At 43.2% G+C, this 72089-nt stretch overlaps 1 protein-coding gene across 2 annotated transcripts; it reads left to right on the top strand.

Annotated features, from left to right (window-relative positions):
- Nucleotides 1-28634: 28634 nt before the first annotated feature.
- LOC106591737 (transient receptor potential cation channel subfamily M member 1-like) lies at nucleotides 28635-53745 on the top strand. 2 transcript variants are annotated; one of them, XM_045689745.1, is made up of 8 exons: nucleotides 28635-28907; nucleotides 44891-44967; nucleotides 46472-46673; nucleotides 48047-48260; nucleotides 48717-48841; nucleotides 49051-49222; nucleotides 51267-51441; nucleotides 53289-53745. In XM_045689745.1, the coding sequence occupies exons 1-8, from the start codon at nucleotides 28833-28835 to the stop codon at nucleotides 53452-53454; spliced, it is 1206 nt and encodes a 401-aa protein (XP_045545701.1). In that variant the 5' UTR covers nucleotides 28635-28832; the 3' UTR covers nucleotides 53455-53745. The 2 variants fall into 2 exon arrangements, with proteins under 2 accessions (XP_045545701.1, XP_045545702.1); XM_045689746.1 differs by lacking the exon at nucleotides 28635-28907 and adding an exon at nucleotides 41073-41483.
- Nucleotides 53746-72089: the final 18344 nt, after the last annotated feature.

Genomic DNA, 72089 nt, shown 5'->3' with positions numbered 1-72089 from the left:
GTAGGGATGACCAGGGATGTTCTCTGTTTAGTGAGTCCTCCAGATCAGAGGTAGTAGGGATGACCAGGGATGTTCTCTTGATAATTGCGTGAATTGGACCATTTTCCTGTCCTGTTAAACATTCTTTTGGGTGTCAGGGAACATGTATGAAGTAAAAAAGTACTGTTTTTTTCTTTAGGAATGTAATGAAGTAAAAGTAGTCAAAAATATAAATAGTAAAGTACAGATACCTAAAAAAAAAACTACTTTAGTAGTACTTTAAATATTTTTTACTTAAGTATTTTACACCACTGCTCATATTGACCCAGTTCCCTCTCCCTGCATGGGGCTCACTTACTGTAGGTCCCACGTAGCCGCTGAGCGGATAAGGGCAGGGTGTATGGTGGATATAGGGCTGGGGTTGCAGGATAGGGGGGTGGGTATGCATGGTACAGGGTCGGGTCTGGGTTCACTGTGCAGTGAGCGTTTGGCTTAGCTCCAGGGGAATTGAGTCTATCTGGGATTGGTTGTATCCCCACTGCAGTGATGTGTGGTCGGGGTTGCGTGAGGGGAGGCAGGGGGATGGGTTGTCCCTCATAAAGGAGTGGCTGCATGTTTCCAGGAATATGATGAAACAGGATAGCAGGGCTGGGTGACATGTCTCTCTCCAAAGTTGCCCTGACCTCGTTTGTTTTGTTGTTTTGTACATTACATGGTGTCCTCTAGAAGAATTACAACCAAAACAAAGAACACAACTTCTCCATAATGTAGTTTAGCCTATAGTCTCACCGGTCTGGTGAGAACCACACCATGCACACCACAACATTGGAATATGAAATGTTTTAACACATTTAAATGGTAAATACTTTTTTATCGATGTACCTGTTGACTCCATTTAGTAACCGTGGAACACTTCTATACTAAACACTATATGCACTGTGGATCCCTATACACCCTACTGTACTCTATACCCCCTATACCCTACTGTACTCTATACCCCCTATACCCTACTGTACTCTATACCCCCTATACCCTACTGTACTCTATACCCCCTATACCCTAATGTACTCTATACCCCCTATACCCTACTGTACTCTATACCCCCTATACCCTACTGTACTCTATACCACCTATACCCTAATGTACTCTATACCCCCTATACCCTACTGTACTCTATACCCCCTATACCCTACTGTACTCTATACCCCGATACCCTACTGTACTCTATACCCCCTATACCCTACTGTACTCTATACCCCCTATACCCTACTGTACTCTATACCCCCTATACCCTACTGTACTCTATACCCTCTATACCCTACTGTACTCTATACCCCCTATACCCTACTGTACTCTATGAACCCCTATACCCTACTGTACTCTATACCCTCTGTACCCTACTGTACTCTATACCCCCTATACCCTACTGTACTCTATACCCCCTATACCCTACTGTACTCTATACCCTCTGTACCCTACTGTAGTCTATACCCCCTATACCCTACTGTACTCTATACCCCCTATACCCTACTGTACTTTATACCCTCTATACCCTACTGTACTCTATGAACCTCTATACCCGACTGTACTCTATGAACCTCTATACCCTACTGTACTCTATGAACCTCTATACCCTACTGTACTCTATGAACCTCTATACCCTACTGTACTCTATACCCTACTGTGCTCTATGATCTCTCTAGCTCTAGTGTGACATACAATAGATTACATCAGTATCCTTCCATGGAGTATCAACCCTTCAATCATCAGCCTCATGTAAACGACTTTCGCTGGTTCAGTCGGTCTATTCAAGCCAAGCCAGGCACAGTCTCTCTCACACATCAGCTCCAGACAGCAGGCACCATGCAAATTACAGGATAGGGCTTAGGGAGTAGCTAGAGGCTAGGGGACCAGGGGTTAGGGAGTAGCTAGAGGCTAAGGGCCTAGGGGGCAGCTAGAGGTTAGAGGCTAGGGGGTAGGGAGCAGCTAGAGGCTAGGGGTTAGGGAGTAGCTAGAGGCTAGGGGTTAGGGGTTAGGGAGTAGCTAGAGGCTAGGGGGTTAGGGAGCAGCTAGAGGCTAGGAGGCTAGGGGTTAGGGAGTAGCTAGAGGCTAGGGGGTTAGGGAGCAGCTAGAGGCTAGGGGCTAGGGGTTAGGGAGTAGCTAGAGGCTAGGGGGTTAGGGAGTAGCTAGAGGTTAGAGGCTAGGGGTTAGGGAGCAGCTAGAGGCTAGGGGGTTAGGGAGTAGCTAGAGGCTAGGGGTTATGGAGCAGCTAGGGTCTAGGGGTTAGGGAGTAGCTAGAGGCAAGGGAGCTAGGTGTTAGGGAGTAGCTAGAGGCTAAGGGCCTAGGGGGCAGCTAGAGGTTATAGGCTAGGGGTTAGGGAGCTAGGGGTTAGGGAGTAGCTAGAGGCTAAGGGCCTAGGGGGCAGCTAGAGGTTAGAGGCTAGGGATTAGGGAACAGCTAGGGGTTAGGGGTTAGGGAGTAGCTATAGGCTAGATGGCTAGGGAGTAGCTAGAGGCTAGGGGGTTAGGGGTTAGGGAGTAGCTAGAGGCTGAGGGGGCTAGGGGTTAGGGAGTAGCTAGAGGCTAGGGGGCTAGGGGTTAGGGAGTAGCTAGAGGCCCGAGGGCCTAGGGGGCAGCTAGAGGTTTGAGATTAGGGAGTAGCTAGAGGCTAGGGGTTAGGGAGTAGCTAGAGGCTGAGGGGCTAAGGGTTAGGGAGTAGCTAGAGGCCAGAGGGCCTAGGGGGAAGCTAGAGGTTAGAGGCCAGGGGTTAGGGAGTAGCTAGAGGCTAGGGGTTAGGGAGTAGCTAGAGACTAGAGGCTAGGGGGATAGGGGTTAGGGAGTAGCTAGAGGCTAGAGGTTAGGGGTTAGGGAGTAGCTAGAGGCTAGGGGACTAGGCTTACAGGAGAGGCTAGGGGTCTAGGGATTAGGGAGTAGCTAGAGGCTAGGAGTTAGGGAGTATCTAGAGACTAGGGGGTTAGGAGTTGAGGAGTAGCTAGAGGCTAGGGGGTTAGGGAATAGCTAGGGGCTAGGGGGTTAGGGGTTAGGGAGTAGCTAGGGGGTTAGGAGTTAGAGAGTAGCTAGAGGCTAGGGGGCTAGGGGTTAGGGAGTAGCTAGAGGCAAGAGGGCTTAGGGTTAGGGAGTAGCTAGAGGTTAGGTGGTTAGGGGTTAGGGAGTAGCTAGGGGCTAGGAGGTTAAGAGTTAGGGAGTAGCTAGAGGCTAGGGGGCTAGGGGTTAGGGAGTAGCTAGAGGCTAGGAGGTTAAGAGTTAGGGAGTAGCTAGAGGCTAGGGGGTTAGGGGATTAGAGTGTAGCTAGAGGTTAGGGGTTAGGGAGTAGCTAGAGGCTAGGGGTTAGGGAGTAGCTAGAGGCTAGATGGCTAGGAGTTAGGGAGAGGGTAGAGGCTAGGGGTTAGGGAGAAGCTTGAGGCTAGGGGGTTAGTGTTTAGGGAGTAGCTAGGGGACTAGGTCTAAGGGAGAGGCTAAAGGCTAGGGGACTAGGAGTTAGGGGTTAAGGAGAGGCTAGAAGCGAGGGGACTAGGCCTAAGGAAGAGGCTAGAGTCTAGGGGGCTAGCGGTTAGGGAATAGCTAGAAGCTATGGGACTAGGCCTAAGGGTGTCACGGCTGTCGAAAGGATCAGACCAAAGTGCAGCGTGGTTGTAGTTCCACATTTGATTAAATCTGTGAAATTTTGCAAAACATAAATAACTGGATTTACAAAACCGTGACGTAGAGTGAAACAAACACTACTCAAAAGATAATCACCCACAAAACCCAGGAAGAAAAACCCCTAGTTAAATATGATCTCCAATCAGAGGTAACGAGGACCAGCTGCCTCCAATTGGAGATCAACCCAAAAAACAACAACATAGAAATAGAAAAACTAGAACTTAAACATAGAAATAGAAAACATAGAAAAACACAAAACACCCCCTGTCACACCCTGACCTACTCTACCATAGAAAATCACATACTGTCAGGACGTGACAGTACCCCCCCCCCCAAAGGTGCAGACTCCGAATGCACCTAAAACAAAAGAAACCACAAAACAAAGGGAGGGTAGGGAGGGTGACAATTGTTTATGGCGTCTCAAATGCAGTCCACATAACCTCCAGCAGCAGAGGCGGCTCGGGTTCGGGGCGTACTCCCCGCTCCACCCGCTGATCCTTCTGCTTTATTATCACGTGACCGTGGATCGTCGTCGAAAGAACCGGACTGTAGATCATTGCTGGAGGTTCTGGGCTGCAGGCCGCCACTGGAGGCTCCGGGCTGCAGGCCACCGCTGGAGACTCCGGGCTGCAGGCCGCCTCTGGAGACTCTGGGCTGCAGGCCGTCGCTGGAGACTCCGGGCTGGGGAGCGTCGCTGGAGGCTCCGGACTGGGGAGCGTCGCTGGAGGCTCCGGACTGTGGAGCGTCGCTGGAGGCTCCGGACTGATGAGCGTCTCAGGAGGTTCTGGACTGGGGACCGTCGCTTCAGGCTCCGTGCCATGGATCATCACTACAGGTTCCGCGCCATGGATCATCACTGGAGGCTTTGTGCAATGGATCATCACTGGAGGCTTTGGGCCATGGATTGTCACTGGAGGCTTCGTGCCATGGATCATCACTGGAGGCTTCTTTCGTGGAGCTGGAATAGGTCTCACCGGACTAGGGAACATCACTGGAGGCCGGGTGCGCGGAGCAGGCACAGGGTATACTGGGCCGTGGAGGCGCACTGGAGGTCTGGAGCTTATGGCTGGCACAACCCGTCCTGGCTGGATAACCTCCGTACCCCGACAAGCGTGAGGCGTTGTGACAGGTCGCACAGGTTTGTGTTGGCGGACTGGGGTTACCGTGCGTAGAGCTGGCGCAGGATAACCTGGACCGAGAAGACGCACCAGAGACCAGGAACGCTGAGCAGGCATACTCCTTCCTGGCTGAATGCCAACTCTAGCACGGCACCTGTGAGGAGCTTGCACCGAGCGCACCGGGCTGTAGCTGCGCACTGGCGACACAGTGCGTGTCTCAGCATAACATGGTGCTTAAACATAGAAATAGAAACACAAAACACGCCCTGACCTACTCTACCATAGAAAATCACATCTTACTATGGTCAGGACGTGACAAAGGGAGAGTCTAGAGGCTAGGGGACTAGGGATTAGGTGGAGGCTAGAAGCTAGGGGGCTAGGCCAAAGATGAGGCTAGAGGCTAGGGGACTAGGCCTAAGGGAGAGGCTAGAGGCTAGGGGACTAGAGGTTGCTTTGGGACTCAGGCTTTACAGTACACCAGATGGGTGAGGTCCAAGTCATGACCCCTCCATCCCTCTATCCCCAGGATTGGCTGACAGGCAGAGATGCTGAGGCAACACATCATCAGAAGCAGCAGCAGTTCATCTCCTGTTACTGTAATATCTAATACTGCTGATGCTCATCTCCTGTTACTGTAATATCTAATACTGCTGATGCTCATCTCCTGTTACTGTAATATCTAATACTGCTAATGCTCATCTCCTGTTACTGTAATAGCTAATACTGCTAACGCTCATCTCCTGTTACTGTAATATCTAATACTGCTGATGCTCATCTCCTGTTGCTGTAATATCTAATACTGCTGATGCTCATCTCCTGTTACTGTAATATCTAATACTGCTGATGCTCATCTCCTGTTACTGTAATATCTAATACTGCTGATGCTCATCTCCTGTTACTGTAATATCTAATACTGCTGATGCTCATCTCCTGTTACTGTAATATCTAATACTGCTAATGCTCATCTCCTGTTACTGTAATATCTAATACTGCTGATGCTCATCTCCTGTTACTGTAATATCTAATACTGCTGATGCTCATCTCCTGTTGCTGTAATATCTAATACTGCTAACGCTCATCTCCTGTTGCTGTAATATCTAATACTGCTAACGCTCATCTCCTGTTGCTGTACTATCTAATACTGCTAACGCTCATCTCCTGTTACTGTAATATCTAATACTGCTAATGCTCATCTCCTGTTACTGTAATATCTAATACTGCTAACGGTCATCTCCTCTTACTGTAATATCTAATGCTGCTGACGCTCATCTCCTGTTACTGTAATATCTAATACTGCTGATGCTCATCTCCTGTTACTGTAAAATCAAATACTGCTGATGCTCATCTCCTGTTACTGTAATATCTAATACTGCTGATGCTCATCTCCTGTTACTGTAATATCTAATACTGCTGATGCTCATCTCCTGTTACTGTAATATCTAATACTGCTGATGCTCATCTCCTGTTACTGTAATATCTAATACTGCTGATGCGCTACTCTGCACTGATCAGCTTTACCTCGGAGCAGTAGACTAATGAGCTAATCTGTGGGACAGTCTGTGTGTGTGTGTCTGGGGGACATATGGCAGATGCATGGTCTCTATCAGTGTCTCTATGCATTAGGGATTATAGCCAACTGGCTAACAGGCTAACTAGCTGACAGGCTAACAGCCTAACTGGCTGACAGTCTAATGGGCTAACAGGCCAACTGGTTAACAGGACAACTGGTTAACAGGCTGACAGGCTAACTGGTTAACAGTCTAATGGGCTAACAGGCCAACTGGCTAGCAGGCTAACTGGCTGACAGTTTAACTGGCTAACAGGCCTACTGGTTAACAGGCTGACAGGCAAATTGGTTAACAGGCTAACAGGCCAAATAGTTAACAGGCTGACAGTTTAACTGGCTAATAGGCCAACTGGTTAACAGGCTGACAGGCCAACTGGTTAACAGGCCAAATGGTTAACAGGCTAACTGGCTAACGGGCTTAGCTTCAGGCAATAACTTCCACATGGAAGACAAAATGTGATTGATAGGCAAATCCTTCACACATGTGGTTACTGGCTCATCTATGTACATTATACAGATACAGTTATAACATTGAAGCACATGAAAGTAGCCTCCAGTTGGTTGAAGTGCTGTTTCCCTTCACACCCCTGCCTGTCTGTCTGTCTGTCTGTCTGTACCCTGAGCTGAACCTTAGTCAGTGTCACTAGCTGGCCTCCACCCAATACCCTGTCCTGAACCTTAGTCAGTGTTACTAGCTGGCCTCCACCCAGTACCCTGTCCTGAACCTTAGTCAGTGTCACTAGCCTCCACCCAGTACCCTGTCCTGAACCTTAGTCAGTGTTACTAGCTGGCCTCCACCCAGTACCCTGTCCTGAACCTTAGTCAGTGTTACTAGCTGGCCTCCACCCAGTACCCTGTCCTGAACCTTAGTCAGTGTCACTAGCCTCCACCCAGTACCCTGTCCTGAACCTTAGTCAGAGTCACTAGCTGGCCTCCACCCAGTACCCTGCCCTGCTGCGCTATGTACATAGTCACTACACACTGGGCACTTTAATAATGTTTACATCAGTGGTGTAAAGTAGTTAAGTAAAAATACTTGAAAGTACTTCTTAAGTACTTTTTGGGGGTATTTGTACTTTAATATTTATATTTTTGACAACTTTTACTTTCACTTCACTACATTCCTAAAGAAAATGATGTACATTTTACTCCATACATTTTCCCTGACACCCAAAAGTACTTGTTATATTTTGAATGCTTAGCAGGACAGTAAAATGGTCGAATTCACACTCTTATCAAGAGAACATCCCTACTGCCTCTGATCTGGAAGATTCACTAAACACATGCTTCGTTTTTAGTGTTGGAGTGTGCCCCGGCTATCTGTAATTAAAGAACAAGAAAATTAGGCTGTCTGGTTTGCTTAATATGACACAATTTAAATTATTTGTACTTTTACTTTTACTTTTGAAATTGAAGTATAACTTAGCAATTACATTTACTTTTGATATTTAAGTATATTTAAAAGCAAATACTTTTAGACTTTTACTCAAATAATATTTTACTGGGTGACTTTCACTTTTTCTTGAGTCATTTTCTATTAAAGTATCTTTATTTTTACTCAAGTATGAAATCTTGTGCACGACCAATAACATGTTATAGAGCGTTCAATCAAACTGAATTCCATCTTACCAGATGGTAAAAAGATCATACACAGAAACATGTGATTGTGACGTATTATACACAGAAACATGTGGTTGTGACGTATTGTGCTAAATGGAATGTCAGTGAGAAAAACACTCACCCATACACAACTCACTCCCAGAGGAAACTTATGGTCTCAACTTTTAGGTTACGTCCAAATGGAACCCTATTTTCTACGTTGTGCACTACAGCCCTGGTCTAAAATAGTGCACTACTACATAGGGAATAGAGTCCCACTTGCGATGTAACCTTCTTCACACTGTAGCTACTCCAGGGCAACACATACTCCGTGTGGCTCAGTTGGTAGAGCATGGTGTTTGGAATGCCAGAGTTGTGGGTTCGATTCCCATGGGGGACCAGTACGAAAAACAAAAATAAATGTATGAAATGTATGCATTCACTACTGTAAGTCGCTCTGGATAAGAGTGGCTGCTAAATGACTAAAATGTAAACATACTCACTTTACTATACAGTCATTTAAATGTGTTCTGAACTGGAGTGATTTACAGTTGCTGCATAGTTCACTGACAGTTTAGAGGCCCACAACTCTACTCTCCAAAAAATTGTCTCCATGTCTTTTTGTTCACTGTGTCTATCTCTCTATCTGTGTATTCAGTGAACCTGAGGCCCTCAGTTAAGGGTTCCTGTCATCTCTGTCCTAGCCTCTCTCCAGGGTGTTGGAGTAGATCAGAGGAGGAAATTCCTTTCTCTCTCTCTCTTTCTCTCTCTCTCTCTCTCTCTTTCAATCACTTTCTCTCTCTCTTGCTCTCTCTCTCTTTCTCTCCATCTCTCTCTCTCCCTCTTTCAATCACTTTCTCTCTCTGTCTCTCTCTCCCTCTCTCTCTCTCTCTTTCAATTACTTTCTCTCTGTCTCGCTCTCTCTCTCTCTGTCTCCCTGTCTCTCTCAATTTCAATTTGCAATTTAAGGGCTTTATTAAAAAACCTCTCTCTCTCCCTTCCTTTCTCTCCTGGCATGGTGGGTAGCTAGATCAGAGCCTCCCTTCTCATCCATACATGCCCCAACATGTCCCCTAATCAGACAGACTGAGAGGAACTGGGAGCAGCCGGAACCGGCCCCTCCTTTATAGGTCTAGTGTTTGTCTCCTGTCTCCCTCCCTCACGCGCGCCCACACACACACACACACACACACACACACACACACACACACACACACACACACACACCCCTCTTTCTACTGTTTCCTCCCAAACAAAAATATGGGCACAATGCCAGATACCAATTGTGAAACGACTGCGGAGGAAAGAGCCCATGGCCACTACACAACACAACCACATATTAAACATCCTAATATCTGTTTTCCTACAGGTTAAAATCACACTAATGAATGTCAGAATGATTGATACTGTATGGTAATGTTCCCCCACTGTATTTGCAGATGCCAGCTGGAGTGAACACAACTTGAGACAACTAAATCCCATAGGTACATGTATCTCAGTGTGTAATGTGTTGCTTTCATTTGTAAAGCTAGTTAGCTTAGTCCCAGATCTCTTTGTGTTGTTTTACCATGTTCTACGTGACAACAACCATAGGAGTTGGCAAAACAGTACAAAGATATCTGGGACCAAGCTAGGAGCTGCATCTCAGTGTACAGGGTGTTGCTTCAATGTGTTTTCCACAACAGGTGAGGTAGCCATATTGTAAAGCTAGCAGCACCAGGTAAAGTAGCCATATTGTAAAGCTAGCAGCACCAGGTAAAGTAGCCACATTGTAAAGCTAGCAGCACCAGGTAAAGTAGCCATATTGTAAAGCTAGCAGCACCAGGTAAAGTAGCCACATTGTAAAGCTTGCAGCACCAGGTAAAGTAGCCACATTGTAAAGCTAGCAGCACCAGGTAAAGTAGCCACATTGTAAAGCTTACAGCACCAGGTAAAGTAGCCACATTGTAAAGCTTGCTGAAGCAAGCCGCTAAAAGGGGCTACAGTACATTATTTTGGGACTTCTTGACACAACTTTTAATTAAAACTTTTAATCAATTAAAAACACACCTACAGACATGCTTTATCAGGTTTAAGGTAAGACCCAGATGAAGACTTTGTTGAAGGAACAATGTTTATTACAACAACAGGGCCAAAGGTACAGGACGGCAGGCAGGCTCAGGGTCAGGCAGAGGTACAGGACGGCAGGCTCAGGCTCAGGTCAGGCAGAGGTACAGGACGGCAGGCTCAGGCTCAGGTCAGGTAGAGGTACAGGACGGCAGGCTCAGGCTCAGGCTCAGGTCAGGTAGAGGTACAGGACGGCAGGCTCAGGCTCAGGCTCAGGTCAGGTAGAGGTACAGGACGGCAGGCTCAGGCTCAGGTCAGGTAGAGGTACAGGACGGCAGGCTCAGGCTCAGGCTCAGGTCAGGTAGAGGTACAGGACGGCAGGCTCAGGCTCAGGCTCAGGTCAGGTAGAGGTACAGGACGGCAGGCTCAGGCTCAGGCTCAGGTCAGGTAGAGGTACAGGACGGCAGGCTCAGGCTCAGGCTCAGGTCAGGTAGAGGTACAGGACGGCAGGCTCAGGCTCAGGCTCAGGTCAGGTAGAGGTACAGGACGGCAGGCTCTGGCTCAGGTCAGGTAGAGGTACAGGACGGCAGGCTCAGGCTCAGGCTCAGGTCAGGTAGAGGTACAGGACGGCAGGCTCAGGCTCAAGCTCAGGTCAGGTAGAGGTACAGGACGGCAGGCTCAGGTCAGGTAGAGGTACAGGACGGCAGGCAGGCTCAGGGCAGGCAGAAAAGGTAAAAAAACAGGAAACCAGGAACAATAGCGAGACAGGAACGGAGGGGAAACCACTGGTAGGCTTGACGAAACAAAACGAACTGGCAACAGACAGACAGAGAATACAGGTATAAATACACAAGGGATAATGGAGAAGATGGGCGACACCTGGAGGGAGGTGGAGACAAGCACAAAGACAGGTGAAACAGATCAGGGTGTGACAGGCTTCCTGAATGTCATATCAACTAAAAACACACCTACAGATACAAAAAGTTGACTAATGGTTCTTCACCCCCAGAGTCTTGGAGATACAAGAGGCTGGCTAATGGTTCTTCACCCCCAGAGTCTTGGAGATACAAGAGGCTGACTAATGGTTCTTCACCCCCAGAGTCTTGGAGATACAAGAGGCTGACTAATGGTTTTTCACCCCCAGAGTCTTGGAGATACAAGAGGGTGACTAATGGTTCTTCACCCCCAGAGTCTTGGAAATACAAGAGGCTGACTAATGGTTCTTCACCCCCAGAGTCTTGGAGATACAAGAGGCTGACTAATGGTTCTTCACCCCCAGAGTCTTGGAGATACAAGAGACTGACTAATGGTTCTTCACCCCCAGAGTCTTGGAGATACAAGAGACTGACTAATGGTTCTTCACCCCCAGAGTCTTGGAGATACAAGAGACTGACTAATGGTTTTTCACCCCCAGAGTCTTGGAGATACAAGGAGAGGGACTACATTATGAGTATACAAAGTGTACGTTCCAAATGACACCCTATTCCCTATGTACACTCAACAGAAATATAAACACACAACATGTAAAGAGTTGGTCCCATGTTCCATGAGCTGAAATAAAAGATCCCAGAAATGTTCCATACACACAAAAAGCTTATTTCTCTGAAATGTTATGTACAAATGTTTCCTCTTACTGAGCATTTCTCCTTTGCCAAGATAATCCAACCACCTGACAGGTCTGACATATCAAGAAGCTGATTAAACAGCATGATCATTACACAGGTGCACCTTGTGCTGGGGGACAATAAAAGGCCACTCTAAAATGTGCAGTTTTGTCACGCAACACAATGCCACAGATGTCTCAAGTTTTGAGGGAACATGCAATTGGCATGCTGACTGCAGGAATGTCCACCAGAGCTTTTGCCAGAGAACTTGTGTTTAGATCTCTACCATAAGTCGCCTCTAACGTTGTTTTAGAGAATTTGGCAGTACTTCCAACCGGCCTCACAACCACAGACCACGTGTAACCATGCCAGCCCAGGACCTCCACATCCAGCTTCTTCACCTGCGGGATCGAGGGAGGGCGGGGTGCTGAGGAGTTTTTCTGTCTGTAATAAAGCCCTTTTGTGGGGAAAAACTAATTCTGATTGTCTGGGCCTGGCTCCCTAGTGGGTAGGCCTAACTTTTGACAAGGGGTCCATAGGGAATTGGGTGCCATTTGGGACACAGACAATACCTTGTTGACAAGCCTCATAGCGCTCCATCGACAGAGTGTTGGAAGAAACAGGGTAGAGACCGCAGTACTCAGAGAGATACAGGGAAGAGACTGCAGTACTCAGAGAAATACAGGGAAGATATTGCAGTACTCAAAAAGATACAGGGAAGAGACTGCAGTACTCAGAGAGATACAGGGAACATACTGCAGTACTCAGAGAGATACAGGGAAGAGACTGCAGTGCTCAGAGAGATACAGGGAAGATACTACAGTACTCAGAGAGATACAGGGAAGATACTATAGTACTCAGAGAGATACAGGGAAGAGACTGCAGTACTCAGAGAGATACAGGGAAGATACTGCAGTACTCAGAGAGATACAGGGAAGATACTGCAGTACTCAGAGAGATACAGGGAAGAGACTGCATCATGAGTACTTAGACATGGACATTATTTATGTCTGTGTGGGCTGTCTGGAACTGTGGATGGGCTCTGCTAAACTGTAGCGTTCTCTAGTGGCTGACAATATTTACTACAGTAATACGGAAGAGATGGGATGTCAACAGTTGGCTGTATTGACCACTATGTCCAGCAGATGGTGCTGCTAGCTAGCTGCTTTATATCGTCTCTGGGGAAAACATCCGTTTTGTTCAGTCTCGTGATTTTTGTGAAATATACTAACTGTACTTTTAAGACTTCTTTATGACTGTTTGACTGACGTCTCTCTGTGACACTTCCTTCCTGATATAAAGGCACCGTTTTAAATTTTCTCTGGTGTCTAAACTGTTTTGAACATAAAGTAAAAATGACTCAGAGCCTTGATGAGGCATATTCCTGTCTTACTTGTTTATACTGATTCCCACTTCCATATTATAGAAGGCTTGAGTGAAAATTTGTTTTCACAATGTGTTTTATTGTGAGCTTCATTCATCTGCGTGTTTAATCATGGTAATATTCTGTTTGATGAAATGCACAGTAATAAGGAGCAGTGAATATTGAAATGTGTGATTGTGTAAGATTTAATCAACCTGTTGTATAAGATGATGCCACCAATGTAGAAATGGAAGAGTTTATTTCCAAAACCCTATATCCACCAATTTTTAACATTTATATTAATATTTTTTAAATCAGAAATGATTGTTTATGGGTGCCTTCATGTGTGTGTAAAATATTACTGTTCTCAGACATGTAATTAATATTGTAATGACCCGGCTGGGTCATAAAGGAAAAAGAGACGGACTCTAGGTGTGCAGGTCAGAACACAGGTTTATTCCTAAACTGGGCTATTGTTCAGGCCACAGCCCACGCCGCTAAATGCCGAACGTAAACAATTATACCAAGTCTAATTAAGGGTTACTCCCATGGGAACAGATCAAGGCCCCGAACAGAAAGAGAGAGAAGATGAGACAGTAATCCCTATTTATGCATTTCCAAATCCCGGGGGTTTACCCATCATACCCCCCCAACCTTTCCCTCTGTCCTGACATATTTAACCCCTGCTAGTAGCCATGAGAACCATAACACACCCACAAACACAGAACACAATACCGGGTCGTTACATAGCCCCCCCTTTCTAAACCCTAGCCCCTAGGGTTACACAACAAAATCCTTAAAACGACCCGGAGGTCGCATCAGTCTCTTGGGCCTCCCCGTGGCTCTCACCGGTGAACCCCCAGAACACTCATCTGCCCCAATGTCATTTCCAGCGCCCTCCGAAGAAGCAGCCCCCATCCCAGGCTCAGGTTGCGCTAGAGTCTCCTCGTTAGACTGTTCCCGTGGGCTCACATCAGAGACCTCACTCCCATTTCCTACCGTTTTTCTCCTTCTGTAGGGTGCCAATCGGTCCCGGTGGACCACCACCTTCCTGCTCCGTGGGGGGACCTCCACCCGGTACGTCACCTCCCCCACTCTCTCTCACGGCCCCACCCATGCACTGTCCAGCTTTGGGCACCGCCCCTTCTTGCGCGTGGGGTTGTGAAGCCACACACATTCTCCCGCTCCAAAGTGCCTCCCCCTAGCGCGCGAGTCGTAGTGGCGCTCTTGGCGCACCCCTGCGTTCTCGAGTTGCTCTCTTGCGAAGGTGTGAGCCGCTTCTAACCGGTTCTGCAGACGACACACATAGTTCGGGCCAGGCAAAACCCCGTCGTCATTATCAGGAGGGTGGCCAAACGTCAGTTCGGCTGGGGTGCGCAACTCACGACCTAACATTAGTAGCGCTGGGGAGCACGCAGTCGATTCTTGAACAGCCGACCTACATGCCATAAGAATAAACGGTAAGTGGGTGTTTTGAGGTAACGATGGCCAGCTGCTGTGCTAACGTTCTGTTAAATCTTTCCACCAGCCCATCACTCTGGGGGTGAAGCGGAGTAGTGCGCGTCTTCTCTGCGCCTAACCGTCTACACAACTCTGAGAACACCCGTGACTCGAAGTTTCTCCCCTGGTCGCTGTGAATAGACTGTGGCACCCCAAACCGACTGATTATTCCCCCCACCAACGCATCAGCTACTGTCTCTGCCTCCTGGTCTGGGAGAGCGTAAGCCTCCGGCCACTTGGTGAAGTAGTCCATAGCGGTTAGAATCCACCTGTTACCTCTGTCTGTGGTTGGAAACGGCCCCACTATGTCTACCCCCAGTCTCTCCATGGGCTCCCCTACTGGGAATTGTTGTAGGAGGGCGTGTGACTGACCTGGAGGTCCTTTTTAGCAGCACACTCGTCGCACTGCCTACAAAAGTCCTCAACATCCCTCCTGTGCCTGGCCCAATAGAAGCCATTACGCATGCGCTTTAACGTTTTGGAGACCCCAAAATGCCCTGCGCCAACTCCCCCATGAAGGTGCTGTAACACGCTCCCCTGCAGCCTTTTGGGCACCACTACCTGCCACGTAATTTCTCCAGTCGCTGGCTTTTTCCACCCCCTCTGGAGCACTCCCTCAGCCACTCTAAGGACTGTGAATTTAGCCCACAGTCCCTTGGTGACTGGTGATAGAGGGGCTACTTCCCCCCACGGCGGTCGTCTTCTCTCTTCCACCCACCGCAGCACAGGACGTAGCTCTGCATCCTCCTCCTGGCGACGCCTCCACTCCCCAACGTCCACAGCCTCAAGCTCCCGGCACTCTGTCACACTCAGCTGACTCACCGTGGCGGTGACTCCCTCTTCCCTGCACAGTTCTCTCTCTCGCTCCACCCGTTTGGCGCAGTACCCACAGCCATCCTCAGCACACGGGCGGCGGGACAAGGCGTCTGCATTGCTGTGGCGAAGGCCGGCTCTGTGCTCCACCTGGAAGTCGTAGGGTTGCAGCTCCTCCAGCCAGCGGGCAATCTGACCCTCTGGCTCCTTGAAGGAGAGAAGCCACTGCAGGGCGGAGTGATCCGTCCGGACCACAAACGGCAGGCCCCCCAGGTAGTACTTGAAATGGCGTACTGCTGCCACGACAGCCAAAAGCTCTCTCCTTGTCACACAGTAGCGTTTTTCAGCCTTATCAAAAGTCCTGCTGTAATAAGCTACTACGTGTTCCCCATCAGGACCACGCTGAGCCAGCACAGCCCCCAAACCCTCATTGCTAGCGTCGGTGTCCAGGATGAACGGACGGTTCGGGTCTGGTGAGGCCAGGACAGGGGCCTCCATCAGGGCACGTTTGAGAGCCTCAAACGCCCGCTGGTGCTCTTCGGTCCACTGAAAAACAGTGTCCTCCTTGAGAAGGTCGTTCAAAGGAGCCGCTACCCCCGCAAACCCCTTCACAAACATACGATAGTAGGATGCCAGCCCCAGGAAGCTCTTAACCTCTTTTTTTCCCCCTGGAACTGGCCACCCCCTCACAGCCTCTACTTTGTCTGGCATCGTGCTGATGCCCTCACCACCCAGTTGATGCCCCAGGAACGCCACCTCCCTTTGCATGAAATGGCACTTTCCCGGATGTAATTTTAGCCCCGCCCCCGAGATCCTCTCCAACACTCGCCTAAGTGCCCCCAGTGCCCCCTCGAACGATGTGCCGTGCACCAATATGTCGTCTAGGTACACAACACACTCGTCTCTCGGAACCCCCGCCAGCACTCTGTCAAAGGTGGCAGGAGCATTACAGAGCCCGAAGCACAGCACCTTGAACTGCCAATGGCCCCTATCTGTGGAGAAGGCCGTTTTTTCACGTGCCCCTGGCGAGAGGGGCACCTGTCAGTAGCCACTGCGCAGATCAAGGGAGGAGAACCATGTGGACCCTCTCACGTGGTCTATCGACTCATCAACCCTCGGTAGGGGATAAGAGTCTTTAGTGGTGACAGAATTTAGGCCCCTGTAGTCAACACAAAACCTAAGTTTACCCCCTTTCTTAGGCACCATGACGACCGGCGCGGACCATGGGCTATCTGATGGCTCAATGAAATCAGCCCGCAACATGTCAACAATAGCTGTGTCTGCTGCTTCCCTCCTGGCAAGGGGAATACGACGGGGCCGAATTTTAATGGGTTGGGCGTCCCCAGTGTCTATTTCTTGCTGAACTAGGCGCGTTTGTCCTACCTCATCTTCCCCCCAAGCGAAGCTATCTTTAAAGTCCAAAAGCAGCTGCTTTAACTGTCTCTGTTGTCTCTCATCCAGACCCTGACAGTTCTTCAGCCACACAGCCTCGACGGCGTCGATAGCTTCCTCCTTCCCCCCGTCGGGCTGATGGGGTGAAGGAGCCAGTGTGTTTTGGGCTACTGAGCTGCCTGTGCTTGCACCATGATGGGGAGTGAAGGCCGTCGCCGCCGGAGACAGCTGCTGGAATGGCACAACGACCAAGGGAGCAGCCGGGATGACCGGTGGAGTTTCTGCAATCTTGGAGGAGGACGGAGGGACAGCCCTGCCCCCTGCTGGCTCTCCCGAAGGCGACATTCCCACTGTGGGCCCCCCCGACAGCCTCAAAGTGCCCGACGCTAAGTCCAACTGAGCCCCACAGTTTTTCAAAAAGTCCATTCCCAGGATACAGGGGTCCTGCACCGCTGCTACCCACGCCAGACACCCCACAGTTCTCCCCCCCACAGTCACAGATAGCTGACACTTCCCTAACATGGGGGCTAGCTCCCCCGTGACAATCCGTAGCTGGACAAGGGTCGGCTCCACCCGCACCCCAACAGGTAGTATGTCTGGTCTCACCAGGGTTACTGTAGAGCCCGTGTCGACCAGGGCCAAACATTCCACCCTCTCTACCTTGACGATGACATTGCAGAAGTCCCCAACGGTGGTACGTCCCACCACAACTACCGGACTAGGAAACACGGCGGCAGCTACACCCTGGGGGAGCAGGTCCCCACCCTCTTGTCTGCGCTGCTGGGTACCTCTTTTGCTTACAGTGGGTTCGGGGGCGGGGGGGTGGGTCCGCGCTGCCCCCTGCGTGAGAACCCGCCGTTGTTTCCCTGGTGACGGGGGAATCTGCCACACTCCCGCTGAATGTGGCCAGGCTGGCCACAACCCCAGCAGACAATAGGAGTTGAGCTGACACTGCGACGCTGCCTGGAGCCCCTCTCCATGACAAGCGAAGCAGTCTTGACTAGCCCGCCCAACTCGTCGACCCACTCTGGTTTCGTGACCCCTGGCACCCCAGCCACCACTGCTCTCACCTCTGGTTGACTGGCGACTTCCACTCTCACTCCCTCACCCCAGATCAGCTCCCTCTTCCTGGCTATCTCCACTGCAGCCCGCAGAGATGGTGGGTCCGCCATCTGAACATGCTTACCCAGTTCGGTGGAAGAGAGCGCTCTAATAAAACTGTCCCGTGCCAGCTCGTCTTGCACCCCAATCGGCATAGTTGCATAAGCCCGCCTGGTCAGGCTCAGAATACCACTTGCCAACGCCTTTAATGATTCCCCCTGAAGTCTCTTTTTGTTACTCAGTTCAATCCGCAGCATGTTGGGCTGCGCGTCGCTGCCGAAACGGCCCCCAATGCCTCCACTAGCGCACCGTAGTCGCCCCTCTCGTCCGGGGCTAGCGTTAACAGGCATTCCGACGCCTCCTCTGTCAGGCTCAGGGCAAGCTGTAACGCTTTCGTCTCGTCAGACCACCTCCCGGCTCTAGCCAACAACTCGAATTGAGTGAAAAAAACTTCCCATTTACCTTGTCCATTGAACTTTGGTAGTTTAGCCGCTACCGTGGCTAATGGCAATAGGCCGCTGCCATCTCTGTTTACATAAGCAGGCCCCGCCATTTCCGCACCCGGTGACGTCAATATCCCCGTCGCCGTGACGTCTGCTCTCGAGCGGTGTGAAGGAAAACCCGCCAGTTCTGCCATCTTGCTGACTGACAATTTAACTCCCGCCATGTGGCCCTCCAGCTCTTCTACGGCAGTCGCCACCCGACCCTCCCGACCGGGCACCCCCGAGCCCACAACGGACACATTGTCCGACTCTTCCTTAATTTTCCGCCTCGCCCCAAGCATCATGACCGTAGATGCGAGTCACGCTAAAGCTAACCCGGTCTATACTGAACAGCTAACTCGCCTAGTCTTGATCCCGTAGTTCGAAAACACTTCTGACGCCAATGTAATGACCCGGCTGGGTCATAAAGGAAAAAGAGACGGACTCTAGGTGTGCAGGTCAGAACACAGGTTTATTCCTAAACTGGGCTATTGTTCAGGCCACAGCCCACGCCGCTAAATGCCGAACGTACACAATTATACCATGTCGAATTAAGGGTTACCCCCATAGGAACAGATCAAGGCCCCGAACAGAAAAGAGAGAGAAGATGAGACAGTAATCCCTATTTATGCATTTCCAACTCCCGCGGGATTACCCATCATACCCCCCCAACCTTTCCCTCTGTCCTGACATATTTAACCCCTGCTAGTAGCCATGAGAACCATAACACACCCACAAACACAGAACACAATACCGGGTCGTTACAATATATTTTAGTGTATTTTTACAAAACGCTATATATCCATTGTTTAGCTGGAATGTTCATATCTATTTTAAGATTAATGCACTTACTGTAAGTTACTCTGGATAAAAACAACTAAATGTTTTACATACAGATCACATATTACTGTGTTGAATTATTTAAAAAATATATTTTTTTATATTCATTTCTTTTTTTATTTGTTACATTTGACTGCGTAAAACTTAGCAGTAATACTTATTTCTCTGAGAGTGAGGCAGAAATATAGTATTTTGCTAAAAAACATAACTATTTGTCTATCTGAAATGAAACCATGAAATCATAGATTTTAAACATATCTGTCATTGAACAAACCCCACGCCATGATTAGATAGTGAAAAAAAACACATCAATCTCTTTCAGAATTTCTCTTTAAATAATAAAAGCTCATTTAAATCGATATATAGCGTTTTGGAATGAAACTCTTCAACTGGACAGTGTCATTGGTGTTAACCTTCAAATATAATCCAGTTCCATGATTCAATTATATGTTGAGTTATTTTAGTTTGGTTTGAACCCTGACCCCTAGACCACCTGAAATAGAAACAAATGTATTTCATAATATCCAGCTCAATGTGCATCAAGTAGCTCAGAGAGAGAGAGAGAGAGAAAAACACATCCAGTAATCAAATCAAATCAAAGTTTACCTTACAGTGAAATGCTTACTTACAGCCTCTAACCAATAGTGCAAAAAAGGTATTAGGTGAACAATAGGTAAGTAAATAAATAAAACAACAGTAAAAAGACAGGCTGTAAAAGTAGCGTGGCAATAACAGTAGCGAGGCTACATACAGACACCGGTTAGTCAGGCTTATTGAGGTAGTATGTACATGTAGATATGGTTAAAGTGACTATGCATATATGATGAACAGAGAGTAGCAGTAGCGTAAAAAGAGAGGTTGGCGGGTGGTGGGACACAATGGAGATAGCCCGGTTAGCCAATGTGCGGGAGCACTGGTTGGTCAGCCCAATTGAGGTGGTATGTACATGAATGTATAGTTAAAGTGACTATGCATATATGATAAACAGAGAGTAGCAGCAGCGTAAAAAGAGGGGTTGGGGGCGTCACACAATGCAAATAGTCCGGGCTGCTATAATGTAAAGATGGTGCAGATAGAATCAGAACCATCCAGTAATGTAAAGATGGTGCAGATAGAATCAGAACCGTCCAGTAATGTAAAGATGGTGCAGATAGAATCAGAAGCACCCAGTAATGTAAAGATGGTGCAGATAGAATCAGAACCACCCAGTAATGTAAAGATGGTGTAGATAGAATCAGAACCGTCCAGTAATGTAAAGACGGTGCAGATAGAATCAGAACCGTCCAGTAATGTAAAGATGGTGCAGATAGAATCAGAAGCACCCAGTAATGTAAAGATGGTGCAGATAGAATCAGAAGCACCCAGTAATGTAAAGATGGTGTAGATAGAATCAGAACCACCCAGTAATGTAAAGATGGTGCAGATAGAATCAGAACCACCCAGTAATGTAAAGATGGTGCAGATAGAATCAGAACCGTCCAGTAATATAAAGATGGTGCAGATAGAATCAGAACCACCCAGTAATGTAAAGACGGTGCAGATAGAATCAGAACCGTCCAGTAATGTAAAGACGGTGCAGATAGAATCAGAACCGTCCAGTAATGTAAAGACGGTGCAGATAGAATCAGAAGCACCCAGTAATGTAAAGATGGTGCAGATAGAATCAGAACCACCCAGTAATGTAAAGATGGTGTAGATAGAATCAGAACCACCCAGTAATGTAAAGATGGTGCAGATAGAATCAGAACCACCCAGTAATGTAAAGATGGTGCAGATAGAATCAGAACCGTCCAGTAATGTAAAGATGGTGCAGATAGAATCAGAACCACCCAGTAATGTAAAGATGGTGCAGATAGAATCAGAACCGCCCAGTAATGTAAAGATGGTGCAGATAGAATCAGAACCACCCAGTAATGTAAAGATGGTGCAGATAGAATCAGAACCGTCCAGTAATGTAAAGATGGTGCAGATAGAATCAGAAGCACCCAGTAATGTAAAGATGGTGCAGATAGAATCAGAACCGCCCAGTAATGTAAAGATGGTGCAGATAGAATCAGAAGCATCCAGTAATGTAAAGATGGTGCAGATAGAATCAGAACCACCCAGTAATGTAAAGATGGTGCAGATAGAATCAGAACTACCCAGTAATGTAAAGATGGTGCAGATAGAATCAGAACCACCCAGTAATGTAAATGTAAATGTTTTCAACTCTTCATTAAAAATGTCCTATATTCTCCTGGTTTAGCTGATTTTACCTTGGAGCGTTGAAGTAATGTAATGTTTAACTTGTTCAGTTTCAATCTTATAACATCTACATTTAGGGTCTATAATAGGCCAACACTGAGCTACACAGTACAAGTAATTCATTTGGAATCTACATAACTTGCACTTTATTAAATAGTAAAGTTTATTCATGTAAGAAAACCATACACTGTAAGACTGTTCTGTAATTTCAACAGTGAAACACTGTAAAATGCACAGTCAAATACCTTAAATATGTTTTACAGAATGAATGCTTTAGATTGCATTGAATTACGGGCAAAATGCTGTAAAATACCGTTTAACCCCTATAAAAATGACTCTAACAGGTCCTTACTACACCTTAAGAAGTATTCTAGTTAATTGTAATAACTACTAGCTACACTGTAATAACAACATACAGAGGCATAACAGCAAATGAATGTTACCATGCTTGTTACAAACGGGCAAGTTCCCACTTTAGTTTTTAGTTTATTCTCAGCTGTATCCAATTTAGTAATAACTGTCACAAGGTTGTAATCTCTTGTGGACAGATACGCTGGGTGTCCAAGATTACAAAAGTTGGAGGATCTATAAACTCTAATTACCTACCTGTGAATGCACACTCTTCAATATCTCCACTCAATGTGGCTGCTAGCACTGGCCCTCCAGTAAGTTACTATCTGGGTTGACTTGGTTGAGTTTACAGAAACAGACCTCACTGGCCCTCCAGTAAGTTACCATCTGGGTTGACTTGGTTGAGTTTACAGAAACAGACCTCACTGGCCCTCCAGTAAGTTACCATCTGGGTTGACTTGGTTGAGTTTACAGAAACAGACCTCACTGGCCCTCCAGTAAGTTACCATCTGGGTTGACTTGGTTGAGTTTACAGAAACAGACCTCACTGGACCTCCAGTAAGTTACCATCTGGGTTGACTTGGTTGAGTTTACAGAAACAGACCTCACTGGCCCTCCAGTAAGTTACCATCTGGGTTGACTTGGTTGAGTTTACAGAAACAGACCTCACTGGACCTCCAGTAAGTTTACCATCTGGGTTGATTTGGTTGAGTTTACAGAAACAGATATAGGACAACCTCACTGCCTGGGAGCTACCATACAGATGTCATACCAGGTTATAAATAAAAAAAATTAAAAAAATACTTATAATTCATGTGTACGTTAGCTGTTATGACATGCTGATCCTCCTTACAATCCAACTAGGAGGATAAAGCCACAAGTAAACCACAGAGTTCATGTAATATCTGCATAAAGTACAATGTACTTTCTAAGTGTCACACAGGATTTAGCTAGTTAAAATGAATTGCATCTTGAGGAGCACTTACTTGTAATGAACGTGTACCGTCTGAAAGCTCAATCCAAGTGAGAAAAGAAACACACAGTAAAAACATCACAGAGTACATATCTGTCATATCTGCATAAGTACTGTACACGGTGGTCACTAGTTGTTTCACAGGATTTAGCTAGTTTAAAGTGAAGTGTAACTTTATAGTTACCTATGAGGAATTTATACATAATGATTTATTACTCATTATCATGTGAAAATACCTACACTTTTACTTGAGTACATTTCTATTAAGGTATCTATACTTTTACTCAAGTATGACAATTGGGTACTTTTTCCACCACTGGGAATAATACTATGAAAATTGTGAAAATTATGATAATTCACTTTTCGTCTAAGAGCTGTTTGAAAAGTCCGCCTGAATTTTCAGCCTATTTTGGTAGGATGGTGTTTTGGCCTGCCTGGATATTTCGAGGGTGTTACGCAGATGTGAAGATCTTGACACGATGCCTTAATTCCTGGGATAAATAAATAATTGCACCAATGCATCCCATCCAAAATGTGAGAATATTCCTCAAAAGTGAATCCCTTGCAAGGTTACATGATGGAATAAGAGTTTGTCTTATGACCATTTTGAATAAGAGTTTGTCTTATGACCACTTTATTCAACCAAGCTCAATAGGCTTACAATTTGACAAACACAAATGACTATCTCACAATTTTTAACAAAACTGTTTATTAATGTGTCTAAAAAAATGTTATTGATGGTTAAAGGAATTGATCCATTGTCAAGTGCACCTTTAAATGATTTAACAATTAATATATATATTTTTTAAGGTTAATCATTCGTGAGGCCGTTTTTGCCATTGGGCCTGGGCATCAGACTACAGAGCTCTTTATTGCAGAGTTGTGTCAATAAGGTGGTCGGTTTTCAGTTGGTTAACACTTACCATGTGGGTTTTCTGTTGGCTAACACTTATCAGGTGTGTTTTCAGTTGGCTAACACTTTTCAAATCAGATTTTCAGTTGGCTAACACTTATCAGGTGGGGTTTCAGTTGGCTAACACTTTTCAGATCGGATTTTCAGTTGGCTAACACTTTTCAGATCGGATTTTCAGTTGGCTAACACTTATCAGGTGGGGTTTCAGTTGGCTAACACTTATCAGGTGGGGTTTCAGTTGGCTAACACTTATCAGGTGGGTTTTCAGTTGGCTAACACTTATCAGGTGGGTTTTCAGTTGGCTAACACTAAGCAGGTGGGTTTTCTGTTGGCTAACACTTATCAGGTGGGTTTTCAGTTGGTGTGTGCAGGCTGAAATGTAATACCTTGGGATCAGAAACTTTAACATTTGTAACAAGCATAGTAACAAAAATGAGGTGTACCACTCTGTAATTACAGACTGCAATTACAACCAGTTACATGTTGTTATTGCAGTGTAACTATGAATCATTACAAGGAATTATAATAGTTTTTACAGTGTAATTGCAGTGTAATGAGGAGCCCTTTAATGAAGTGGTTACTGTAATAGTGTAATAAGGAGCCCTTTAATGAAGTGGTTACTGTAATATGTAATGAGGAGCCCTTTAATTAAGTGGTTACTGTAATAGTGTAATAAGGAGCCCTTTAATGAAGTGGTTACTGTAATAGTGTAATGAGGAGCCCTTTAATGAAGTGGTTACTGTAATAGTGTAATAAGGAGCCCTTTAAGGAAGTGGTTACTGTAATAGTGTAATGAGGAGTCCTTTAATGAAGTGGTTACTGTAATACTGTAATAAGGACCCCTTTAATGAAGTGGTTACTGTAATAGTGTAATAAGGAGCTCTTTAATTAAGTGGTTACTGTAATAATGTAATGAGGAGCCCTTTAATGAAGTGGTTACTGTAATAGTGTAATAAGGAGCCCTTTAATGAAGTGGTTACTGTAATAGTGTAATGAGGAGCCCTTTAATGAAGTGGTTACTGTAATAGTGTAATAAGGAGCCCTTTAATGAAGTGGTTACTGTAATAGTGTAATAAGGAGCCCTTCAATTTACATTTACATTTAAGTCATTTAGCAGACGCTCTTATCCAGAGCGACTTACAAAATGATGCATTCACCTTATGATATCCAGTGGAACAACCACTTTACAATAGTGCATCTAAATATTTTAAGGGGGGGGGGTTAGAAGGATTACTTTATCCTATCCTAGGTATTCCTTAAAGAGGTGGGGTTTCAGGTGTCTCCGGAAGGTGGTGATTGACTCCGCTGTCCTGGCGTCGTGAGGGAGCTTGTTCCACCATTGGGGTGCCAGAGCAGCGAACAGTTTTGACTGGGCTGAGCGGGAACTGTGCTTCCGCAGAGGTAGGGGGCCAGCAGGCCAGTGGTGGATGAACGCAGTGCCCTTGTTTGGGTGTAGGGCCTGATCAGAGCCTGAAGGTATGGAGGTGCCGTTCCCTTCACAGCTCCGTAGGCAATCACCATGGTCTTGTAGCGGATGCGAGCTTCAACTGGAAGCCAGTGGAGAGAGCGGAGGAGCGGGGTGACGTGAGAGAACTTGGGAAGGTTGAACACCAGACGGGCTGCGGCGTTCTGGATGAGTTGTAGGGGTTTAATGGCACAGGCAGGGAGCCCAGCCAACAGCGAGTTGCAGTAATCCAGACGGGAGATGACAAGTGCCTGGATTAGGACCTGCGCCGCTTCCTGTGTGAGGCAGGGTCGTACTCTGCGAATGTTGTAGAGCATGAACCTACAGGATCGGGTCACCGCCTTGATGTTAGTGGAGAACGACAGGGTGTTGTCCAGGATCACGCCAAGGTTCTTAGCACTCTGGGAGGAGGACACAAGGGAGTTGTCAACCGTGATGGCGAGATCATGGAACGGGCAGTCCTTCCCCGGGAGGAAGAGCAGCTCCGTCTTGCCGAGGTTCAGCTTGAGCTGGTGATCCGTCATCCACACTGATATGTCTGACAGACATGCAGAGATGCGATTCGCCGCCTGGTTATCAGAAGGGGGAAAGGAGAAGATTAATTGTGTGTCGTCTGCATAGCAATGATAGGAGAGACCATGTGAGGATATGACAGAGCCAAGTGACTTGGTGTATAGCGAGAATAGGAGAGGGCCTAGAACAGAGCCCTGGGGGACACCAGTGGTGAGAGCGCATGGTGCGGAGACAGATTCTCGCCACGCCACCTGGTAGGAGCGACCTGTCAGGTAGGACGCAATCCAAGCGTGGGCGCGCTGGAGATGCCCAACTCGGAGAGGGTGGAGAGGAGGATCTGATGGTTCACAGTATCAAAGGCAGCAGATAGGTCTAGAAGTATGAGAGCAGAGGAGAGAGAGTTAGCTTTAGCAGTGCGGAGAGCCTCCGTGACACAGAGAAGAGCAGTCTCAGTTGAATGCCCAGTCTTGAAACCTGACTGATTAGGATCAAGAAGGTCATTCTGAGAGAGATAGCAGGAGAGCTGGCCAAGGACGGCACGTTCAAGAGTTTTGGAGAGAAAAGAAAGAAGGGATACTGGTCTGTAGTTGTTGGCATCGGAGGGATCGAGTGTAGGTTTTTTTCAGAAGGGGTGCAACTCTCGCTCTCTTGAAGACGGAAGGGACGTAGCCAGCGGTCAAGGATGAGTTGATGAGCGAGGTGAGGAAGGGGAGAAGGTCTCCGGAAATGGTCTGGAGAAGAGAGGAGGGGATAGGGTCAAGTGGGCAGGTTGTTGGGCGGCCGGCCGTCACAAGACGCGAGATTTCATCTGGAGAGAGAGGGGAGAAAGAGGTCAAAGCACAGGGTAGGGCAGTGTGAGCAGGACCAGCGGTGTCGTTTGACTTAGCAAACGAGGATCGGATATCGTCAACCTTCCTTTCAAAATGGTTGACGAAGTCATCCGCAGAGAGGGAGGAGGGGGGGGGGGGGAGGAGGATTCAGGAGGGAGGAGAATGAAGTGGTTACTGTAATAGTGTAATGAGGAGCCCTTTAATGAAGTGGTTACTGTAATAGTGTAATAAGGAGCCCTTTAATGAAGTGGTTACTGTAATAGTGTAATAAGGAGCCCTTTAATTAAGTAGTTACTGTAATAGTGTAATAAGGAGCCCTTTAATGATGTATCTCGTCATGTGGGGGTGGGAGGATGTCAACGTTGTGAACAGAGTGCCCCATGGTGGCGGTGGGGTTATGGTATGGACAATCATAAGCTACGGACCACGAACAAAATTGCATTTTATTGATTTTATGGATTGTAATTTGAATGCAGAAAGATAATGTGATGAGATCCTGAGGCCCGTTCATCCACCGCCATCACGTCATGATTCAGCATGATAATGCACTGTCCCATGTTGCAAGGATCTGTACACAATTCCTGGAAGCTGCAAATGGTCCAGTTCTTCCATGACCTGCATACTCACCAGATATGTTACCCACTGAGCATGTTTGGGATGCTCTGGATCAACGTGTACGACAGCGTGTACCAGTTCCCATCACTATCCAGCAACTTCACACAGCCATTAAAGAGGAGTGGGACAACATTCCAACAGGCCACAATCAACAGCCTGATCAACTCTATGTGAAGGAGATGTGTCACGCTGCATGAGGTAAATGGTGGTCACCCCAGATACTGACTGGTTTTCTGATCCACTCCCCTATCTTTTTTTAAAAGGAAACTGTAATAAGTAAAATAGTGTAAAATACAACCACCCTTCCCTCAGTGAATTTAATACATCCATTAATCCGTTCATTCATTAATTCTTTACATTTACTGTAAAAAGGTTACAGTAAGACTAGTGATACTGTAAAACTGTTGACGGTAACATGCTGTACTGTCAATTTCCAGCATTATACTGGGAGCAGAGTTGCCAGCAAATTACGGTAATTATATAATACAGCACTGTTTTATCTTACTGTAAAACATTTTACAGCATCCCTACTGTAAATTAAGAATACAGTATTAACCTGGCAACTCTGATGCCACCATAATGCTGTAAATTTACAGGGGAATGTTTTATTGTGTAGCTTTGAAAGAGTGGGCTCTATCCTGTTCAGTTATCGGACATGTGCCTGTCTGCCAGTCTTCAATGCTTCTATGTCAGTCCTTAAAATATATATTTTTTTACTTTACCTAAAAACCCACCAAAGCTTCTTAAAACATCTGCATAGCTTTTATCATAATACTTCCCCCAAAACCATTCCTCTACTGTCCTCTCTCTATATGTACTCATTCAGCAGCATGCTTTAAACTAAAGCCTTTGGGGGATTTCTGAGTCGTTGTCCTAAAGTAGATTTACCTTCAAATCGCCATTTATTAAATATCTATCCATTAAAGAGCTGCTGCATTGGTCGGTCTGGTCTGGTCTGCCCCAGGAGTCCATTAAGCCTGATTATAGAGAGGAAGAGAGAGAGGGAGAGGAGAGGAAGGGGGTCTATGTGTCAACATAGTGTGGTAGTGTAGTTAAGCTGTCATCTCTACTTCAGTAGATCCCTCCTTTCTGTACAACAGCACAGAGAAGACAGATCATAGAGGAGTCCGATCACAGAGGAGACAGATAACAGAGGAGTCCGATCACAGAGGAAACAGATCACAGGAGGAGACAGATCACAGGAGGAGACAGATCCCAGGAGGAGACAGATCACAGAGGAGACAGATCACAGAGGAGGCAGATCACAGAGCAGACAGATCACAGAGCAGACAGATCACAGAGAAGACAGATCACAGGAGGAGACAGATCCCAGGAGGAGACAGATCACAGAGGAGACAGATCACAGAGCAGACAGATCACAGAGCAGACAGATCACAGAGAAGACAGATCACAGGAGGAGACAGATCCCAGGAGGAGACAGATCACAGAGGAGACAGATCACAGAGGAGGCAGATCACAGAGAAGACAGATCACAGAAGGAGACAGATCCCAGAGAAGACAGATCACAGGAGGAGACAGATCACAGAGGAGCTGGATCACAGAGGAGACAGATCACAGGAGGAGACAGATCAGAGGAGGAGACAGATCAGAGGAGGAGATAGATCACAGGAGGAGACAGATCACAGGAGGAGACAGATCACAGAGAAGACAGATCACAGGAGGAGACCAGGGAAGTTCTATAACAGAACTGGAAGTCTAGTTGCTCTGAGAGGTTGATTCCGTCAGTTCTACTCAGGTCAGAGTTCTGTCTTGACGTTAGTACAGTAGTAGTCATGGTGCTGTCAGTGGGTGACGGTCTGCAGGAAGCTCTGTAGGAGAGGTGGCAGCAGGGCCAGTCATCATGGAGAAGAGGGGTAGCAGTGCTGGATCCTTCAGAAGAGCCTCCATCAAGAGGACCACGTCTGGGTCTCAGAAGGTAAGGATGGTGCTGGTCGTGGCGGTGGTCAGGGAGCAGTGGTGTGAGACACCCAAGGGGGCACTAATGAACAAAGTCAATACATTGGCATTATTTTGGTGTGTATCATGTCTATGATGATGCTATACATGTCGTTTAAACATTTCAGTGGGCTCTGTCATGTATTTGAAGTGATCAACAGGTGATTATTGATTGGTCAGTTATTTTTGGGGGGGCTGAACCTGCAGGTCAAAGGTGTTGTTTTGGTTTCTTATTAAAGGAAGGGGTGTTTCCTTTCTCCTCTTTAGAGGGATGTTTCTAGAAGTTTCTGTCATTAGAACAGAAAGGATTTACACCACTGGTGGGAGCTGTGACACACAGCTGTGTTTACTGTGTTCCCATGGTTACTGAGGCATTACTCTGTGACACACAGCTGTGTTTACTGTGTTCCCATGGTTACTGAGGCATTACTCTGTGACACACACCTGTGTTTACTGTGTTCCCATGGTTACTGAGGCATTACTCTGTGACACACAGCTGTGTTTACTGTGTTCCCATGGTTACTGAGGCATTACTCTGTGACACACAGCTGTGTTTACTGTGTTCCCATGGTTACTGAGGCATTACTCTGTGACACACAGCTGTGTTTACTGTGTTCCCATGGTTACTGAGGCATTACTCTGTGACACACACCTGTGTTTACTGTGTTCCCATGGTTACTGAGGCATTACTCTGTGACACACACCTGTGTTTACTGTGTTCCCATGGTTACTGAGGCATTACTCTGTGACACACAGCTGTGTTTACTGTGTTCCCATGGTTACTGAGGCATTACTCTGTGACACACAGCTGTGTTTACTGTGTTCCCATGGTTGCTGAGGCATTACTCTGACACACAGCTGTGTTTATTGTGTTCCCATGGTTACTGAGGCATTACTCTGTGATTAGCTTAGCTCCAACTGAGCATTTGGCTTTTCTCAAGCATCGCTTTGTACTGTAATTTATTGAATAAATGTGCTTTTTTTAAAAACATTTTTACACAGTATGTAGAAAGGCATCTCATGCTATGTTTTTCTATTTGTTATATTATAAATTGTTAGTGGTAAACATACAGTATATTTTCACACTTAAACATTAAATGTACTACAAAATAAAATAAAATAAATAAAATAAAAAATTGCATGAAATGCCTATTTCCATTCACTACCTTAGACGAAGTCTAAACAGGCAGTCCGATTAGATACAATCAATAACTTAGGAGTATTTGAACAAACGTGGAGGACTAGAATGTTCTGGGGAGGATTGTTGGTAATGTGATCAAATGGAGAGCCCCCTCTGAGATCCTCCTAAATGGAGAGCCCCCTCTGAGATCCTCCTAAATGTAGAGCCCCCTCTGAGATCCTCCTAAATGTAGAGCCCCCTCTGAGATCCCCTAAATGGAGAGCCCCCTCTGAGATCCTCCTAAATGTAGAGCCCCCTCTGAGATCCGCCTAAATGTAGAGCCCCCTCTGAGATCCTCCTAAATGTAGAGCCCCCTCTGAGATCCGCCTAAATGGAGAGCCCCCTCTGAGATCCTCCTAAATGTAGAGCCCCCTCTGAGATCCTCCTAAATGTAGAGCCCCCTCTGAGATCCCCCTAAATGGAGAGCCCCCTCTGAGATCCCCCTAAATGGAGAGCCCCCTCTGAGATCCTCCTAAATGTAGAGCCCCCTCTGAGATCCTCCTAAATGTAGAGCCCCTCTGAGATCCCCCTAAATGGAGAGCCCCTCTGAGATCCCCCTAAATGGAGAGCCCCCTCTGAGATCCTCCTAAATGGAGAGCCCCCTCTGAGATCCCCTAAATGTAGAGCCCCCTCTGAGATCCCCTAAATGTAGAGCCCCCTCTGAGATCCCCTAAATGGAGAGCCCCCTCTGAGATCCCCTAAATGGAGAGCCCCTCTGAGATCCCCCTAAATGGAGAGCCCCCTATGAGATCCCTTAAATGGAGAGCCCCCTGAGAGATCCCTTAAATGGCGAGATCCCTTCTGAGATCCCTCTAAAGATGATCCCCCCCTCTGAGATCCACCTAAAGGTGATCCCCCCTCTGAGATCCACCTAAAGGTGATTCCCCCCTCTGAGATCCCCTAAAGGTGATCCCCCCCTCTGAGATCCACCTAAAGATGATCCCCCCTCTGAGATCCCCCTAAAGGTGATCGCCCCTCTGAGATCCCCCTAAAGGTGATTCCCCCCTCTGAGATCCCCCTAAAGGTGATCGCCCCTCTGAGATCCCTCTAAAGGTGATCCCCCCTCTGAGATCATTATAGCAGTACTCTCAGTGATATGGAGTCACCGGACCATCTATTGTGCAGATAACTCACTATAGCAGTACTCTCAGTAATACGGAGTCACCGGACCATCTATTCTGCAGATAACTCACTATAGCAGTACTCTCAGTGATACGGAGTCACCGGACCATCTATTCTGCAGATAACTCACTATAGCAGTACTCTCAGTGATACGGAGTCACCGGACCCTCTATTCTGCAGATAACTCACTATAGCAGTACTCTCAGTGATACGGAGTCACCGGACCCTCTATTCTGCAGATAACTCACTATAGCAGTACTCTCAGTGATACGGAGTCACCGGACCCTCTATTCTGCAGATAACTCACTATAGCAGTACTCTCAGTGATACGGAGTCACCGGACCCTCTATTCTGCAGATAACTCACTATAGCAGTACTCTCAGTGATACGGAGTCACCGGACCCTCTATTCTGCAGATAACTCACTATAGCAGTACTCTCAGTGATACGGAGTCACCGGACCCTCTATTCTGCAGATAACTCACTATAGCAGTACTCTCAGTGATACGGAGTCACCGGACCCTCTATTCTGCAGATAACTCACTATAGCAGTACTCTCAGTGATACGGAGTCACCGGACCCTCTATTCTGCAGATAACTCACTATAGCAGTACTCTCAGTGATACGGAATCACCGGACCCTCTATTCTGCAGATAACTCACTATAGCAGTACTCTCAGTGATACGGAGTCACCGGACCCTCTATTCTGCAGATAACTCACTATAGCAGTACTCTCAGTGATACGGAGTCACCGGACCATCTATTCTGCAGATAACTCACTATAGTAGTACTCTCAGTGATATGGAGTCACCGGACCATCAGGATGTGATTTGCGCATTTAATCTGTGAGAATGGCTCTGTGAAGCCACCGGCAGGCAGCAACTAGCTCTAATCCCCAGGGATTTTAGTCTTTCTTATGTCATTCTCCTCTCATGTGATTAAAACACAATATACTGTACACTTCAGGACAGGATTATAAAACACAATACGCTGTACACTTCAGGTCTATAAAACACAATACACTGTACACTTCAGGACAGGATTATAAAACACAACACACTGTACACTTCAGGACTATAAAACATAATACACTGTACACTTCAGGACAGGATTATAAAACACAACACACTGTACACTTCAGGACAGGATTATAAAACACAACACACTGTACACTTCAGGACTATAAAACATAATACACTGTACACTTCAGGACAGGATTATAAAACACAACACACTGTACACTTCAGGACTATAAAACACAATACACTGTACCCTTCAGGACAGGATTATAAAACACAACACACTGTACACTTCAGGACTATAAAACACAATACACTGTACCCTTCAGGACAGGATTATAAAACACAACCCACTGTACACTTCAGGACTATAAAACACAATACACTGTACACTTCAGGACAGGATTATAAACACAATACGCTGTACACTTCAGGATTATAAAACACAATACACTGTACACTTCAGGACAGGACCATAAAACACATTACACTATACACTTCAGGACTATAAAACACAATACACTGTATAGCCCTGTCCTGTCCATTGAAAGTGCTATCCCATTACCTAAACACATTCAAAGTGCTTCATTACCAGACTATGAACTGACCTTCATGTCTTAAAGTAATGATGGACTGTCGTTTCTCTTTGCTTATTTGAGCTGTTTTTACCATAATATGGACTTGGTCTTTTACCAAATAGGGCTATATTCTGTATACCAACCCTACCTTGTCACAACACTAACTGATTGGCTCAAACGCATTAAGAAGGAAAGAAATTACACAAATTAACTTTTAACAAGACACACCTGTTAATTGAAATGCATTCCAGATGACTACCTCATGAAGCTGGTTGAGAGAATGCCAAGAGTTTGCAAAACTGTCATCAAGGCAAAGGGTGGCTACTTTGAAGAATTGTTAAGACACTAACAGTTTACAGACGGTAGGCAATTAAGGTCACAAACTTAGGACACTAAAGAGGCCTTCCTACTGACTCTGAAAAACACCAAAAGAAAGATGCCCAGGGTCCCTGCTCATCTGCGTGAATGTGCCTAAGGCATGCTGCAAGGAGGCATGAGGACTGCAGATGTGGCCAGGGCAATAAATTGCAATGTCCGAACTGTGAGACACCTAAGACAGCGCTACAGGGAGTCAGGACGGACAGCTGATCGTCCTCGCAATGGCAGACCATGTGTAACAACACCTGCACAGGATCGGTACATCCAAGCGTCACACCTGCGGGACATGTACAGGATGGCAACAACAACTGACCAAGTTACACCAGGAAAGCACAATCCCTCCATCAGTGCTCAGACTGTCCGCAATAGGCTGAGAGAGGCTGGACTGAGGGCTTGTAGGCCTGTTGTAAGGCAGGTCCTCACCAGACATCACGGGCAACAACGTCGCCTATGGGCACAAACCCACCGTCGCTGGACCAGACAGGACTGGCAAAAGTGCTCACGGTTTTGTCTCACCAGGGGTGACGGTCGGATTTGCATTTATCGTCAAAGGATTGAGCGTTACACCAAGGCCTGTACTGTGAAGCGGGATCGATTTGGAGGTGGAGGGTCCGTCATGGTTTGGGGCGGTGTGTCACAGCATCATCGGACTGAGCTTGTTGTCATTGCAGGCAATCTCAACGCTGTACATTACAGGAAAGACATCCTCCTCCCTCATGTGGTACCCTTCCTGCAGGCTCAACCTGACATGACCCTCCAGCATGACAACGCAACCAGCCATACTACTTGTTCTGTGCGTGATTTCCTGCAAGACAGGAATGTCAGTGTTCTGTCATGGCCAGCGAAGAGCCCGGATCTCAATCCCATTGAGCACATCTGGGACCTGTTGGATCGGAGGGTGAGGGCTAGGGCCATTCCCCCCAGAAATGTCCGGGAACTTGCAGGTGCCTTGGTGGAAGAGTGGGGTGACATCTCGCAGCAAGAACTGGCAAATCTGGTGCAGTCCATGAGGAGAAGATGCACTGCAGTACTTAATGCAGCTGGTGGCCGCACCATACTGACTGTTACTTTGGATTTTGACCCCCCCTTTGTTCAGGGACACATTATTCCATTTCTGTTAGTCACATGTCTGTGGAACTTGTTCAGTTTATGTCTCAGTTGTTGAATCTTGTTATGTTCATACAAATATTTACACATGTTAAGTTTGCTGAAAATAAACGCAGTTGACAGTGAGAGGACGTTTCTTTTTTGCTGAGTTTATACATATCCAGAAATGTTGGTAAATTAGATTTTATTATTTAAAGAAATTCTGAAAGAGATTGGTGTGTTTTTTTCACTATCTAATAATGGCGTGGGGTTTGTTCAATGACAGATATGTTTTGTTTAAAATCTATGATTTGATGGTTTCATTTCAGAGAGACAAATAACTATGTTTTTTAGCAAAATACTATATTTCCACCTCACTCTCAGAGAAATAAGTATTACTGCTAGGTTTTCTATGTCACAAATAACTACATTTTCAATAAATGAATGTAGAAAAATGACTGAGACTTGATCACTCAGGGACACTCAACACCTCTTGGAAAGCCACTCTGCTTTGTCTTTGGCATTAACATTTGTGTTACTGTCTCACTGAAAAATACCATTTTATTCTCGTGTTAGGTCTTCAGAGGACTGAGGAGGATTCCTCAAACTTTTTATCTGAGCTTTGCTACTTTCATATTTATTTTGAGCCTGACAAACTCCCCAAATCCCTTCCGATGATTCTACCAAAGTTGGTAGAATCTCAATTAAAATGATTTACAACTGTAATGACTACCGAAGGTGCTTCCACCAAGTTTTAACTCAGAGGTTGGTGACTTATCCAATTATGATATTTCCATTTATAAATTTTTCTTAATTTTGACTATTTTCTATAACTGTGTATGAAAACAATCTAATTTAATCCCTTTTTAGTTTTAATTTCAAAGGCAACAAAATGTGAAACAAGTTCAAGGATGTGTAGCCTTTCAATAGACTGTCTTCTAATACTTATAATGTCAACAGATTGTATTGTACCAATTCAAAAGCTATTTTATTCTTTAATGTCGGTTGTTTAGCATTAGTTCAGCCACTGTTTTTGAAAAAGGTAAAAAAGTCCAAAATGGCTCTCTGGTAATTCAATTCATACACGTTTAGGTGATAAGCAAAGGCAGAGTATCATATGAATTGATTAAGTGAGAGCATGGCCTGACTGTCTATAACTGTCTCTGTTTCGGGCTCTCTGCCCGTTGCGCTCTGTGGATAGCCTGCTGGCCCTTGAGCCCTGGTAAAGCCCATGAAACCTAATCACACACATTTGGGGGGGGATTTCACCACCGTTTCTAATGGTAAACGATCACTGCTTGACCGTACTCAGATACAAAAGTCACTGACCCGGGAAAACAATCACATAATCGTCTACGTAGTCAGAGGGCCCTAACGGGTCAGGAATGGGTCTTTTAGTATAGTGTTGAGTTAGTTGTAACAGGTATCACTTGTTATCATGTGACTTTTTAGCACAAGACTGTAAAATAGCATTTCTCTCTTTCTCTCTCTCTGTCTGTCTCTCTCTCTCTCCCTCTGTCTCGCTCTCTCTCTGTCTCTCTCTCTCCCCCCTCTGTCTCTTTCTCTCTCCCTTGCTCTCTATCTCGCTCTCTCTATCTCTCGGTCACTCTCTCTGTCACTCTCTCTCTGTCACTCTCACTCTCTCTCTCTCTGTCACTCTCTCTCTCTGTGTCACTCTCTCTCTCTCTGTCACTCTCTCTCTGTCACTCTCACTCTCTCTCTCTCTGTCATTCTCTCTGTCTCTGTATCTGTCTCTGTCTCTCTCTCTGTCACTCTCTCTCTCTCTCTCTGTCACTCTCTCTCTCTCTCTCTCTCTGTCACTCTCTGTCTCTCTCTCTGTCTCAGTCTCTCTCTCTCTCTGTCTATCTTGAAAGGAAGTCATTTTATTATACACTGCTCAAAAAAATAAAGGGAACACTTAAACAACACAATGTAACTCCAAGTCAATCACACTTTTGTGAAATCAAACTGTCCACTTAGGAAGCAACACTGATTGACAATAAATTCCACATGCTGTTGTGCAAATGGAATAGACAACAGGTGGAAATTATAGGCAATTAGCAAGACACCCCCAATAAAGGAGTGGTTCTGCAGGTGGGGACCACAGACCACTTCTCAGTTCCTATGCTTCCTGGCTGATGTTTTGGTCACTTTTGAATGCTGGCGGTGCTTTCACTCTAGTGGTAGCATGAGACGGAGTCTACAACCCACACAAGTGGCTCAGGTAGTGCAGCTCATCCAGGATGGCACATCAATGCGAGCTGTGGCAAGAAGGTTTGCTGTGTCTGTCAGCGTAGTGTCCAGAGCATGGAGGCGCTACCAGGAGACAGGCCAGTACATCAGGAGACGTGGAGGAGGCTGTAGGAGGGCAACAACCCAGCAGCAGGACCGCTACCTCCGCCTTTGTGCAAGGAGGAGCAGGAGGAGCACTGCCAGAGCCCTGCAAAATGACCTCCAGCAGGCCACAAATGTGCATGTGTCTGCTCAAAGGTCAGAAACAGACTCCATGAGGGTGGTATGAGGGCCCGACATCCACAGGTGGGGGTTGTGCTTACAGCCCAACACCGTGCAGGACGTTTGGCATTTGCCAGAGAACACCAAGATTGGCAAATTTGCCACTGGCGCCCTGTGCTCTTCACAGATGAAAGCAGGTTCACACTGAGCACGTGACAGACGTGACAGAGTCTGGAGACACCGTGGAGAACGTTCTGCTGCCTGCAACATCCTCCAGCATGACCGGTTTGGCGGTGGGTCAGTCATGGTGTGGGGTGGCATTTCTTTGGGGGGCCGCACAGCCCTCCATGTGCTCGCCAGAGGTAGCCTGACTGCCATTAGGTACCGAGATGAGATCCTCAGACCCCTTGTGAGACCATATGCTGGTGCGGTTGGCCCTGGGTTCCTCCAAATGCAAGACAATGCTAGACCTCATGTGGTTGGAGTGTGTCAGCAGTTCATGCAAGAGAAATGCATTGATGCTATGGACTGGCCCGCCCGTTCCCCAGACCTGAATCCAATTGAGCACATCTGGGACATCATGTCTCGCTCCATCCACCAACGCCACATTGCACCACAGACTGTCCAGGAGTTGGCGGATGCTTTAGTCCAGGTCTGGGAGGAGATCCCTCAGGAGACCATCCGCCACCTCATCAGAAGCATGCCCAGGCGTTGTAGGGAGGTCATACAGGCACGTGGAGGCCACACACACTACTGAGCCTCATTTTGACTTGTTTTAAGGACATTACATCAAAGTTGGATCAGCCTGTAGTGTGGTTTTCCACTTTAATTTTGAGTGTTACTCCAAATCCAGACCTCCATGGGTTGATAAATTGGATTTCCATTGATTATTTTTGTGTGATTTTGTTGTCAGCACATTCAACTATGTAAAGAAAAAGTATTTAATAAGATTATTTCTTTCATTCAGATCTAGGATGTGTTGTTTAAGTGTTCCCTTTATTTTTTTGAGCAGTATATTATTACAAACTGGATTTGTTATTTACCGTATAAGGATTATAATGTTTATAGTCTTAACGTTAAAGGAGGAATGTCCAGATTTTATTAGTTAAACATTTTAGATTTGATCTTTATGGGTATAAAATATAATAAAATAAGTCTTCTACGTTTATCAATTTTAAAAATACAAAAAAAACGTAAAGTTCTCTAAGGACTTCTCTAAAATATCCCATCAGCCACCACAGCATTCCTTCCTCTCTCAGCCGCTGAGTCTGTGAGACCACCTGCCATCCTTCAGGGCTAATCAACAGCATGTCGGCCTCATGTGACGCCTCGCTGCTTTACCCAGAGACCAGTAGAACACAATCAGTCCTTTCATCTGGCCCTGCTAATAGCACCCAAAGACACAGCTGTCAAATCCCTGTCTGCTTCCTAAATGGCACCCTATCCCCTATATAGTGCACTACTATAGACCAGAGACCTATTCCCTATATAGTGGTACTACTATAGACCAGAGCCCTATTCCCTATATAGTGGCACTACTATAGACCAGAGCCCTATTCCCTATATAGTGGCACTACTATAGACCAGAGCCATATTCCCTATATAGTGGTACTACTATAGACCAGAGCCCTATTCCCTATATAGTGGTACTACTATAGACCAGAGCCCTATTCCCTATATAGTGGTACTACTATAGACCAGAGCCCTATTCCCTATATAGTGGTACTACTATAGACCAGAGCCCTATTCCCTATATAGTGGTACTACTATAGACCGGAGCCCTATTCCCTATATAGTGGTATTACTATAGACCAGAGCCCTATTCCCTGTATAGTGGCACTACTATAGACCAGAGCCCTATTCCCTATATAGTGGCACTACTATAGACCAGAGCCCTATTCCCTATATAGTGGTACTACTATAGACCAGAGCCCTATTCCCTATATAGTGGTACTACTATAGACCAGAGCCCTATTCCCTATATAGTGGTATTACTATAGACCATAATAATAATAATAATAATAAATATATAAATGAATGAAGTTGGGAAACAACCACTGACTACTATCAGCTAGTTACATGGTAAACGTGTTTGAGGCTCCAGATAATACACTATACTGAATGAATTCCAACTAAATACATTTGGGGCGACAGGTTGCCTAGCGATTAAGAGCGTTGGGCCAGTAACCGAAAGGTCGCTGGTTTAAATCCCGGAGCTGACTAGATCCATGTGTCCTTGAGCAAGGCACTTAACCCTAATTGCTCCTGTATGTTGCTCTGGGTAAGAGCGTCTGCTGAGTGACTGAAATGTAAACGTTGGGGTATTTAAGGATCTATAGATGGCTGTCATTGGTTGATGTAGTGCGTTCCACTTAAACCAAACAAGTAAACCCCGAATTCCCAAAGGGCCTTGGTCCATATCAGTTCCCTAGAAAGAGAATCGGGTGTTATTTGGGGTGCCGACTTCGACATACCTCAGCTCAGCATGCCGCTTGCTATTTTCATCACCGATGTCTGCTTTTATTGGTCTTTGATCTGAGCCTCATTACCACTAATGTATTGTGACGTTCAGACTGCCTTGTGTGTGTGTGTACGCGTGTGTGTGTGTCTGTCTGTGTGTGTGTCTGTGTGTCTGTGTGTGTGTGTGTGTGTGTGTCTGTGTGTCTGTGTGTTTGTGCCTGGTGTCTGGTCACTCACGTCATCATCACTTCACAACGACTGCTTTGAGAACGTAATGTGATTTACAAATTGAATGGAACTGTTCATTATTAAGAGGAAACAAATAGTATTAACCAAAGCACTAATAATGTGATCTCTAAGCATATGTTTTAGTCTAATCACAACCTGTAACAATTGTCTTTTGTTTTCAAATAGTCATGCCACTATAATACTGAATACAATATCTGTTTGTCCCACCAAAACACATAGGGTTTATTGTTTTGTGAGGTCTAGATGCTAGTCATGTTAATTCACTTATCCTAATCTGATTCTAAAGTATCAAGGGATGCAGCCCAAATAACTCCCTATTCCTCATGTGGCGCACTACAGCCTTATTCTTCCAGGCTTGTTGTTCACTGCTCACAGAGGTTCCTAGTAACACAGTTATACATTTCACATGGGATTTCCATATTAAATGGTGTGGATGAAGGGTTTAGGTGAGCCTAAACTCTTAGGGGGGGGGAAAGGGGGGTTGCGTAAGGGGTTCTTCGGCTGTCACCGTAGGAGAAACCTTTTAAAAACCCTTTTTGGTTCCAGGTAGAACCCTTTCCACAGATGGTTCTACATGGAACCCTAAAGGGTTCTACCTGGAACCCAAACGGGTTCTACATGGAACCCTAAAGGGTTCTACCTGGAACCCAAAAGGGTTCTTCAAAGGGTTCTCCTATGGGGACAGCTGAAGAACCCTTTTAGGTTCTAGATAGCAAATTTTTTTTCTAAGAGTGTGGGATAGGTCGGTGATTTTACCCAGGGGGCCGTGCAGCAGGGCGAGATGCGCGTGTTTTCAAAACACAACCCTCGCCAGTTTACCCTGGGTGCACCGGGTGGTATGAAATACACTGGTTTTTTTTACCACAATGTTTGATCAGTCTTTTTTTAAATAAGATATTTTCAACCTTGTTTCTGTCACAAACTCAAAACATGCACCCTGTTCCTTGTTAAATTCATGTTAGTAACCAAAGTTGAATTGAGTTTAATTGAGAACCAACATTTTCTCTTCAGTAGAAGTCCATGTCCCCTTTTGATTTTTATAATTCGAAGGTTAACAGGGAAAGACATGCCAGGGTAGAATTAATGTCCTCTGAACGAAAATGGTTTCCTCTCTGATTCTTTTGTCTCTCTGTTTCACCATGACAACAGGCTTAGCCAGACATCCTTTAGTTGGATCATATCAAACAAGTTCCTTGGAAAAGTCCAACTGTAACGAAGCTGCTATAAAGAAATGATCCGTTCCATTACATGTTAAAATCATCAATGGGCAAATAGTGCTCTGTCATTCTTCAACAAAACCCCTTTCAACAACATCCCTCCTGTGCCCAATTCTCTCAATTATGCAAATAGAGTTCAATCAGAGCAGCAGGGGGTTGACACATATTCTACGATAAAACATTCCTTTTGTTCCACTACTCTTTTAAATATGTTTTTTTTCTGGTTATTAGAACTTCCTCTTTCTTTCTTTCCTTCTCTTTCTTTTTCAACAACCAGGAGAGAGAGTTGGAGAGAAGAACGTTCTCTAGCAGAGTTAGAGAGATTAGTGAGGAGAGAGAGAGGAGGGGGGTTCTTTCTGGTTCTCGTTCCAGCCCAGGATGAAAATGCCCTGTGTGCAAGGAGGGGAGCAGGGACTGATATGGGTCATGAGACTCTCAAAAGGATTACCTTGAACTGAAGTCATGAGACCAAGGCTTGAACAAAGAGCTGGCTCACATGCTCATCATATGAGCCCCGCTTCATAAAGTCATGTCGTTTCATATCTACTGGGCTTCAGTGGGCTAGGAGGACCCGGGTGAGAGCAGCTAGAGAGCTGGAGATGGAGCTGGGCTGGAGCTGGGCTGGTGGGAAGTTTCTTGAGAGTTCTTAGAGTTATTGAGTGTTCTTGAGTTCTAAGAGAGTTCTTGAGTTCTAAGAGAGTTCTTGAGTTCTTAGAGAGTTGTTGTGTTCTTCTTTACTAGTAGTTGGGTGTTAGAGTGTTGAGTTGCTCTTGTGCTCCTCTTGAAGTTTCTACTGGATGCTCTTCCACTGACGGTAAGTGGTTCTTCATTTATCTGATGTATCGAGGAAACTCTGTATCTTCTTTGGTGTAGAAACGTTTTATGGTCAACTTTGTTCATTTCTTATAGGCAGGGATTCATTTGAGGTGCAATAGAGTGGAGTTGAGTTATGTTCCACCAACTTAGGTTGGGATACAACATATAGAGGGAATGGAATAGAAATCTACTGAAATTATATATTTTAAAAAAATATCATTTTAGAGACAGTTCCATCGACGAAAAAATAACCTCCATGTTAACCTCTATAACCACTGTTCCCCAGTAGACTGTCCTTGTAAAAGAACCTCCATGTTAACCTCAATAACCACTGTTCCCCAGTAGACTGTCCTTGTAAAAGAACCTCCATGTTAACCTCTATAACCACTGTTCCCCAGTAGACTGTCCTTGTAAAAGAACCTCCATGTTAACCTCTATAACCACTGTTCCCCAGTAGACTGTCCTTGTAAAAGAACCTCCATGTTTTTCTCAATAACCACTGTTCCCCAGTAGACTGTCCTTGTAAAAGAACCTCCATGTTAACCTCTATAACCACTGTTCCCCAGTAGACTGTCCTTGTAAAAGAACCTCCATGTTAACCTCTATAACCACTGTTCCCCAGTAGACTGTCCTTGTAAAAGAACCTCCATGTTAACCTCTATAACCACTGTTCCCCAGTAGACTGTCCTTGTAAAAGAACCTCCATGTTAACCTCTATAACCACTGTTCCCCAATAGACTGTCCTTGTAAAAGAACCTCCATGTTAACCTCTATAACCACTGTTCCCCAGTAGACTGTCCTTGTAAAAGAACCTCCATGTTAACCTCTATAACCACTGTTCCCCAGTAGACTGTCCTTGTAAAAGAACCTCCATGTTAACCTCTATAACCACTGTTCCCCAGTAGACTGTCCTTGTAAAAGATTCTCCATGTTAACCTCTATAACCACTGTTCCCCAATAGACTGTCCTTGTAAAAGAACCTCCATGTTAACCTCTATAACCACTGTTCCCCAGTAGGCTGTCCTTGTAAATAAGAATTTCTTCCTAACTGACTTGCCTAGTTAAAGAAAGGTTAAATACCAAAACATTTTTATAAATAAAACCTCTATGTTACTTAGCCTCCAAAGAAACTCCACATGAGGAATAGATCTCTGAACAAAGTTCTTATTTTGGAGGCACCCTGATTAAAAGTTCATAATATAATATAATTGTTATAAAGTAAATTAGTTTCAAAACTTTAGTCAATCTGTGGTCAATCTAACTAATCTGTAGTGTACTCAATAAGGTGTAGGGCGTTAGGAGTTAGGAGTTAGGAGTTCTCATGGCAGAGTTTTTGGCCAACTTCCTCTCTGTGCTCCTGAGTGGAGCAACGGTCACTGCATTTCAGTGCTAGAAGCGTCACTACTGACACCCTGGTTCGAATCCAGGCTGTATCACAACCGGCCGTGATTGGGAGTCCCAGCGTCGTCTGGGATTGGCTGTCATTGTAAATAAGAATTTGTTCCTAACTGACTTGTCGAGTTAAAGAAATAAAAGGATCTTGTTAGTTACAGAATTTACTGTCTTCTTGGTCCTGTCTCACCTTTCTTTCCCAGGAACTTGTTGAAACAAGTTCAAATTGATTTATAATATGTTGTTTATTAATTAAACTCTTTACCAGGATGATAATAATGAGTGGTAATATGTTATTTATGAGTTAGAATGTTTACCAGGATGATAATAATGAGGTAATATGTTATTTTATTAATTAGACTGTTTACCAGGATGATAATAATGAGGTAATATGTTATTTTATTAATTAGACTGTTTACCAGGATGATAATAATGAGGTAATATGTTATTTATGAATTAGACTTTTTACCAGGATGATAATAATGAGGTAATATGTTATTTATGAATTAGACTGTTTTCCAGGATGATAATAATGAGGTAATATGTTATTTATGAATTAGACTGTTTACCAGGATGATAATAATGAGGTAATATGTTATTTATGAATTAGACTGTTTACCAGGATGATAATAATGAGGTAATATGTTATTTATGAATTAGACTGTTGTGGAACGTTGTCTGGCTCCATTGAGTCGTTGACTAGATGAGTTTGATATTATCTGCAGCTAAGAGACCTACGTTTACTAATTGTTCTACTATTTTAACCATTTGCAATGAACAAACTTTTACATCAAAATCTCTGAAATATTTATATTTTTAAAGCTTGAGAAAAACTATGTTGAGGTTAGTTACCGTTTTAGAAGATATAAATACTAACTATTTGTTATATGCAGTATAGACATGAATCCAAGATGTACCCAGTCACTATTTGTTGGGACTTGGGTTTAATCCACCATTATCCAGAGTGAACGTATTTCCCAAAGTGCTCTGCGACAGACAGGACCCCTGCCCATGGCTTCTGCTGTAGAGTGACCTGTTAATCATTATGGCATAATCACAACACAAAGTCATTAGGTCTATTTGGCGTCACATACATACGCATGAATGCACACACACACACACACACACACACACACACACACACACACACACACACACACACACACACACACACACACACACACACACACACACACAGCCCTGTTCTTTGCTGGAGCGTTTAGGCAGGATTAGGTGACCAGTGCTGTAGTTAAGAGGATTTGTTCCATCAAGAAATGAGAGTTTTTGTACCTGGCTGTTTCAATAGAAAGCAGCATTCTACCAGTAATTAGCTAGACCCATAGGTCTCCTGTAAAAAGTAGTGCACTATATAGGGAATAGGGCTCTGGTCTATAGTTGTTCCACTATATAGGGAATAGGGCTCTGGTCTATAGTAATACCACTATATAGGGAATAGGGCTCTGGTCTATAGTAGTACCACTATATAGGGAAAAGGGCTCTGGTCTAAAGTAGTGCACTATATAGGGAATAGGGCTCTGGTCTATAGTTGTACCACTATATAGGGAATAGGGAGCCATCTGTGACAGAACCACAGTGTGAAGGTAGGGAGAGACCAGATGGTGCTGGGTATGGTCCATTGTTGGATCAGTAGAACACACTAACAGAACGTGTGTTGTGATATTATGGAACATCCATTTTCAATGTTTGGATCTTTTTCTTTTATCACAGGCTTCGATTGAATTTTTCACAACACAGAAAAAGCACACTGACTAGTGTTGTTCTTCTGTAGTGCTATGATGTTCTTATCATCAGATTTGGTCCATAAACTGCAAATGAACAGAACATGAAATCTCAGACCTCTAACCTGTTGTTATTTCAATGTATCCAAGCTATTCAATAAAGTATTTCATTATGCGGATGGTTTCAATGGTGCCGCTTTTCTTTACCACGTAGTATTTATCAGAGTTGAGTGATTTGAAGTCTAAACCATGAATCTCTCTCTCTCTCTCGCAGGCCCACAAAGCTTGGATTGAGAAGACGTTTCAGAAAAGAGAGTGCATCCAAATATTTCCCAGCAAAGAACCAAACAGGTACCATTCATGTCACTGTTTTCCCAGAACCCAACAGGTACCATTCATGTCACTGTTCTCCCAGAACCCAACAGGTACCATTCATGTCACTGTTCTCCCAGAACCCAACAGGTACCATTCATACTACTGTTCTCCCAGAACCCAACAGGTACCATTCATACTACTGTTCTCCCAGAACCCAACAGGTACCATTCATGCCACTGTTCTCCCAGAACCCAACAGGTACCATTCATGCCACTGTTCTCCCAGAACCCAACAGGTACCATTCATACTACTGTTCTCCCAGAACCCAACAGGTACCATTCATGTCACTGTTCTCCCAGAACCCAACAGGTACCATTCATGTCACTGTTCTCACAGAACCCAACAGGTACCATTCATGTGACTGTTCTCCCAGAACCCAACAGGTACCATTCATGCCACTGTTCTCACAGAACCCAACAGGTACCATTCATGTCACTGTTCTCCCAGAACCCAACAGGTACCATTCATGCCACTGTTCTCCCAAAACCCAACAGGTACCATTCATGCCACTGTTCTCCCAAAACCCAACAGGTACCATTCATGCCACTGTTCTCACAGAACCCAACAGGTACCATTCATGCCACTGTTCTCGCCGATCCAATTTTCCTTGCTCCTCACTATTCTCATATGCTTCCATGATGAGCACCAGATCATTTGTTGAGGCAGAGAGAGAGAGAGAGAGAGAGAGAGAGAGAGAGAGAGAGAAGAGAGAGAGAGAGAGAGTAAGAGAGAGAGAGGAGAGAAGAGAGAGAGAGAGAGGAAGAGAGAGAGAGGGAGAGAGAGAGAGAGAGAGAGAGAGAGAGACAGCGAGAGAGAGAGACAGAGACGAGAGAGAGAGAGAGAGAGAGAGAGAGAGAGAGAGAGAGAGAGTGCTTTCACTGACCCAGTTTAAAATATTTAAAAAACTGTGTTTTTAGAGTGCTGTATAACTTAGTGTACATCCCAAATGACATCCTATTCCCTATATATAGTGCACTGTTGTCAGTCCTGGTCAAAAGTAGTGCACTACAAAGGGAATATGATGCCATTTGGGATGTAGACTTAATGAATTCTCCACTCATACAGAAACGCTCTCAGTAAAGAAATTGTATAAACAACCTGCCGTTACTTGGCCCAAATCCCTTATTAAGGCCCAAATCCTTTCAAATGGTGGTGATTGTGGGGACTTAACGTGACAAAACCCCTCAGATAGCTCTAAAGCAAACAGAGATGCAATTGAAATTGGTCAGCACACAAATATGAACAGTAACAGCTGTTAGTAACATGGTTAAGTAGCTCTACGCTACGTTGACAAAGCAATACTAGCCATCTTTCATAGCTATTTACACGATCTGTCTGTGTTTCACATTCCATCACGGTACGCTTCCATTAACACTTTATAAACCAACAGGTAGAAAGCATTATGAAGTGGTTATAATGCATTATAACACCAGTAATAAGCATGTATAACCCCCCATATGTCCTCCCTTTCTATCTCCAGGTGCAGTTGTGGTCAGGTAGTGAACCAGCATGTGGCCATCATCCCGGGGGCGACCACCAGGGTGGCGGAAGAGGCAGGTCAGATAGCACAGGTGGCGGTGCCCATGGAACGCTGGTCCGTGCTTAAACACACACAGGCCATGCCCACAGACACATACGGCATCATGGAGTTCCAGGGAGGAGGACATGTCAACAAGGCCATGGTTAGACGCCATTTTCTTTCTTTCTTTCCTTCATTTCTTTGAAGCATCCTCCATTTATAATTCACTTCCTGCCCCCTTTCCTCTCCTCCTCAATCCTTCACTCTCTCTCTCTCATCTCTCCTCAACATAAACAATAGTTGAAATAGAATGTCCTCATAAACCATGAAGACATTAAGACATGAACCATGAAGACATGAAGACATGAACCATGAATGAAGACATGAAGACATGAACCATGAAGACATGAAGACATGAACCATGAATGAAGACATGAAGACATGAACCATGAAGACATGAACCATGAAGACATGAACCATGAAGACATGAACCGTGAAGACATGAACCGTGAAGACATGAAGACATGAACCATGAAGACATGAAGACATAAACCATGAAGACATGAACCATGAAGACATGAAGACATGAACCATGAAGACATGAACCATGAAGACATGAAGACATAAACCATGAAAACATGAAGACATAAACCATGAAGACATGAACCATGAAGACATGAAGACATAAACCATGAAGACCTGAACCATGAAGACATGAAGACATAAACCATGAAGACATGAACCATGAAGGCATGAACCATGAAGACATGAAGACATGAACCATGAAGACATGAAGACATGAACCATGAAGACATGAACCATGAAGACATGAACCATGAAGACATGAACCATGAAGACATGAAGACATGAACCATGAAGACATGAACCATGAAGACATAAACCATGAAGACAAACCATGAAGACAGGAAGACATAAACCATGAAGACATGAAGACATGAACCATGAAGACATAAACCATGAAGACATAAACCATGAAGACAAACCATGAAGACATGAACCATGAAGACAAGAAGACATGAACCATGAAGACATGAACCATGAAGACATGAACCATGAAGACATGAAGACATGAAGACATGAACCATGAAGACTTGAAGACATGAACCATGAAGACAAGAAGACATGAAGACATGAAGACATGAACCATGAAGACTTGAAGACATGAAGACATGAACCATGAAGACATGAAGACATGAACCATGAAGACATGAAGACATGAAGACATGAATCATGAATCATGAAGACTTGAAGACATGAACCATGAAGACTTGAAGACATGAAGACATGAAGACATGAACCATGAAGACTTGAAGACATGAAGACATGAAGACAGGAACCATGAAGACATGAACCATGAAGACATGAAGACATGAAGACATGAACCATGCCACCATCATCTTGTTCACTCTCTCCATCCATCTCTCCCCTACAGTACATCCATGTGGCGTTTGTATTAAATGTCTTCATCTCCTTTCTCATTTACTCCTCGTCTCTCTCTCCATTTCTCCCCTTCAGTACATCCGTGTGGCGTACGATTCCAAGCCAGACAACATGCTCCACCTGATGGTGAAAGACTGGCAGCTGGAGCTCCCTACCCTGCTCATCTCCGTCCACGGGGGACTGCAGAACTTTGACTTGCAGCCCAAACTAAAACAGGTGTTTGGAAAGGGTCTGATCCAAGCTGCAGTCACCACCGGAGCCTGGATACTCACTGGCGGAGTCAGCACTGGTATGTACTGTAGTTTCCTAACGATGTGTTACATTCACTGACATGATCACTGAGGTATCTAGCAGTCAACGGTAAGGTAGGCAAGTCACTAAATCTTGAGTCCAAATCGAGTACCAAGTCCCTGGTGTTCAAGTCTGAGTCCAAGTTGAGTACCAAGTCCCTAGTGTTCAAGTCTGAGTCCGAGTCAAGTACCAAGTCCCTAGTGTTCAAGTCTGAGTCCGAGTCGAGTACCAAGTCCCTAGTGTTCAAGTCTGAGTCCGAGTCAAGTACCAAGTCCCTAGTGTTCAAGTCTGAGTCCGAGTCGAGTACCAAGTCCCTAGTGTTCAAGTCTGAGGCCGAGTCGAGTACCAAGTCCCTAGTGTTCAAGTCTGAGTCCAAGTCCAAATCCCTTCTACTAATGTCTGAATGGAGTCCACGTCCCTTATTAGTGCTGAACGGGCTCCATGTGTATCCTAGGGGTGATCCGGCATGTTGGAGATGCGTTGAAGGACCACTCCTCAAAGTCCAGGGGGAAAGTATGTGCCATCGGGATCGCTCCATGGGGCATTGTGGAGAACAAGGAGGATCTGATAGGAAGAGATGTAAGTCGCAACTTGTGAACTTGTTTGGGTGTGATTCTCCATTTAAATTCAACTCAACTCCTCAACTCAACAACTCAATTCAACTCCTCAACACAACTCAACTCAACTAAATTCCTCACCTTCAATTCAACTCCTCAATTCAACTCCTCAATTCAACTCCTCAAATCAACTCCATGTTAACAGGATGTTATTATATGTATCCCTCCCAGGTGACACGTCCATACCAGGCCATGTCCAACCCCATGTCCAAGCTGTCTGTCCTCAACAACAGCCACTCTCACTTCATCCTAGCAGATAACGGGACCCACGGAAAGTACGGCGCAGAGGTCCGTCTTCGCCGTCAGCTGGAGAAACACATCTCCCTGCAGAAGATCAACACACGTAAGTTTGACAGATTGAGGGAGGGGGGGGGGGGGGGTTGTCTGTGTAACACCAGGCAGTGTAAGCCCGTTGAACTAAAGCCCAAGGCATTAGCTCAGGGAGCTAACTAACACAAGTTTTCGGGTCTCAGACGAGAACAACTTCATATTTACCATGACCCATCTAATGTTAACGCTAATGTTGGAACTATACACGGTGTTAGTGTCTTAGATACAACATACCCTCGTGTTGTCATAGTCCAGGCTTCTTTAGGTGATTTGATCAGAGAGAGCCTGTCCTGCCCTGCTGTACCCTGATGAGTAGCTGATCTATGTGACCTGTGGGTTTCCCTTTGTCATCCTATGCCTGGAGATCATGATAAGGCAGGGACAGCAAAGGGATGCTCAGCTGTCACCTCTGACTTCAACTACGCTGACATTAATACTGTGTCTGAGGCCTATGAAGACCACATGCTAGCTACAGGCAGCACTGCTGTGTATGAGGACCACATACTAGCTACCGGCAGCACTGCTGTGTATGAGGACCACATGCTATCTACAGGCAGCACTGCTGTGTATGAGGACCACATGCTAGCTACAGGCAGCGCTACTGTGTATGAGGACCACATACTAGCTACAGGCAGCACTGCTGTGTATGAGGACCACATGCTAGCTACAGGCAGCACTGCTGTGTATGAGGACCACATACTAGCTACAGGCAGCACTGCTGTGTATGAGGACCACATGCTAGCTACAGGCAGCGCTGCTGTGTATGAGGACCACATGTTAGCTACAGGCAGAACTGCTGTGTATGAGGACCACATGTTAGCTACAGGCAGCACTGCTGTGTATGAGGACCACATACTAGCTACAGGCAGCACTGCTGTGTATGAGGACCACATGTTAGCTACAGGCAGCACTGCTGTGTATGAGGACCACATGCTAGCTACAGGCAGAACTGCTGTGTATGAGGACCACATGCTAGCTACAGGCAGCACTGCTGTGTATGAGGACCACATACTAGCTACAGGCAGCACTGCTGTGTATGAGGACCACATGCTAGCTACAGGAAGCACTGCTGTGTATGAGGACCACATGCTAGCTACAGGCAGCGCTGCTGTGTATGAGGACCACATGCTAGCTACAGGCAGCACTGCTGTGTATGAAGACCACATGTTAGCTACAGGCAGCGCTGCTGTGTATGAGGACCACATGCTAGCTACAGGCAGCACTGCTGTGTATGAGGACCACATGCTAGCTACAGGCAGAACTGCTGTGTATGAGGACCACATGTTAGCTACAGGCAGCACTGCTGTGTATGAGGACCACATGCTAGCTACAGGAAGCACTGCTGTGTATGAGGACCACATGCCAGCTACAGGCAGCACTTAGGAAAAAAAACTAAAAAACTAAGTCTGTGGAAATGGGAGCTTTTCTTTGCTGCTATTTGTCTTTATCGTCATTATAACATGTTGTTGTGTATGTCTCTGCCAGGTTAGGGGTCAGGGGTCATGTTGTTGTGTATGTCTCTGCCAGGTCAGGGGTCAGGGGTCATGTTGTTGTGTATGTCTCTGCCAGGTTAGGGGTCATGTTGTTGTGTATGTCTCTGCCAGGTCAGGGGTCAGGGGGTCATGTTGTTGTGTATGTCTCTGCCAGGTTAGGGGTCAGGGGTCATGTTGTTGTGTATGTATCTGCCAGGTTAGGGGTCAGGGGTCATGTTGTTGTGTATGTCTCTGCCAGGTCAGGGGTCATGTTGTTGTGTATGTCTCTGCCAGGTTAGGGGTCAGGGGTCATGTTGTTGTGTATGTCTCTGCCAGGTCAGGGGTCAGGGGGTCATGTTGTTGTGTATGTCTCTGCCAGGTTAGGGGTCAGGGGGTCATGTTGTTGTGTATGTCTCTGCCAGGTTAGGGGTCAGGGGGTCATGTTGTTGTGTATGTCTCTGCCAGGTCAGGAGTCAGGGGGTCATGTTGTTGTGTATGTCTCTGCCAGGTTAGGGGTCATGTTGTTTTGTCTGCCTCTGTCGGGTCAGGGGGTCTATAACATGTTGTTTTGTCTGCCTCTGCCAGGTCTGGGTCAGGGAGTGCCTCTGGTCTGTCTGATCCTGGAGGGGGGTCCCAACGTCATCTCCATAGTCCTGGAGAGCCTGAGGGAGGACCCCCCTGTCCCGGTGGTGGTCTGTGACGGCAGTGGACGGGCCTCTGACATCATCTCCTTCGCACACAGATACTCTGAGGACGACGGGTGAGAAACAGACCTGGGTCAAATGCATGCAATTTTAGATATATGTCAAATGCATGTCAGATACATGTCAAATACATGTCAAATACATGTCAAATATATGTAAAATACATGTCAGATATATGTCAAATGCACGTCAGATACATGTCAGATACATGTCAAATACATGCCAAATACATGTCAAATATATGTAAAATACATGTCAGATATATGTGAAATGCATGTCAGATACATGTCAAATATATGTCAAATACATGTCAAATATATGTAAAATACATGTCAGATATATGTCAAATGCACGTCAGATACATGTCAGATAAATGTCAAATACATGCCAAATACATGTCAAATATATGTCAAATACATGTCAGATATATGTTAAATACATGTCAAATACATGTCAGATACATGTCAGATATATGTCAGATATGTCAAATACATGTCAAATACATGTCAAATATATGTAAAATACATGTCAGATATATGTGAAATGCATGTCAGATACATGTCAAATATATGTCAAATACATGTCAAATATATGTAAAATACATGTCAGATATATGTCAAATGCACGTCAGATACATGTCAGATACATGTCAAATACATGCCAAATACATGTCAAATATATGTCAAATACATGTCAGATATATGTTAAATACATGTCAAATACATGTCAAATACATGTCAGATATATGTCAGATATGTCAAATACATGTCAAATACATGTCAAATATATGTCAAATACATGTCAGACATATGTCAAATACATGTCAGATATATGTCAAATGCATGTCAGATATGTCAAATATATGTCAGATATATGTCAAATACATGTCAAATACATGTCAGATATATGTCAAATATATGTCAAATATATGTCAGATATATGTCAAATACATGTCAGATATATGTCAAATACATGTCAGAGACAGTATATAGGACATTGGGTGAGAAACAGAACAAAGAACAGGGCTGTGATCTAATGTCCACACTAGCAGAAACAGAACTAGAACAGGGCTGTGATCTAATGTCCACACTAGCAGAAACAGAACTAGAACAGGGCTGTGATCTAATGTCCACACTAGCAGAAACAGAACTAGAACAGGGCTGTGATCTAATGTCCACACTAGCAGAAACAGAACTAGAACAGGGCTGTGATCTAATGTCCACACTAGCAGAAACGGAACTGGAACAGGGCTGTGATGTAATGTCCACACTAGCAGAAACAGGACTAGAACAGGGCTGTGATCTAATGTCCACACTAGCAGAAACAGAACTAGGAACATGGCTGTGATCTAATGTCCACACTAGCAGAAACAGACTACAGCCAAATACTGTGCTTGGTTTTGCCTTTTTGGTAGGCCGTCATTCTAAATAAGAATTTGTTCTTAATTGCCTAATTAAAAAAAGGTTAAATAAAAAAATTAAAAAATTGATTTAGTTACAATGAAACCAATTCAATAATACTAAGAATGTAAACTCCAAACTGAAGCCCTCCACAAATACTTTCAAATGGAAATAGAACAGGTAGAATCTTTTGAGCATTTTCCAAGCCTAAAGTGTAGACTGTAGAGTTGGTTTGACCAGTCTCTCTGTCTTTTCTCATTTTCCAAGCCTAAAGAGTAGACTGTGGAGTTGGTTTGACCAGTCTCTCTGTCTCCTCTTATTTTCCAAGCCTAAAGTGTAGACTGTAGAGTTGGTTTGACCAGTCTCTCTGTCTCCTCTCATTTTCCAAGCCTAAAGAGTAGACTGTGGAGTTGGTTTGACCAGTCTCTCTGTCTCCTCTCATTTTCCAAGCCTAAAGTGTAGACTGTGGAGTTGGTTTGACCAGTCTCTCCGTCTCCCCTCAGCTTGGTAAGTGATAGCGTGAAGGACCAGCTCCTGGTCACCATACAGAAGACGTTCAACTACAACCGCGGTCAGGCCCAGCAGATCTTCCTCATGGTGATGGAATGCATGAAGAAGCGATCTCTGGTGAGTAGGGAAGACATAATTATACAGGCTATGTTCCCATAAATGACATTAGCATAACACTTAGAATTCCTGTCCAATGCATTGCATGCGTCATAAGTGACGGTTTTAGTATCTAGACAATTTGTTAGTTAAAATGTATTTTTCTAAGCCTTTACGTACATTTTAGAAACACTTTACCGCATAAGTCAAACCTAATGTATTCAAAATATATTCAAACATTAAAGATTATAATTTGTGATGAAAGTAAAGCGACATTTTAATAATTTAATTGTTTTATGTTATTTGATGCGTCAATAAAATTGTCCCATTCATTTGTGTCATCCTGTACTTTCATTCATGTGTCATGTGTCCAATCATTTGACCCGGTACGTTAAATAAGTCAACACAACCAATATCCATCATCACTGAAGACCTGAAACTATTCTACTTCATAAACCCTGCATCCCATAGTCAGTGTCCCCATAAACTATAGTTGAAGAATGTGTCCTCATAAACAACGATAATATGAACTACATCACCATCATCCCTGTCTCACATCTTCAACTACATCACCATCATCCCTGTCTCACTTCCTCAACTACATCACCATCATCCCTGTCTCACATCTTGAACTACATCTCCATCATCCCTGTCACACTTCCTCAACTACATCTCCATCATCCCTGTCTCACTTCCTCAACTACATCACCATCATCCCTGTCTCACTTCCTCAACTACATCACCATCATCTCTGTCTCACTTCCTAAACTACATCACCATCATCCCTGTCTCACTTCCTCAACTACATCACCATCATCCCCATCTCACTTCTTCAACTACATCCCCATCATCCCTGTCTCACTTCTTCAACTATATCACCATCATCCCCATCTCACTTCTTCAACTACATCACCATCATCCCTGTCTCACTTCCCCAACTACACCACCATCATCCCTGTCTCACATCTTCAACTACATCACCATCGTCCCTGTTTCACTTCCTCAACTACATCACCATCATCCCTGTCTCACATATTCAACTACCTCACCCCTGTCTCACTTCCTCAACTACATCACCATCATCCCTGTCTCACATCTTCAACTACATCACCATCATCCCTGTTTCACTTCCTCAACTACATCACCATCATCCCTGTCTCACATATTCAACTACCTCACCATCGTCCCTGTTTCACTTCCTCAACTACATCACCATCATCCCTGTCTCACATATTCAACTACCTCACCCCTGTCTCACTTCCTCAACTACATCACCATCATCCCTGTCTCACATCTTCAACTACATCACCATCATCCCTGTCTCACATCTTCAACTACATCACCATCATCCCTGTCTCACATCTTTATCTACATCACCATCCTCCCTGTCTCACTTCCTCAACTGCATCACCCTCATCCCTGTCTCCCAGCTTCTTCAACTACATCTCCATCATCCCCGTCTCACTTCCTCAACTACATCACCCTCATCCCTGTCTCCCAGCTTCTTCAATTACATCACCATCATCCCTGTCTCACTTCCTCAACTACATCACCATCATCCCTGTCTCACTTCCTCAACTACATCACCATCATCCCCATCTCACTTCCTCAACTACATCACCATCATCCCTGTCTCACTTCTTCAACTACATCACCATCATACGTGTCTCACTTCCTCAACTACATCACCATCATCCCCGTCTCACATTTTCAACTACATCACCATCATCCCTGTCTCACTTCTTCAACTACATCACCATCATCCCCATCTCACTTCCTCAACTACATCACCATCATCCCTGTCTCACTTCTTCAACTACATCACCATCATCCCTGTCTCACTTCTTCAACTACATCACCATCATCATCCCCATCTCACTTCCTCAACTACATCACCATCATCCCTTTCTCACATCTTCAACTACATCACCATCATCTCTAACATCCTGTTGATGTATCTGTCCTCCCGTCCTAACATCCTGTTGATGTATCTGACCTCCCGTCCTAACATCCTGTTGATGTATCTGACCTCCCGTCCTAACATCCTGTTGATGTATCTGACCTCCCGTCCTAACATCCTGTTGATGTATCTGACCTCCCGTCCTAACATCCTGTTGATGTATCTGATCTCCCGTCCTAACATCCTGTTGATGTATCTGATCTCCCTTCCTAACATCCTGTTGATGTATCTGATCTCCCGTCCTAATGTAACAGTGTAGGTTCCGTCCCTCTCTTCGCCCCAACCCGGGCTCGAACCAGGGACCCTTGCACACATCAACAACTGACACCCCACGAAGCATCGTTACCCATCGCGCCACAAAAGCCGCGGCCCTTGCAACGCAAGGGGAAACCCTACTTCAGGTCTCAGAGCGAGTGACGTCACTGATTGAAATGCTATTAGCGCGCACCACCGCTAACTAACTAGCCATTTCACATCGGTTACACTCACCCCCCCTTTGACCTCCTCCTTTTCCGCAGCAACCAATGATCCGGGTCAACAGCATCAATGTAACAGTGTAGGTTCCGTCCCTCTCTTCACCCCAACCCGGGCTCGAACCAGGGACCCTTGCACACATCAACAACTGACACCACACGAAGCATCGTTACCCATCGCGCCACAAAAGCCGCGGCCCTTGCAACGCAAGGGGAAACCCTACTTCAGGTCTCAGAGCGAGTGACGTCACTGATTGAAATGCTATTAGCGCGCACCACCGCTAACTAACTAGCCATTTCACATCGGTTACACTAACATCCTGTTGATGTATCTGATCTCCCGTCCTAACATCCTGTTGATGTATCTGATCGCCCGTCCTAACATCCTGTTGATGTATCTGATCGCCCATCCTAACATCCTGTTGATGTATCTGACCTCCCGTCCTAACATCCTGTTGATGTATCTGACCTCCCGTCCTAACATCCTGTTGATGTATCTGATCTCCCGCCCTAACATCCTGTTGATGCATCTGATCTCCCGCCCTAACATCCTGTTGATGCATCTGATCTCCCGCCCTAACATCCTGTTGATGTATCTGATATTCCGCCCTAACATCCTGTTGATGTATCTGATATCCCGCCCTAACATCCTGTTGATGTATCTCACCTTCCGTCCAAACATCCTGTTGATGTATCTCACCTCCCGTCCTAACATCCTGTTGATGTATCTCACCTCCCGTCCTAACATCCTGTTGATGTATCTCACCTCCCGTCCTAACATCCTGTTGATGTATCTCACCTCCCGTCCTAACATCCTGTTGATGTATCTCACCTCCCGTCCTAACATCCTGTTGATGTATCTCACCTCCCGTCCTAACATCCTGTTGATGTATCTCACCTCCCGTCCTAACATCCTGTTGATGTATCTCACCTCCCGTCCTAACATCCTGTTGATGTATCTGACCTCCCGTCCTAACATCCTGTTGATGTATCTGACCTCCCGTCCTAACATCCTGTTGATGTATCTGACCTCCCGTCCTATCATCCTGTTGATGTATCTGACCTCCCGTCCTAGCATCCTGTTGATGTATCTGACCTCCCGTTCTAACATCCTGTTGATGTATCTGCACTCCCGTCCTAACCTCCTGTTGATGTATCTGACCTCCCGTCCTAACATCCTGTTGATGTATCTCACCTCCCGTCCTAACATCCTGTTGATGTATCTGATCTCCCGTCCTAACATCCTGTTGATGTATCTGATCTCCCGTCCTAACATCCTGTTGATGTATCTGATCTCCCGTCCTAACATCCTGTTGATGTATCTGATCTCCCGTCCTAACATCCTGTTGATGTATCTGATCTCCCGTCCTAACATCCTGTTGATGCATCTGATCTCCCGTCCTAACATCCTGTTGATGTATCTGATCTCCCGTCCTAACATCCTGTTGATGTATCTGATCTCCCGTCCTAACATCCTGTTGATGTATCTGATCTCCCGTCCTAACATCCTGTTGATGTATCTGATCTGATCTGATGTTGATGTATCTGATGTATCTGATCTGATCCAATGTTTTCTGCAGCAGTATGTGGCTTGGTATTGGCACATAGAAAAACGTTCACAGCTTAATAAAGGTGATTGACCATTGTTCTGCCCACCACTATTTCGAAAACATCTGCACTACTAATGCCCAACAGCTGGAAGCCAGACAGACCTACCTACCTACCTCTGAATAGGTTTACAGTCACACAGTAGACTAGGCCCACTTTTATTAATCAATCCCTCCCTTTCACTTAGAACCTCTTCAGCGTCTCATCCCGTCAGCGGGATCAAAATCCAGCGAAAAATCATATCGCCAATTAGCATAAAAAAAAAATCATAATTTAAAAAAATATATATATATATATATATATATTTTTTTTTATAGATACACCTCTCCTAAATCGACCCAATTCGTCCGATTTCAAAAAGGTTTTACAGGAAAAGCAAATCATTAGATTATGTTAGATGAGTCCATCGTAAAAAGCAGCTTCATAGCCATTTTCCGACCAACCACTTGCATCACATATAATCAAAAAACAGCTAAATGCAGCACTAACCTTTTACAAACTTCATCAGATGGCACCCCTAGGACATCATGTTATACAATGCATGCATTCTTTTGTTCAATAAAGGTCATATTTATATATAAAAACAGCATTTTACATCTCTGTCTGAGGTTGACTAAATAATTTCCCCTCAAATGCGTCCCGGTAAACAATGCTACATTTCCCTAAATTACTATCCTATAACGATTTTTTAAATTTATATTGTCAATCTAACATTTATAGATGAATATCTCTTGAGAACACCTGTCATACCAGATTTTAAATTAACTTTACTGGGTAATCACACTTTGCGATAAAAGGAGATGCGATACTCAGAAAATGAGCTAATATACAGAGCTCGGCGCCATCTTGGAAACAATCGCATGTCACATCTCATCTTGTATAATATTGTCATTAATCGCCTACCTTTAGTTGTCTTCATCAGAAAGCATCCCAGGTCCACAACAGATGTATTTTCGGTCAAAAAGTCCATACTTCACGTTCCATTAGCCTGCTGTTGGTAGCGCGTCCTATGGCTCTCTCCAAGCGCAGGGCTGAAGTTCCGGATAAAATGAGATTCTCCCGCCTGTAGGTTCGTTCAAACATGTCAAACGTTGTAAAACATTAATCTTCAGGGCCTGTAACACCAAGAGAGCCAATAAGATTCGAGGGGGATGATTTCATGGCCTTTAAAACCGTTTCCAAAGGTGGGGGTTGACATGGCCGCCGGCGTCATAATGGTGATGGCCCATCCCCTGTGACCAATTTGCAACTCGTCTCATTCACTGAGTTTCGACTGTATAAGGCTCAAACCACTGTGAAAAGACTGGCGACATCTAGTGGAAGCAATAGGAAGTGCTCACTGAACCATTGTTAACGGTGTGATTAATAAGGAAAGATGAGAAGTCGAGTCCACAATTCAGAATTCCACTTCCTGTTTCAATCGGTCTCGGGGTTTTGACTGCCATTTGAGTTCTGTTATACTCACAGACACCATTCAAACAGTTTTAGAAACTTTAGAGTGTTTTCTATCCATATATAATAAGTATATGCATGCCCTAGCTTCTGAGTTTGATTAGTAGGACGTTGAAAATGGGAACAATTTTTTTTCAAAATGTGCTGTGGCGCCCCCTATCCTAGGGTATCCTCAAGAGACTGAATGACAGTCCACTACATTACAGTATGTAACAGTCCACTACATTACAGTATATAACAGTCTGAATGACAGTCCATTACATTACAGTATATAACAGTCTGAATGACAGTCCATTACATTACAGTATATAACAGTCTGAATGACAGTCCATTACAGTATATAACAGTCTGAATGACAGTCCACTACATTACAGTATATAACAGTCTGAATGACAGTCCATTACATTACAGTATATAACAGTCTGAATGACAGTCCATTACATTACAGTATATAACAGTCTGTATGACAGTCCATTACATTACAGTATATAACAGTCTGAATGACAGTCCATTACAGAACATAACAGTCTGAATGACAGTCCACTACATTACAGTATATAACAGTCTGAATGACAGTCAACTACATTACAGTATATAACAGTCCACTACATTACAGTACGTAACAGTCCACTACATTACAGTATATAACAGTCTGAATGACAGTCCACTACATTACAGTACATAACAGTCTGAATGACAGTCCACTACATTACAGTATATAACAGTCTGAATGACAGTCCATTACATTACAGTATATAACAGTCTGAATGAAAGTCCATTACAGTATATAACAGTCTGAATGACAGTCCACTACATTACAGTATATAACAGTCTGAATGACAGTCCACTACATTACAGTATATAACAGTCCACTACATTAGAGTATATAACAGTCCACTACATTACAGTATATAACAGTCTGAATGACAGTCCACTACATTACAGTATATAACAGTCTGAATGACAGTCCATTACATTACAGTATATAACAGTCTGAATGACAGTCCATTACATTACAGTATATAACAGTCTGAATGACAGTCCATTACAGTATATAACAGTCTGAATGACAGTCCACTACATTACAGTATATAACAGTCTGAATGACAGTCCATTACATTACAGTATATAATAGTCTGAATGACAGTCCATTACATTACAGTATATAACAGTCTGAATGACAGTCCATTACCTTACAGTATATAACAGTCTGAATGACAGTCCATTACAGTACATAACAGTCTGAATGACAGTCCACTACATTACAGTATATAACAGTCTGAATGACAGTCCACTACATTACAGTATATAACAGTCCACTACATTACAGTATGTAACAGTCGACTACATTACAGTATATAACAGTCTGAATGACAGTCCACTACATTACAGTATATAACAGTCTGAATGACAGTCCACTACATTACAGTATATAACAGTCTGAATGACAGTCCATTACATTACAGTATATAACAGTCTGAATGACAGTCCATTACATTACAGTATATAACAGTCTGAATGACAGTCCATTACAGTACATAACAGTCTGAATGACAGTCCACTACATTACAGTATATAACAGTCTGAATGACAGTCCACTACATTACAGTGTATAACAGTCTGAATGACAGTCCACTACATTACAGTATATAACAGTCTGAATGACAGTCCACTACATTACAGTATATAAAAGTCTGAATGACAGTCCATTACATTACAGTATATAACAATCTGAATGACAGTCCACTTCATTACAGTATATAACAGTCTGAATGACAGTCCATTACATTACAGTATATAACAGTCTGAATGACAGTCCATTACAGTATATAACAGTCTGAATGACAGTCCACTACATTACAGTATATAACAGTCTGAATGACAGTCCACTACATTACAGTGTATAACAGTCTGAATGACAGTCCACTACATTACAGTATATAACAGTCTGAATGACAGTCCACTACATTACAGTATATAAAAGTCTGAATGACAGTCCATTACATTACAGTATATAACAATCTGAATGACAGTCCACTACATTACAGTATATAACAGTCTGAATGACAGTCCATTACATTACAGTATATAACAGTCTGAATGACAGTCCATTACAGTATATAACAGTCTGAATGACAGTCCACTACATTACAGTATATAACAGTCTGAATGACAGTCCATTACAGTATATAACAGTCTGAATGAAAACAGTCCACTACTGATATTACAGTATATAACAGTCCACTGAATGACAGTCCACTACATTACTGTATATAACAGTCTGAATGACAGTCCATTGCATTACAGTATATAACAGTCTGAATGGCAGTCCACTACATTACAGTATATAACAGTCCACTACATTAGAGTATATAACAGTCCACTACATTACAGTATATAACAGTCTGAATGACAGTCCACTACATTACAGTATATAACAGTCTGAATGACAGACCATTACATTACAGTATATAACAGTCTGAATGACAGTCCACTACATTACAGTATATAACAGTCTGAATGACAGTCCATTACATTACAGTATATAACAGTCTGAATGACAGTCCATTACATTACAGTATATAACAGTCTGAATGACAGTCCATTACAGTACATAACAGTCTGAATGACAGTCCACTACATTACAGTATATAACAGTCCACTGCATTACAGTATGTTACAGTCCACTACATTACAGTATATAACAGTCTGAATGACAGTCCACTACATTACAGTATATAACAGTCTGAATGACAGTCCACTACATTACAGTATATAACAGTATGAATGACAGTCCATTACATTACAGTATGTAGCAGTCTGAATGACAGTCCATTACATTACAGTATATAACAGTCTGAATGACAGTCCATTACAGTATATAACAGTCTGAATGACAGTCCATTACATTACAGTATATAACAGTCTGAATGACAGTCCATTACATTACAGTATATAACAGTCTGAATGAGAGTCCATTACCTTACAGTATATAACAGTCTGAATGACAGTCCATTACAGTACATAACAGTCTGAATGACAGTCCACTACATTACAGTATATAACAGTCTGAATGACAGTCCACTACATTACAGTATATAACAGTCCACTACATTACAGTATGTAACAGTCCACTACATTACAGTATATAACAGTCTGAATGACAGTCCACTACATTACAGTATATAACAGTCTGAATGACAGTCCATTACATTACAGTAAATAACAGTCTGAATGACAGTCCATTACATTACAGTATATAACAGTCTGAATGACAGTCCATTACAGTACATAACAGTCTGAATGACAGTCCACTACATTACAGTATATAACAGTCTGAATGACAGTCCACTACATTACAGTATATAACAGTCCACTACATTACAGTATGTAACAGTCCACTACATTACAGTATATAACAGTCTGAATGACAGTCTACTACATTATAGTGTATAACAGTCTGAATGACAGTCCACTACATTACAGTATATAACAGTCTGAATGACAGTCCACTACATTACAGTATATAGAAGTCTGAATGACAGTCCATTACATTACAGTATATAACAATCTGAATGACAGTCCACTACATTACAGTATATAACAGTCTGAATGACAGTCCATTACATTACAGTATATAACAGTCTGAATGACAGTCCATTACAGTATATAACAGTCTGAATGACAGTCCACTACATTACAGTATATAACAGTCTGAATGACAGTCCATTACAGTATATAACAGTCTGAATGACAGTCCACTACATTACAGTATATAACAGTCCACTAAATTACAGTATAATCTGAATGACAGTCCACTACATTACTGTATATAACAGTCTGAATGACAGTCCATTGCATTACAGTATATAACAGTCTGAATGACAGTCCATTACATTACAGTATATAACAGTCTGAATGACAGTCCATTACATTACAGTATATAACATTCTGAATGACAGTCCATTACAGTATATACCAGTCTGAATGACTGTCCACTACATTACAGTATATAACTGTCTGATTGACAGTCCATTACATTACAGTATATAACAGTCTGAATGACAGTCCATTACATTACAGTATATAACAGTCTGAATGACAGTCCATTACAGTACATAACAGTCTGAATGACAGTCCACTACATTACAGTATATAACAGTCCACTGCATTACAGTATGTTACAGTCCACTACATTACAGTATATAACAGTCTGAATGACAGTCCACTACATTACAGTATATAACAGTCTGAATGACAGTCCACTACATTACAGTATATAACAGTCTGAATGACAGTCCATTACATTACAGTATGTAGCAGTCTGAATGACAGTCCATTACATTACAGTATATAACAGTCTGAATGACAGTCCATTACAGTATATAACAGTCTGAATGACAGTCCACTACATTACAGTATATAACAGTCTGAATGACAGTCCATTACATTACAGTATATATTAGTCTGAATGACAGTCCATTACATTACAGTATATAACAGTCTGAATGAGAGTCCATTACCTTACAGTATATAACAGTCTGAATGACAGTCCATTACAGTACATAACAGTCTGAATGACAGTCCACTACATTACAGTATATAACAGTCTGAATGACAGTCCACTACATTACAGTATATAACAGTCCACTACATTACAGTATGTAACAGTCCACTACATTACAGTATATAACAGTCTGAATGATAGTCCACTACATTACAGTATATAACAGTCTGAATGACAGTCCATTACATTACAGTATATAACAGTCTGAATGACAGTCCATTACATTACAGTATATAACAGTCTGAATGACAGTCCATTACAGTACATAACAGTCTGAATGACAGTCCACTACATTACAGTATATAACAGTCTGAATGACAGTCCACTACATTACAGTATATAACAGTCCACTACATTACAGTATGTAACAGTCCACTACATTACAGTATATAACAGTCTGAATGACAGTCCACTACATTACAGTATATAACAGTCTGAATGACAGTCCACTACATTACAGTATATAACAGTCTGAATGACAGTCCACTACATTACAGTATATAACAGTCTGAATGACAGTCCATTACATTACAGTATATAACAGTCTGAATGACAGTCCACTACATTACAGTATATAACAGTCTGAATGACAGTCCATTACATTACAGTATATAACAGTCCGAATGACAGTCCATTACAGTATATAACAGTCTGAATGACAGTCCACTACATTACAGTATATAACAGTCTGAATGACAGTCCATATTACAGTATAATGACAGTCCACTACATTACAGTATATAACAGTCCACTAAATTACAGTATATAACAGTCTGAATGACAGTCCACTACATTACTGTATATAACAGTCTGAATGACAGTCCATTGCATTACAGTATATAACAGTCTGAATGACAGTCCACTACATTACAGTATATAACAGTCCACTACATTAGAGTATATAACAGTCCACTACATTACAGTATATAACAGTCTGAATGACAGTCCACTACATTACAGTATATAACAGTCTGAATGACAGACCATTACATTACAGTATATACCAGTCTGAATGACAGTCCACTACATTACAGTATATAACTGTCTGAATGACAGTCCATTACATTACAGTATATAACAGTCTGAATGACAGTCCATTACATTACAGTATATACGTCTGAAACAGTCGACATCACAGTACATAACAGTCTGAATGACAGTCCACTACATTACAGTATATAACAGTCCACTGCATTACAGTATGTTACAGTCCACTACATTACAGTATATAACAGTCTGAATGACAGTCCACTACATTACAGTATATAACAGTCTGAATGACAGTCCTCTACATTACAGTATATAACAGTCTGAATGACAGTCCATTACATTACAGTATGTAGCAGTCTGAATGACAGTCCATTACATTACAGTATATAACAGTCTGAATGACAGTCCATTACAGTACATAACAGTCTGAATGACAGTCCATTACATTACAGTATATAACAGTCTGAATAAAAGTCCATTACAGTATATAACAGTCTGAATGACAGTCCACTACATTACAGTATATAACAGTCTGAATGACAGTCCACTACATTACAGTATATAACAGTCTGAATGACAGTCCATTACATTACAGTATATAACAGTCTGAATGACAGTCCAAAACATTACAGTATATAACAGTCTGAATGACAGTCCATTACATTACAGTATATAACATTCTGAATGACAGTCCATTACAGTATATAAAAGTCTGAATGACAGTCCACTACATTACAGTATATAACAGTCTGAATGACAGTCCATTACATTACAGTATATAACAGTCTGAATGACAGTCCATTACAGTATATAACAGTCTGAATGACAGTCCACTACATAACAGTATATAACAGTCCACTACATTACAGTATATAACAGTCTGAATGACAGTCCAATACATTACTGTATATAACAGTCTGAATGACAGTCCATTACATTACAGTATATAACAGTCTGAATGACAGTCCATTACATTACAGTATATAACAGTCTGAATGACAGTCCATTACAGTATATAACAGTCTGAATGACAGTCCGCTACATTACAGTATATAACAGTCCACTACATTAGAGTATATAACAGTCCACTACATTACAGTATATAACAGTCTGAATGACAGTCCACTACATTACAGTATATAACAGTCTGATTGACAGTCCACTACATTACAGTATATAACAGTCTGAATGACAGTCCATTACATTACAGTATGTAGCAGTCTGAATGACAGTCCATTACATTACAGTATATAACAGTCTGAATGACAGTCCATTACAGTATATAACAGTCTGAATGACAGTCCATTACATTACAGTATATAACAGTCTGAATGACAGTCCATTACATTACAGTATATAACAGTCTGTATGACAGTCCATTACATTACAGTATATAACAGTCTGAATGACAGTCCATTACAGTACATAACAGTCTGAATGACAGTCCACTACATTACAGTATATAACAGTCTGAATGACAGTCCACTACATTACAGTATAAAACAGTCCACTACATTAGAGTATATAACAGTCCACTACATTACAGTATATAACAGTCTGAATGACAGTCCACTACATTACAGTATATAACAGTCTGAATGACAGTCCATTACATTACAGTATATAACAGTCTGAATGACAGTCCATTACATTACAGTATATAACAGTCTGAATGACAGTCCATTACAGTATATAACAGTCTGAATGACAGTCCACTACATTACAGTATATAACAGTCTGAATGACAGTCCATTACATTACAGTATATAATAGTCTGAATGACAGTCCATTACATTGCAGTATATAACAGTCTGAATGACAGTCCATTACCTTACAGTATATAACAGTCTGAATGACAGTCCATTACAGTACATAACAGTCTGAATGACAGTCCACTACATTACAGTATATAACAGTCTGAATGACAGTCCACTACATTACAGTATATAACAGTCCACTACATTACAGTATGTAACAGTCGACTACATTACAGTATATAACAGTCTGAATGACAGTCCACTACATTACAGTATATAACAGTCTGAATGACAGTCCACTACATTACAGTATATAACAGTCTGAATGACAGTCCATTACATTACAGTATATAACAGTCTGAATGACAGTCCATTACATTACAGTATATAACAGTCTGAATGACAGTCCATTACAGTACATAACAGTCTGAATGACAGTCCACTACATTACAGTATATAACAGTCTGAATGACAGTCCACTACATTACAGTATATAACAGTCCACTACATTACAGTATGTAACAGTCCACTACATTACAGTATATAACAGTCTGAATGACAGTCCACTACATTACAGTGTATAACAGTCTGAATGACAGTCCACTACATTACAGTATATAACAGTCTGAATGACAGTCCACTACATTACAGTATATAAAAGTCTGAATGACAGTCCATTACATTACAGTATATAACAATCTGAATGACAGTCCACTACATTACAGTATGTAACAGTCTGAATGACAGTCCATTACATTACAGTATATAACAGTCTGAATGACAGTCCATTACAGTATATAACAGTCTGAATGACAGTCCACTACATTACAGTATATAACAGTCTGAATGACAGTCCACTACATTACAGTATATAACAGTCCACTACATTACAGTATGTAACAGTCCAATACATTACAGTATATAACAGTCTGAATGACAGTCCACTACATTACAGTGTATAACAGTCTGAATGACAGTCCACTACATTACAGTATATAACAGTCTGAATGACAGTCCACTACATTACAGTATATAAAAGTCTGAATGACAGTCCATTACATTACAGTATATAACAATCTGAATGACAGTCCACTACATTACAGTATATAACAGTCTGAATGACAGTCCATTACATTACAGTATATAACAGTCTGAATGACAGTCCATTACAGTATATAACAGTCTGAATGACAGTCCACTACATTACAGTATATAACAGTCTGAATGACAGTCCATTACAGTATATAACAGTCTGAATGACAGTCCACTACATTACAGTATATAACAGTTCACTAAATTACAGTATATAACAGTCTGAATGACAGTCCACTACATTACTGTATATAACAGTCTGAATGACAGTCCATTGCATTACAGTATATAACAGTCTGAATGGCAGTCCACTACATTACAGTATATAACAGTCCACTACATTAGAGTATATAACAGTCCACTACATTACAGTATATAACAGTCTGAATGACAGTCCACTACATTACAGTATATAACAGTCTGAATGACAGACCATTACATTACAGTATATAACAGTCTGAATGACAGTCCATTACATTACAGTATATAACAGTCTGAATGACAGTCCATTACAGTATATACCAGTCTGAATGACAGTCCACTACATTACAGTATATAACTGTCTGAATGACAGTCCATTACATTACAGTATATAACAGTCTGAATGACAGTCCATTACATTACAGTATATAACAGTCTGAATGACAGTCCATTACAGTACATAACAGTCTGAATGACAGTCCACTACATTACAGTATATAACAGTCCACTGCATTACAGTATGTTACAGTCCACTACATTACAGTATATAACAGTCTGAATGACAGTCCACTACATTACAGTATATAACAGTCTGAATGACAGTCCACTACATTACAGTATATAACAGTCTGAATGACATTCCATTACATTACAGTATGTAGCAGTCTGAATGACAGTCCATTACATTACAGTATATAACAGTCTGAATGACAGTCCATTACAGTATATAACAGTCTGAATGACAGTCCACTACATTACAGTATATAACAGTCTGAATGACAGTCCATTACATTACAGTATATAACAGTCTGAATGACAGTCCATTACATTACAGTATATAACAGTCTGAATGAGAGTCCATTACCTTACAGTATATAACAGTCTGAATGACAGTCCATTACAGTACATAACAGTCTGAATGACAGTCCACTACATTACAGTATATAACAGTCTGAATGACAGTCCACTACATTACAGTATATAACAGTCCACTACATTACAGTATGTAACAGTTACAGATACATTACAGTATATAACAGTCTGAATGACAGTCCACTACATTACAGTGTATAACAGTCTGAATGACAGTCCACTACATTACAGTATATAACAGTCTGAATGACAGTCCACTACATTACAGTATATAAAAGTCTGAATGACAGTCCATTACATTACAGTATATAACAATCTGAATGACAGTCCACTACATTACAGTATATAACAGTCCGAATGACAGTCCATTACATTACAGTATATAACATTCTGAATGACAGTCCATTACAGTATATAACAGTCTGAATGACAGTCCACTACATTACAGTATATAACAGTCTGAATGACAGTCCATTACAGTATATAACAGTCTGAATGACAGTCCACTACATTACAGTATATAACAGTCCACTAAATTACAGTATATAACAGTCTGAATGACAGTCCATTACATTACTGTATATAACAGTCTGATTGACAGTCCATTGCATTACAGTATATAACAGTCTGAATGACAGTCCACTACATTACAGTATATAACAGTCCACTACATTACAGTATGTAACAGTCCAATACATTACAGTATATAACAGTCTGAATGACAGTCCACTACATTACAGTGTATAACAGTCTGAATGACAGTCCACTACATTACAGTATATAACAGTCTGAATGACAGTCCACTACATTACAGTATATAAAAGTCTGAATGACAGTCCATTACATTACAGTATATAACAATCTGAATGACAGTCCACTACATTACAGTATATAACAGTCTGAATGACAGTCCATTACATTACAGTATATAACAGTCTGAATGACAGTCCATTACAGTATATAACAGTCTGAATGACAGTCCACTACATTACAGTATATAACAGTCTGAATGACAGTCCATTACAGTATATAACAGTCTGAATGACAGTCCACTACATTACAGTATATAACGACACTAAATTACAGTATATAACAGTCTGAATGACAGTCCACTACATTGTAAGTATATAACAGTCTGAATGACAGTCCATTGCATTACAGTATATAACAGTCTGAATGGCAGTCCACTACATTACAGTATATAACAGTCTGAATGACAGTCCACTACATTACAGTATATAACAGTCTATGACAGTCCATTAGAGTATATAGTCGATGACAGTCCACTACATTACAGTATATAACAGTCTGAATGACAGTCCACTACATTACAGTATATAACAGTCTGAATGACAGTCCATTACATTACAGTATATAACAGTCTGAATGACAGTCCATACATTACAGTATATAACAGTCTGAATGACAGTCACATTACAGTATATAACAGTAAGACAGTCCACTACATTACAGTATATAACAGTCTGAATGACAGTCCACTACATTACAGTATATAACAGTCTGAATGACAGTCCACTACATTACAGTATATAACAGTCTGAATGACAGTCCATTACATTACAGTATATAACAGTCTGAATGACAGTCCATTACAGTATATAACAGTCTGAATGACAGTCCACTACATTACAGTATATAACGTCTTGACAGTCCACTACATTACAGTATATAACAGTCTGAATGACAGTCCATTACATTACAGTATATAACAGTCTGAATGACAGTCCATCATTACAGTATATAACAGTCTGAATGACAGTCCACTACATTACAGTATATAACAGTCCCTGCATACAGTCTGAATGACAGTCCACTACATTACAGTATATAACAGTCTGAATGACAGTCCACTACATTACAGTATATAACAGTCTGAATGACAGTCCACTACATTACAGTATATAACAGTCTGAATGACAGTCCATCTACATTACAGTATGTAACAGTCTGAATGACAGTCCATTACATTACAGTATATAACAGTCTGAATGACAGTCCACTACATTACAGTATATAACAGTCTGAATGACAGTCCACTACATTACAGTATATAACAGTCTGAATGACAGTCCATCATTACAGTACATAACAGTCTGAATGACAGTCCACTACATTACAGTATATAACAGTCTGAATGACAGTCCATTACATTACAGTATATAACAGTCTGAATGACAGTCCACTACATTACAGTATATAACAGTCGAATGACAGTCCACTACATTACAGTATATAACAGTCTGAATGACAGTCCACTACATTACAGTATATAACAGTCTGAATGACAGTCCATTACATTACAGTATATAACAGTCTGAATGACAGTCCACTACATTACAGTATATAACAGTCTGAATGACAGTCCACTACATTACAGTATATAACAGTCTGAATGACAGTCCATTACATTACAGTATATAACAGTCTGAATGACAGTCCACTACATTACAGTATATAACAGTCTGAATGACAGTCCATTACGTAATACAGTCTGAATGACAGTCCACTACATTACAGTATGTAACAGTCTGGCAGTACATTACAGTATATAAAAGTCTGAATGACAGTCCACTACATTACAGTATATAACAGTCTGAATGACAGTCCACTACATTACAGTATATAACAGTCTGAATGACAGTCCACTACATTACAGTATATAACAGTCTGAATGACAGTCCACATTACAGTATATAACAGTCTGAATGACAGTCCACTACATTACAGTATATAACAGTCTGAATGACAGTCCACTACATTACAGTATATAACAGTCTGAATGACAGTCCACTACATTACAGTATATAACAGTCTGAATGACAGTCCACTACATTACAGTATATAACAGTCTGAATGACAGTCCACTACATTACAGTATATAACAGTCTGAATGACAGTCCACTACATTACAGTATATAACAGTCTGAATGACAGTCCTACATTACAGTATATAACAGTCTGAATGACAGTCCATTACAGTATATAACAGTCTGAATGACAGTCCACTACATTACAGTATATAACAGTCTAAGTATGACAGTCCATTACATTACAGTATATAACAGTCTGAATGACAGTCCATTACATTACAGTACATAACAGTCTGAATGACAGTCCATTACATTAAGTATATAACAGTCTGAATGACAGTCCACTACATTACAGTATATAACAGTCTGAATGACAGTCCATTACAGTATATAACAGTCTGAATGACAGTCCACTACATTACAGTATATAACAGTCTGAATGACAGTCCATTACATTACAGTATATAACAGTCTGAATGACAGTCCATTACATTACAGTATATAACAGTCTGAATGACAGTCATTACAGTATATAACAGTCTGAATGACAGTCCACTACATTACAGTATATAACAGTCCACTGATACAGTATGTTACAGTCCACTACATTACAGTATATAACAGTCTGAATGACAGTCCACTACATTACAGTATATAACAGTCTGAATGACAGTCCACTACATTACAGTATATAACAGTCTGAATGACAGTCCATTACATTACAGTATGTAGCAGTCTGAATGACAGTCCATTACATTACAGTATATAACAGTCCGAATGACAGTCCATTACAGTATATAACAGTCTGAATGACAGTCCACTACATTACAGTATATAACAGTCCGAATGACAGTCCATTACATTACGGTATATAACAGTCTGAATGACAGTCCA

The sequence above is a fragment of the Salmo salar genome, chromosome ssa11 (genome assembly GCF_905237065.1).
Source record: "Salmo salar chromosome ssa11, Ssal_v3.1, whole genome shotgun sequence".
Taxonomy (NCBI): domain Eukaryota; kingdom Metazoa; phylum Chordata; class Actinopteri; order Salmoniformes; family Salmonidae; genus Salmo; species Salmo salar.
Note: the sequence above shows the minus strand (reverse complement) of the source record. Positions and strands in the feature narration are given on the sequence as shown.

Excerpts from the sequence above, each read along its gene's own strand:
- LOC106591737 (XM_045689745.1), top strand. The coding sequence starts at position 28,833 with ATGGAGAAGAGGGGTAGCAGTGCTGGATCCTTCAGAAGAGCCTCCATC. Across the intron at positions 48,842-49,050 it reads AGGATCTGATAGGAAGAGAT|GTGACACGTCCATACCAGGC; the intron begins GTAAGTCGCAAC and ends TATCCCTCCCAG. Across the intron at positions 51,442-53,288 it reads AGATACTCTGAGGACGACGG|CTTGGTAAGTGATAGCGTGA; the intron begins GTGAGAAACAGA and ends GTCTCCCCTCAG.